Raw genomic sequence first — 57,418 nt, forward strand, 5'->3', positions numbered from 1 at the left:
TTTAATGGTAGGTTACAGAGGTGATGGAGGTCCCTTCCTTCATCATCATTAGCTACGGGGCCATGTTCAAGGTTCTGGTTTTGGTGCACAAATCCCTATACAGCTTGGGACCAGGATACCTGAAAGATCATCTTACCCCTTATATACTCAGTTGATCATTATGCTCTGCAGGTGAGGGCCTCATGCAGATATCTTATCAGGAGGTCCATTCCACACAACATTAGAAGCAGACCTCTAGTGTTGTGGCACCTATCCTTTGGAATTCCCTCCCCTTAAATATTAGACAGGCACAATCTGTTATATCTTTTCAGTGTCCACTGAAGATTTTCCTCTTTCAACAGTCCTTTAAGCAGAGCCTTTATCTCAGAATGTGTCTCTGCTGGAATTGCTTATTAAGACTTTCCCTGGGAGGAATGGTGGGATATAAATTTAATAAATAGAAAAAAATAATCATTAATGTGTGAAGGCACTGAAAAAGACAAAGTGTTCAGCCACTCTTGGGAAGACTGAACAGTTACCTAAAATGGTCAGGGCAAGGAAGCAACATCAACTCTGGAACAACAGTTGTGATAAAGTGCCCATGATCCAACAAAGATCAACATACAATTATTTTTCCCCTGCAATTTTTCAATGCAATTGAAACACAAGTTTTTTGTTTTTCTCAAAGAAGAACTTGGGATGGGGTTCAGGTAGGAGAACTGGAAAGGCTGAAACCAGAAAAGGCAGGCCACAAGAGTCCTGGTGAGCAGAAGTTACACAGCTCTGAATCAGTTTATTTCATCAAATTAACTAGATGATATTGTTGATAGCAACTAAATAATAATAATAATAATAATAATAATAATAATAATAATAATAATAATAATAATAATTTTGGAATACTGACTTCCCTCCTTTTATAGATGAGAATATGGCTATAGGCCCTGGGAGGGGAAGAAATATGGTCTTCGAGGCCTCTGTCTGGTCCTAGAAACTCTCCCCAGGCCACACTCCTTACCAGCCCTTCTCCACACCATCCTCAAGTGCTTTTGCCTGGCTAGAATGTGTCCCTGAACTGTGAAAACACCTCTCGGTTGACTGGATGAAGCCTGGGCAGCTGTGTGGTGTGTGTGTTGAAACCTCTGGCTTTTGCATGACCCAATTGTTGCCTTCCTTAAAAAAATAGGAGTTGCTCTGTTCATGTTTTACCTGTGGCCTGCCCTGCAGTGGCAGATGGTCACTGGATTGTCACCCATGAGGGAATGAGGCCCTTGAGCTTCAAAAACATCCCCATCCCTGGTATAAAGATAATTTTAGAGATCTCCACCCTAATGGGGATGTTATCAATAGTTTCTCATTTCTGGAGGAAGCAGAGCTTAGAAGATTACTTTTAAAAAGTAATAAATTACAGTTACAATTACATGGCCCAAAAAGTAGTAATTACCATTTACAATTGCAATTGCTTTGAAAGTAACTGATTACTTTTTCTCAAAAGTAATCACTACAGTTACATTTCAGTTACTTTAAAAAAAAAACACCTACAAGGTGCTGGCCTTGGCTCCTGCACATCTAAGTAGCCTAAAACAACAGTAAAAATAAACACACACAGAGAGGATAGTACAATATTTTTTATATCCATAAGATTAACAGAATGGCATAACAGAATCTAACATCCCCCACCCTCCCCAGCAATGATGATACCCCAACACTTGAAATCAAATTTTACACTTGAAATGGTGCTTTTACAATACATTTCTGTTGTCTCAAAAGAACAAGATGCTCAAAGAGTACGTCAGACAAGGAATGTCTTTTTACAGTCATTACGTTGCCACCAGTACTGAACAGGCATTCTACTGAATCTTGCTTCCAGTGCTTGCTACAGCACATCATCGTCTATCACAACTCACTGCTTCAGGCTGGCTGAGGGGACACAGAGCAGGCTATGTGGCATGCGATGCTCTGTCCTCCAGCACCTTGCCATCCCTCAGTATCTGCCACCTGAGATGGCTATCTTCTTCTTCCTAATGGTAGCATCATTCCTGTATATCATATCTCTAAGATTTCAGGTCTTACCTAGCCTGAGACTATAAAAGGTGGGAGGGTTAAAGATGACATGCAAGAACCAAGGGTGATTTGAGGTTTTGGTGACTTCCTTCACCTTCAGTCTAATGGGATTAAGTTAGGACTGCTAGTGAATCTTTACCTACCAGACATACTCCTGCATTTATAAAAGAGCATTTGAACCAGAATCTTAGTACACTTAATTATGTTGAATCATTGCAAGGAGATGCAGGTATGTTGAAAACAGATCTTCGCATGGTAAAAACAGACAATAGGATGAACATTTCAAATTACCTAAGTAATGGAAACCTATCATCATGGTAGATAGAGAACTAAGGTTATGAATTAAACAATATTTTTGAGAGCAGCAAGGGGAGCGTTACTGAGAAAACTGGCCTTGTGGGAGGCCTAACTCTTTTAGAATCAACAAGGGTATAATGATTGGAAGCACAGTCCTGATGTTAAAAGCTTTTTCATAACATTGCATGAACCTTTGCTTAAATATGTGAGAGCTAAATTCACCCCAGTGGCAGCACAACATCCCACTCACTCCCATATGAATTACTGATATGGATGCCCAATCTGGATCAGGTTGCAAAGGCCAAAGCTCCCCTACCCCCATGACAGGGTCCTAATCCAGATGAGATCCTCACACCGGCTATTTTAAAAGAAACTTTGTTCACTCCAGGGTGAACCCTGTGACTGACATGCAGAATAGTTAAGAAAATACCAGTAACATCTAAGCTAATTGGCCTCTAGTGTTCTCAACCTTCATTTGAAAAATGTTTCCTCTTGCTTGCTCCTGAATGTTCCTTGTTTCTCTACCACTTTGTGTCTATGTGTGTGAGGGGGGGTGCGTGAGCAGGTGGGGGTGAGAGAGCAGGGGTGGGGTGGTAGGGAGTGAGCGAGGGGGTGAGTGTGACGCCCTTCCCTGGCTCTCCCTGTCAGGTTCCTACCTGCTCGTGGTTACTGCCTGTCACTAGGCACCATCAGGGACTCCACCAGTCCGGACTGTCCTTTTTTATGGTTTCTCTCCCCGCTCTAGCATAGACCTCACCAGATCCCCCTGCTAGGCAGCACCACCAGTCCCATCCTATAACCAGTATTCCCAGAGACTCTGCCTGAGTCTCTCTATCAGGTTACCTCTGTGACTGTGTGCTTAAGCTGTCCCACTCCCTTTGTATCAATGCAGATGATTCTGGTTTGCTCTGAATACTTGTGGTGTTATATTATCCCCTTCACCGCTGCCACCATTTATTACCCTTCAGCCTTGGTATTTACCTTGCCCTCCCTTCTGGTCTGTGAAACCCCAGCCAAGGATCAGGCCTTTGGTAAACCAAATATATTTATTAAATAACAAAGATAACAAGATTACTTTATAAAGGCACTTAAGCATATGGTTTCATTTATTCCTGAGGTACTGGTCTTAGTATTAATCCGAACTCCACACTCTCCTCACATCCACCAACTCTCCACACAATCTCCTCTCAAAAACCCACCAAAACAACCCATCAACATCCACTCCAACGTTCACCACCCAGATTTAACTGTCATCCATCCATTTATACTCTCAGCCATTTTAAACACTCAGCCAATCATCCAGCATTCTACTGCCCATTCACTCCCCCCTCCTCTTTCATTCCACTTACCATGCATCTCCTATACAAACTGCACTTACCATATATACACTAATACAGGAACATCACAGTGAGCAGGCAGGGGGAGAGAGAGCAAGAGGTGGGGGTGGTAGGGTGAGTGAGGAAGTGAGTGAGGAGAGGGTAGCAGGCGGGTGGTGAGAGAACGGGGGTGGGGGCAGTAGGGCAAGTGAAGAAGTGAGCGCGGGGGGCAAGAGGGAGGGAGGGAGGGGCCATAGGATGAGTGAGGGAGTGAGTGAAGGGGGTGAGCAGGTGGAGGTGAGAGAGCAGGGGTGGGGTGGTAGGGAGAGTGAGTGAGCGAGTGGGCAGGTGGGTGGGGGAGGGCAGGAGGGAGAGCAAGCAGAGATCCACCATCAGGAGTTCACCCCTGAAAGCCAGAAAGGTCTGGTAACCCTAATTCACACACACACACACACACACACACACACATCATCATCATCATCATCATCACTCACCTCCACAGCTCTTCATCTCCATTCTGCTGCTGCTTCCTTCTTCTCCTTCATCCTTGCCCTCAGGCTTTCTCCTTCCACTTCTTTCTTCTCAACCACCATCCATTTTTGAAGAATCCGGTGCTCTTGTCACTGTGCCAGCACCACACCAACCTCCACGCATCCTCACACTTTCCCTCCCTCTCTTTCTCTCAGTAAACACAACAACAGATCTGATAGGAAGCAAGTATTGAGGCTTCAACCCACTGGGTGAGTCCCTTCTGCCCCACTGCAATACTAGTTTTTGACCAAAGTCCGCTTTAGGACAAGCTGATTGAGTATTATGGTCCTGAGAAGTTTGTTTCAATTCACACTTTAATACAGCCCTACCTAATTCAAACTTCTCAGAACAATACACAAACTATAATATAGCTAACCTTTCATATTCTCATTTCTTAGACATTTTCAATGCAGTTCTTCAATCAAAACAACATACATGGATTTGTATATTGCATGAAAAGGTACCGAAAAGGCATATGTGAAAACAGTATACAAAAATTCATTATGTTAGGGGGCATTTCTTGCAAAAGTGTGTTTAATAGGCATAATGGCATACAAAAATGTTTATTAGGAGATGGGTATATTATATTAAAATGCTGATTAATTTTCATGAGGGCTTTTTTTTAAAAAAAGAAAAATGAAAAACTGAGGCAAAAATGTGGAAAACTGAACAAGATTAGAAAAATGAAAATCTGAGAAAAACAGAAATAGACAGATTTGACCATTTCTAGTTCTGTGTATATTACTCCTAATGTAAATAGAAAGTTATATGAAGCCACGGGATGGGGCAGCGTGCCCCTTGACCTGTTTCCAGTGTGTTCAAGAAGGACACGTTAAGGGGGAGTGTCCCATTATAGAGTGTGCCTGGGAGGAGGCATGGATCACTGCCCAGGTAAGCTGGGCTCCAGGAAAGAAGTAGGTGGCATCAGCACTGGTAGATTGCAGATGAATAAAGGGCCTCATAGCCACAGGCTGTAGCCACACCCTGGTCTGAGAGGCCCTGGGACCTCAGTCACCAGAAGTGCTGCAAGTAAAATGTATCCATGGTGTCATCAAGGACTATCCCACATCAGTAACCTGCATATCCATCTATGGGGAAACATGGGAGCAGCATCCACCAACCCAACCTGGAGTTTCCTAGTGTAACAAGGGTGTAGCTGCAGGAATGGCAGCAGAATGATTCCTCTCTGATCTTTGCCTTAAAGCAGACCCAGGATCCCCAGCAGATAAATACCCAGCTGCTGATTTCCCCCCCCCAAACCTGGAGGTTATATGTCCGACCCATAAGATCCCAATCTCAGGGCATTTGGCCTGAGAGAAGCCTTTTGACTGCATTCTTCAGTAGTTGTTTTTGGCCTGGGATCTATAAGTCTGGCAGGCCTAGCCAGATTGGATAATTGTAAAGGTTTATGGGAGTTATAGTCCCAATAGTATCTAGAGGACACCATGTTGGCTTCCCTGGCTTTATATGCTTCACTGGTGGGTAAGCACCATATTGTTCATACTGTTTTTCTACCATACTATGAATCCAGCCAAGTTACATATATTACTATTTTTAAAAAAATAAAAATGCTCCCACTTTCCAAAAGCTACAGAAAGTCTTCAAGACAAACTACGTGTAACATTGTGTCGATACAATGAATGGCAATATTGTGTAAATAGCAGTGTGTGTGGAAGCTCAAACAGCCTTAAAACTATGGGGAAAAGAAATTTAACTCTTTCTCTCTCTGCCATGGCCTGACAAAAATCTCCTCAACAAAGCTGCTATTTGGATTTCAGGGGAAGCCTCCACTGAAACCTAATAAACTCATTTTTTCTCTGCAGATTTGATTAATTTACATTTTTGCCATTAATTTATTCTAATGCATTTTAGAGTTATTTCCACTATTATATTCATTTTATATGCATTTTCCCCTAATATATGCATTTTTGTACAAATTATTTGTTTGGAGAACTGCACTGTAAAATTTGGATAGGAGTAAATTTTGAAGAAAGACTGTGCTTTGGTTCTCATACTGTTTTGGAAAGTGCAAATTCGATAAATGTTGCTTTAAATTTCTTCCCCACCCCAGCAATTGCAAAGATACATCTTTGCAGCAGTTCTCAAGGCCAGCAATTAAACATCAAATACTACAGTAGGGCCCCGCTCATACAGCGGGTTCTGTTCCGGACCCCCGCTGTAAAGCGGAAATCGCTGTAAAGCAAAACCCATTGATGATAATGGGATGAGTCACGCAAAAATGACATCAAAATGGTGCGTGACAGAAAAAACCCGCCGTAAAAACGGAACAAGTGCCTCAATGCGGGGACTTTCCCTAATTGAAAGCCGCCACATTAGCGAATTGCTGTAAAGTGAAGCACCATAAAGCAGGGCCCTACTGTATATGAATCTATACTTATCCTGCTCTTGTCAAGCCAGTCTGTACAGCCTGAAGCTTTCTTTGGGCCAGAAAGTTGTCATGAGGGTGGGGGAACTCCAGCCTTTTTCCTCCTGACTGGATCAGATACTCTGTTCAACAATTGAGTTATCGTCCAGTGCCACCTCCCCCTTCCTCTTCAACTTCTATTCAGAGTCAGCAGAAAAAGCTGGAGGACACTATTTTCTTCACTTTGCTGAGAGTTCATTGTGAAACAGTATCTGTGAAATGGTGAATCTCCTCTCCTTTCCCCTCTTATGAAAATAAAATGGCTGCTGCCTCCTCCTGAAGTGCTGAGTGAACTGTGCAACTGGATATGTGCAGAAAAAAAGGCATAAGGCCATATCTAGCCATGCCAGGTCTCCGGCAAATGGTCGGAGACTCCGGCCCCGCCCTTGGTTTTCTCACCTCCAGCCAGAATTACCCCCATGTTGTTTAATGTCCGGCTTTTGTGGACTCCCAGGAGCCAGACATGCAGATGCCAATTTTCCCCTTGCTTCTTCTATCTGCTTTGCCTCCTCTCTCTCTCCTTTGCATGCAGACATGCACACAGCAGGGGAAGGACTCCATTTGCCTTCCCAAACACTACCTCGCATTGTCATTGGCTGCTCCTGAGGCCCAATAAGAGCCGAGCCCAGGCTTCCTCCCTGGTGTGGAGCATAGTGAGGGAGGAAATTGGAGCAAGTAGGAGGTGAGTTGGCTGGCAGGCAAATGCCCCGGCTTTGAGGGTTTTAGGGAGCTCTAGCTGCTCTAGAACTGATGAGCAGCTGTGGCCGGGGAGCAGTGGCATTCCAAGTGCAGGCAATAACAGGATGACACATCGGGCACTGCCTCTTTTCCAGCTCACCCAGGATAGCGTCCCATCTCCCCCCCTGCATGTCGAGGTATCCTCTCTCCCTGTCCCTGACTCCCCTCCCCTTTCTCCCCTCCCCCTTTGATTTCTTTGTCTGTTTATTTTTTTATTTTTATTTTGCGTGAGAAACATTGGTATTTCTCTCCCTCCTCCTTCTCTACCCCCCCTTCTGCTTCTTTCCCTCACTGATCCCAGGGCTCTCTTACCTCTTCTCTTGCTTGCTTGGGAGCCTTTTTCTCCCAAGCACCAGCAGCCTGTAGCAGACTCACTCTCTGCTCGGGGTGGAGATATGTGGGCTGGTGAAACCAGAAATTGCTCTCCATCCCTCTTTCTTTCTTTCTTTCTTTCTTTCTTTCTTTCTTTCTTTCTTTCTTTCTTTCTTTCTTTCTTTCTTTCTTTCTTTCTTTCTTTCTTTCTTTCTTTCTTTCTTTCTTTCTTTCTTTCTTTCTTTCTTTCTTTCTTTCTTTCTTTCCTTTTGTCTCTGTAAGTGTTCATTTACTCAGAAAAACCTGCTGCAGCCTTGTGCCCCCTTTGGGAACCCTTCTATGATAGTTACTTCCAAGAAAGCATGTTCTTCCTCCAGGTTGAAGACTGCAATCCTAAACACGCTTGGGTGGGAGAAAGCCCACTGAATTTCGTGAGGATTGCTTTGGAGTAACTAGGCTTGGGATGGGCTTTAGAGTCTTTTCCTCTAAAACAAATTGGGTCAACCAGAAAAAAAGACTTCATCTTATTTTTCTGTTCTAAACATCTCAAGGCAGAGACCCGTCTTTTTTGCTTGCCATACACTGCCTTAATTATTATTTATAATAATCTGCAATCGATAGGGGCATTATCAGGGGAAGTTGAGCCCTGGGTCTTTTCTGCTAGACCCAGATCTGCTACTCCCCACTTTTTAAAAACACATGTTTATTTTTTACTTTGCTCATAGGGCAGCAAACTGCAGTGCCAGTGAGATCCCAGGCTGCATACACACCATACATTTAAAGTGTGCGGTTTCCCACAAAGAATTGTGGGAAATGTAGTTTACCACTCACAGCTAAAATTTCAAGCACCTTTAACAAACAACAGTTCCCAGGATTCTTTGGGGAAGGAGAAACATGCTTTAAATATATTGTGTGTACACACACTATTTTAATTTGCCCAGAAGCACAGTATACATTTATGCAGATTGTTGCCCAGAGTCTTTCAAGAACCTAGCAACCAGAGGTGTAGTCGTCCAGGGTCTTGGGGAGTCTTAGATGCCTTACTTTTTTGGGAGCAGGGTCTCAGCAGAATCCCTGTGTTTCCAGCATTCTATGAGCCAATCAACATGACAGGGGAGTGTGTTAGCCACTTAGAAGAGTCTTCTAACATGCATCCTTGTCCTTTCCTGCTGATTGGAGCCAATCAGAGTAAAAGGAGGTAAGTCACTGAGCAGACTCTTCTCAGTAGCTAATACACTCCCCTTTCATGCCTATAGGCTCTGTTGTGGAAGAATGCATTAGCAAGGATCTCATTCTCAACCCAGCAGCAGAAGGGGGAAAGGTGGGAGGGGTGTGGCTGTGACTATCATGAAGGGACCCTGCACTCCTGAATTTGCCACTGCATTGCTGCTAGCAACACCCTTGGCCATTATACAGCAGATGCAAGTAACAGTCTCCCAGCCCTTTTGGCTAAAGGGTGGGATATAAATGCCTTAAATAAATAAACACAAAAAGCAGCTACTCAGAGGAAAGCTTCAGCAGAGGATTAAGGGTTGTTTTCACCGCTGCCATCCAATATAATCATCCCCCACTTCTTGCTACAAACCAATACATGTCTACTCAGAAGTAAGCTCCATTGGGTTCAATGGGACTTACTCCCAGGTAAGTGTGTATTGGATTGTAGCTTAGTTACAAGCTTTGAACTAGCTTCAGCTATTTAATTGTTTACGCATGATCAGGTGTGTAGGTGTATAAATTCCTTTAAAATTTTGTGGTTTTGGCTCTGGTAAGTTTACCACTGGCAACCTTATGTTCTTTAATTTCATTTTTTTTAAAAAAGAGGGGGCTTCCCCCCCTTTTTTTTTAGGCCTTCTGTATGGTTCTGAATTGCAACTCCCCAGGACCAGAAGCATAACTGGAAGTCCTATGGTTCCCTATGCCTGGTGTATTCCTTCCATGTGTTAATTTTTATTTTTTTATTTTAGTACTGGGCCCCTACTTGTTAGCTTCCAGGGGAAACTAAGACAGCTCACAGCAAGAATTAATGCACATCCAACTCACATTTAAAGTGCATGACTTCCCTCAAAGAATCCTTGGAAGTGTAGTTTCCCCCTTGCAGTTAGAGTTCCCGCCACCCATGACAAACTACAGCATCCATCTGTGCTCCCATCTAACATCTCTGCAACACTAAGCTCCTTTCTTCCTATAATGGTTTGGCCTGAGGGCACGTAAACCCTTCTTGCCAGAAGCAAGTAAGCTAGATTAAATGTTCCCTAAAGGTGTTAAACGATGACTTGGCAGACCAGGGTTTGAATCCTCACACAGCCATGAAGCTCACTGGGTGACTTTGGGCCAGTCACTGCCTCTCAGACTCAGAGGAAGGCAATAGTAAACCACCTCTGAATACTGCTTACCATGAAAACCCTATTCGGGATCAACAAAGGCAGTCCATTTCCATTTTGCACCCATGATCCCTAAGCTTGTGAGAAGGAATGACCTTGTCACTTCAGCTGGACCTGGGAACACCCTCTTTTAGGTAAGATTTCTATTTTAATTTCTAATCAGAGAATTATTTTTTGAATGGTATGCTCCAAGCAACTGTGGTTGATACTTAATGTATCATGCTTAATGACATAATTAGGGCCCGCCCCATGACGTCACTAGGGCCCGCCCCCGTTTTCTCAGGTTTTTGGATGGTTCTGACCTGGCAACCCTAGCCATATCCTGGACAAGGAACTAGTGTACTGCTGATGTGGATGGGCCTGGCTTAAGGGGGAAAAGGCCCTTAATAGGGAGGGACTTGCTCACCTGCAATGCTGTTGAGTAAAAACAAGGGAGACTGGGGATGACTAATGATAAAAGAGGCAGGCAGTACAAGTGTTTTGTGGGTCCTTAAAAGGTGGACCCTGGGTGGTTGCTCAGTTTGCCCCACCCCATCCCATCAAGGCAAAAAAAAAAAGGCATAATGGGGACATAAAACAGCCTTGTCTTGTCAGACAAGAAGTGTACAGTCATCGACACAAATACTTGTACTTGTGTAGAGACAGCTTGTACCTGTGTTGAGTGCAACATCTGAAAAAGTCTTTTGAGGGCAATCCCCAAGAGTCCTTTTACATAAAATAAATCATCAGGAAGACATAGTTTTCTCAAGTAAAACAACATTCTTTAGATAGCTTCCTATTAATAGAAGTCCTTGCTGTAGGGTGAATGTGGGTCATATCAGCCCAATGTCTGTACGTACTGCTGATGTTAAATTCTTCAAGCACATTTTGAATGTAAGGCCAACGCAGATGCCCCTCCTTTATTATATAGCCAAGAGAATGGCTGCTATAGCTGCCCAATTTCCTGCTTTTAAAAGTTTCATTGAAATATATTTTCTCTGTCATATTACGAGGAGCCTACAGTGAATCACAGGGTAAACAATTTAATGGAATGCATGGTCCAAACATATTATGGACCTAAAATTGAACATTCCATGTACTGATCATAAGGCTGGTTTTGATTTCCATTTCACTTTAGGATGAGTAAAAATCCAAATAGTGGGATTTCTGTCATCAGAAAACTGCTGCACTAGAACACCTCTAGTTCAATGATGTTTTTGTTTTATATCATCACCATCACCACCCTCATCCCAACATTAGTCAGGAAGTAAGTCCCAATGAGCTCAGTGGGACTTACCTCAGGATAGGCATGTATTTGATTCATTATAATTATGTAATGAATATGATTAACTTAGGTCCATTAATTTCAGAAGGTCAACCCTAAGTAGGATTTAGTTGGCTACAACCCATTATCAAAATTGGGACAGTTTTTCTGAGGTGCATTAATTGGTAGGTAAAATTCCACTCTGAATTTTCAGGCTCTGTTGCAAAAGATCAAATGTTTACTTTTCAGCAGCCTTGGAAACAAATTCACATGCCTCTGAACTTATGTTTTTAACTTGACAAAGAGACACCAGCCCACATATGCTGCAACCACACCTGGAATACTATGTAAAGTTCAGATTGCAAGGTTTTTTGCGTATTAGTGTATCAATTCAATTCACCTTTGGACAAAATATTGAGAGGGAAAAGGTTGGCATATAAGTTACAGCGTAACAAAAAAAGCAGTTTGCTTAAATGCTTTGAAGTATGATAAAGCCAACACTCCCGATTCGGGGGGGAGGGGAGAGATTTTGGTGGCCTTTCTCTGACAAGATACCCCCTTAACAAATATAATGTGTAAATATTGTATCAATGTAATTATTAGCAGGAGTATGTCTCATGGCCTGAGTATACGGCAGTAAGGCAGGTTCTTATTAACCCAACATGCATACACAAAAATATAAAAGCTTGTCTACCCCTTTGCTCTTTCCACCTTGTACATTCCAGACCCTAAAAAAATTGGAACCATGAAGTGGGTAACATTCATTTCTTGTCTTTTCTTGGTAAGCTTGGCTGAGTCGAAACACCTGCCCAGAAGCTACAGGGATGTAGGTAAGAAACTTTTAAAAACATATGTGTGCCATAAATCAGATTCATTGGACAGGTGGGTTTTTTTTTGCCATTGTCATAATATTTTAACAGAAAGATGAGGGACTAAGTTGTCTTGTGCAAACCTTATTTGCAACAGTGATAGAAGGTAAGTAAAGTGCACAATAAAAACAGGGGTAACTAATACATAATAAAGTCATCATCAGTGCAATCCTATGGCCCCTGAGAGGATGTCCAAGGGCCATAGGAACTATTGGATCTGCCTCTCTGTGGGTGGAGAGAAAGGGAAATCTAGAACCAAATGCCTCCTCTCTGAGAAAGGGTCCACTGCTTGTTCCTCTTTGGCACTGGAGCTCTGACGTTGAGCAGGACAAAGATAATGCATTCCAGGTCTATATCGGGGGCATGGCTTCCCTTCCTAACTGACTAAGGCTGGAATTCTATACCCATTTACCTGAGCGTAAGCCCTACTGGACTCATTAGAGCTTTCATCTGAATGCACATACATAGGATTGCACTGTAAGAAACACTATTAGAAGCACTGACTAAAGATTTTATTATTGTCCTATTTACAGGAGACCATGGCACCATCTCTGAACTAAAAGAAGAAGAGTACAAAGCAGTGTAAGTCTTCTCAGAAAGGTGCTTTCAAAATGACCACAACAACTATGACTATGAGCTATTAGGACATTAACAATCTGGATTGTAAATAACAAAATTGTATGAAATGTAGCTACATCCACATCAAGATTCAATATTTAGTTGATTAATCAATTAGATGAATTGATAAAATCACTTGCTCAACAAATAGGTTTGCCCCCAAATTAATCAGGCAACACAATTTTAAACAATGCTAAATGTTTCTTTAAAAAACCGCAGAAGGTAACTCTGATTTAGAAAGGCCGCTGCTATTCTCTCCAATACATGAGGGAGACTGAAACCAAGAACAGGCTCAGTGTCAACACCAGGCACCCTTGGGCAACTGTCAGGATCTCAACACCTCTGCAGGGCTGACAACTGTTGATGCCTTCCATAAACACTCTGTACTGATATTCTCTGTGTGAGAAGTCACCAGTTTAACTTTCCCAGAATGTCCGAGAACGATAGTGCTCTTAGGCACAATGGGAAATTTTAAATGGCAGCATTTCCAATATTAATGTCGCCTTAGCTTGGAAGATCCCATCAACAAGCCTGGAACCATACCTATCTAAACCACGGCTCTCTAATATGGTGTCTTGTGACACATGCTGCCATTATCTGAAACCAATCACAAGTATTTTTATGCAAATGTTATTGTATACAGTGTTAATTGATTTATCAGTTAGAATTAGGCGGGTCAGAGGAGACATGATAGAAGTGTATAAAATTATGAATGGCATTGAGAAAGTGGATAGAGAAAAGTTCTTCTCCCTCTCTCATAATACTAGAACTCGTGGACATTCAAAGAAGCTGAATGTTGAAAGATTCAGGACAGACAAAAGGAAGTACTTCTTTACTCAGCGCATAGTTAAACTATGGAATTTGCTCCCACAAGATGCAGTCATGGCCACCAGCTTGGATGGCTTTAAAAGAAGATTAGACAAATTCATGGAGGACAGGGCTATCAATGGCTACTAGCCATGATGGCTGTGCTCTGCCACCCTAGTCAGAGGCAGCATGCTTCTGAAAACCAGTTGCCGGAAGCCTCAGGAGGGGAGAGTGTTCTTGCACTCAGGTCCTGCTTGTGGGCTTCCCCCAGGCACCTGGTTGGCCACTGTGAGAACAGGATGCTGGACTAGATGGGCCACTGGCCTGATCCAGCAGGCTCTTCTTATGTTCTTATGTTCTTAATTCATATAATGACTCAAGTAAGATTTACTTAATAGTCCAATAGTCCTGGCAAATTTGAATTGACTACATTTCTCTCAGAATATCCCTCAATAGTTGTTTGCAGTTGTCGGTCACGTGAATAAGGCCAATTCCTTCATAAAGACTGCATACATTTTTCTCATGAAGCCCCTTTCCTTCCTCAAATGTTTCTCAATATGCATTTTGAAAACCAGAGCTCTGAAGCATTCTTTTCACTTATACATTCCCTTTTTCCCCAACCCACACATTCCCCCAAACCACTATGTTCATACTCCACACCTGCAGACCTGCCGCTAAGAAAAACCCTGCTGGATCAGACCAAAGGTCTATCTAGTCCAGAATTCTGTTCCTAGAAAAGCTGACGAGTTACGCATTGGAAGCTCACAAGCAGGATATAGGTGCAATACCCCTTTCTGGCTGTTGTTCCCCAGTGGATAGTACTCAAAAGTGTGACTGGATTAGTCAAAAAAGTGACACTGGACTAGTAGCCATTGATAGCCTTTTGTCAGATGTTTAAATTGGTGGCTATCACCACATCTTGTGGTAGCATTTTCCACAATGTAAGTGTGAAGGACTTCCTCTCCTCTGTCCTGAATCTTCTGCTTTCAGTTTCATTGGATGGCCGTGGGTTCACGGAGAAAGAAAGAGTTCTGTGCCCACTTTTCCCATGCTATGCATAATTTTATACACTTCTGTCCTGTCCTTTCTTACTTGCCATTTTGTCTCAGTTAAAAAGCCCAAACGTTCCTCACTGAGAGGTGCTGCTCTCCCCTTTTGGCTTAAGTGCCCTAAATAATGTGTTGGCACTCAGAAGTCATATACAGTTATATAGTCATATAGTTATAAACAGGGGAAACCTTTTTTTTTAATTTCACACGTTTTTTCTAGCCTCCTGGCCTTGTACTCTCAGATCTTGCAGAAAGCTACAGTGGAAGAGGTGTTCAAAGTGACAACAGACGCTGCAGAGCTTCACAAGAAATGTATTGCTGCTGATCACTCAGGCCCGGAATGTACAAAGCCTTTGGTAAGCCTTTGGGAGATAAATTTTGAGAGCACAGAAACATTGGATATATTTAGTGGTCTGGTTGATTAAGAAGCAAAATGTCGTTCCTATTAAAAGGGGACGTATTTGCCGCCGCCATTATTATAGGGAGGACTCATGAGGGTTTGAATTATGTACGTTTGAAGCCACGTGAGATCGCTTACCCAATAGGGAAGGGCATTTCTACACCTTATATAAGGCTGCTCCTTTCCTTCCCGCGCTTGCCTTTTTCGCCTCGCGGCACCCACCCTCTCTCCCTTGTCAGTATGGGCTTTTGCTGGTCGCCAGAATGGGGCCGAGTAGGAATTTTTTGGGGGGGATCCTGATTTCAGAATCCCTTTGGTTTTGCCTACTCCATGCTGCTTGGGTTTAATTCGATTGGCTCTTTGGATGGGTTGGGTTGTGTCAGCTTTGGCGGGCATAGAATTCGGGCAGGTGAGGTATATGGGGATTATATTTAGGCGGTTAAGGCATCCTGAGAAAGGGGCACTCCACAGGGAACCATCAGGGCTTCATGCATGGTGGCGATCTGGATGGTGTCCTTGTGGGACTGGCTTGCGCATCATGGTAAACGCCTGTATGGTGGGGCCATGGTGTGGAGGTTGGAACCACGCACCTGGCTCCAAAAGCAAGGAGGGGGGATTTCACCCGCATCCTTGACTGTGGAGTTATGCAATGAGGTGAATAGATGCCTTAAGAAGGTGGGCGTGTAGTCCCACGTAGTTAGGTTTAGCCTCACCTGCCCGAAGTACTTATATTTGAATTTGGCTGTCTGGTTTTGGATTTAGCATGTTATATTTAATAAATATAACATTATTCCAATCTTGTGTCACGAGTCTTCCTTGTGGGGTGGCAATGACCAAAGCTGAAACTGTAGAGAGAAATCAACTGTCCTGCTTTTCCACTGCATCCTACATCACTGAGGCTGAAGCAGCAGCATTGGTGATTTCGGGCAGTGGCAGTAGTAGACCAGGATGGTTGATGATGAGCTGCCCTGTTCTGTTTCTCTGTAGCTTGCTTGGGCTGTCACAGTTGCCTCACCCCTTGCCTGCCCGCCTCACCCACCACTTTACCCGCCACCATGCCCATGCGGCATTTAGAAGGTTGTCATCATGATGCAAACTACAGCATGACAAAAGCCTTAGGAAAATATTACACAGCAAGACTATTGATTAAATATATATCCTAGAATTATATTGCCCACAAGAGGCACACGCCAGAGGCTTTCAAGATATATATGGCACCTTTAAGCTAGATTTCTCTTGTATTAAATCATTCTCTGTTTATTGCTATTCATCATACATTTTATCCACTAACAGGCAAAAAAACTTGCAGTTTAAGAATGTCCCTGTAGCGAACATATATTTCTATCAAATTTTAAAAACCAGGGAAATTGGGGATCTATAGTGAATGTACCAGGTGAGCAGGAGATCTCCTCTCTGAGATATTATACTGCCCTACAACCTTGAACTTGCAGGTACCTTGCCCCATCCCCATTTAGCGAGTGGCACTGCTGCCATCTACAGGAGACCACTGCTGTTGCAGAGTCTGGGATCTACTCTGTGTTTTACTAGAACAGCCTTTCCCAACTAGTGGGCCACCAGATGTTGTTGGACCACAATTCCCATCTTTCCTGGCCATTGGCAATGCTGGCTGAGGCTGATGGGAGTTGTGGTCCAACAACAGCTGGTGGCCCACTATTTGGGAAAGGCTGTACTAGAACCTCAAGAGCCACCAACTACATCCAGCTGCAAAGCACATACATGCAAGAACATGGTGTCTCTGAAAATTTGCTGGGCACAGGGCTATCAGAACTGAGATCAGCTCACAGTCTTTCCACACATAGATCTATTGACTAATAAGCAAAAAAACCTTGAAGTTTAAGAACATACCTATAGCCAAACGGTATTTCTATCAAATTTGAAAAGCAGGGAAATTGGGCAGCTAGAGTGAATGTACCAGGGGAACAGAAGACCTGTCCTCCTCTCTGAGATATTGTTTTGTTGTTGTTATATGTCTTCAAGCTGATTACAACTTATGGCAACCTTATGTATCTTTTGGATGTATTCATAGGGTGTTCATGGTAAGAGGTATTCAGAGGTGGTTTACCCAGAGCTTGGAAAAGTTACTTTTTTGAACTACAGCTCCCATCAGCCCCAGCTAGCATGGCCACTGGATTGGGCTGATGGGAGTTGTAGTTCAAAAAAGTAACTTTTCCAAGCTCTGGGTTTACCTTTGCCTTCCTTTAAGCCTATGGCACCTGGTATTCCCAGGTGGTCTCCCATCCAAGTACTAACCAGTCCTGACCCTGCTTACCTTCCGAAATCAGACGAGATTGGGCTTGTTCAGGGTAGTATGATTGTAGATCTGAGATATTGTACTGCCCTGCAAATTTGTAAAAATGCAAACACAATTTGGGTTTGTCTTTCACAGTCCAATCCACTTCCTCTGTAGCTTGAAAGAATTTGGTAACATGTGCCTCTGAACATATGGTGAGTGGTGGACTGTGAAAGACCAACCCAAATTGTGTTTGCATTTTTACAAATTTGCAGGGCAGTACAATATCTCAGAGAGGAGGTCAGGTCTCCTGCTCCCCTGGCACATTCACTATAGGGAGTCCCAAGAGTGAGGGCACTACCCCCCTTGTATTACTTTTCTTTTTGTTTGCTTTAATTTTCTGTTAAACCAATCTAGAGGAGATTGGTGGTGGGGAGGGCATGTGGTGCATGTGTAGTTCCTGCAAAGGGTGAGAGCCAGTGCAGTGAACTGAATGGTAGGAGAAAGTCACCAGGTGCCTTCAGAGTGAGAGTCTGTAACTGGCAGAAGGCTGGCCCTCCCTGGGTGTGAGACAGGAGGGGGAGTAGATGGGCCCTGTGTGAAAAAGTTTGAATGGGTATGACTATTCCTAATTCTCAGAGAGGCCTTCTGGGGTAATTGGCTCTGTCAGGCTTTGTTGGTGGGCTCATGTTGGGTCAATATCAGGTGTTTAGGAGGAGTCTTAGTACGGAGGAACATGAATGATGCCACGCCAATTTCAGTGATCACGGGTAGAGGGAAATATAGCCATGGAGATGTGGTGAATTACCATAGAAGACGAGGACAAGGCTATCTGCGCCTTGTTCCTTGCTGCCACTCCTCTCATGGATGGGTCCCTCATTTATCTGCTGTGCCCACTGGCCTGTGTGTTGTTTAGCGCCAGATCGGTATACAATAAGACCACTCTTATCCATGATTTGATTGTGGATGAAGGTGCCGGTTTGGTGTGTATTACTGAGACCTGGGTAGGTGAGCTGGGAGGAGTTGATCTGATCCAGCTTTGCCCACCTGGATACTTGGAGCAACACCAGCACAGGCTGCAGGGATGGAGGAAGGAGTTGCTGTGGTCTACAGAACTTCCATCTCTGTCACCAGGAAACCACTCTGTCTTGGAGCTGGCTGTGAGGGCCTGCACCTGGTGTCTGGCCGAGGAGACAGTAAACTAGGGTTCCTGCTGGTGTCCCATCCACCCTGCTGCCCAGCAGCTTCTCTGACTGAGCTGGCAGAGGCCGTCTTGGCTGTGATGTTGGAGGAGCCCAGAACAATAGTGCTAGGTGATTTCAATGTCCATGCTGAGGTTGCCTCTAGTGTTCCAGCTCGGGACTTCATGGCCTCCATGACGACCATGGGGTTGTCGCAAGTTGCCACTGGCCCAACACATAGGGAAAGGCAAGTCTGATCATTTGCATGCTTTTTGAGTTCAGTAGGATATACTCCTGTACAATCATGCTTACGATAGGTGAAACTGACTTGGGAGAGGGGCAGCGAGGGGGAAAGAAGGGAAGGAAGGGTAAGGTTAGGGGCGAAAGTTACCCTTTACTGTTCTACAGAAATCACTGTACTCACATGGATATTGTTTCTTCTTTTTCTTGATAGCAGAGAATAAAAACAGCCCTAGAGAAATAGAAACACTGTTGTGCATGCTATAGCCAGCTGGCTGGCCAAGTCAGGTCTAATTTCTAATTTTTCCAATATGTGCAGCTCAACATGAGGCCTCTTCAGTGTTTTCTGGTCAGAAATATCAAGCCAGCAAGCAGTAAAAAAATAGAAATGATAGCTAAGCTAACCTTAATTCTGATAAAAAATTTACATTAATGTTAGGAAAAAACAAAAGCTGCAGAAGTCCTAAAGCATGATTTTTAGGTGCTATGCATTCTCTCTCTCTCTCTCTCTCTGAAAGGCTGTATTGTGAATTTACCATTCAGAAAGCTTTCATGTTTATCAAGCACTTTTATAACTTTATGAAAGGAAGTCTATTATGCAGTAAATAATTTATAAAGTTAATGACTCATCTCATGGACTTCAACAAGGAAGTTATGAATATTCTTCTCAGCACCACTTTCCTTGTTACATTGTAATTAGCTCTTACTCTGCTTCTAAACTAGGTTTTATTTTTTTATTGGTGTTGCTGTTATACAAGACTGAAACCAAATTTTTCAGAAAATAAGCTCCGCACTAGTTTTTAACTTCTTAGACATAGCATGAACTATTTTGTTTTGCACCTTTTGGTATCCCCTTGTTCAATGTATCAGTAACATCCTTTTTCTTCTTATGAAACAAAAATTATGCCAGTCATTTAATTTCTGATGGTCAAACTAAATTTTCTATTAACTTGACCTTTACACAGCCCATGATGTAAGCTAACACAATCTCTGCATGCAGGAGGAATGAAGGGGAAAGGTCCATGCCTTTTCCTTCCCATGGCCTGGCTCTCACATCATCTCCACTAGTGAGTGGGGGGAGGGATTGGTTGGCCATGTGTGCCTCCCCTCAAAAAATGGCCTGTCTGACTGGCTGCCACACCAAACAAGGAAAGGTGGCTACAGGGCTGCCTCCTGCACATGGTTTCTCCTTCAGAAATTACCATGGAAGTACAAAATGTCAGTAGGAAAGTTATTCAATAATGCATTTGTCAAAGCTACATCTCGGTTTAAAAGAATATTATTATAATCTATATAATGGACTGCCAAAAACAGAAATTGAGGAAAGGGGACAGGGAGGGGTGCATTGTTTTTCTTTGGTTGATAACACTGAGGACATATGAAGACCCTGCTGGATGAGGCCAGTGGCCCATCTAGTCCACCATCTTGTTCTCACAGTGGGCAACCAGATGCCTCTTGAAAGCATGCAAGCAGGACCTGAGTGCAAGAACACTGCACTCCTGCAGTTTCCAGCAATCACTATTGGGAAGCATGCTGTCTCTGACCGTGAAGGCAGAGCATAGTCATGATGCCTAGTACCCATCTACAGCCTTATCCTCCGTTATAACATTATTCCACTTATTATGAGATATTATTATGAAGATAGTGGGTTAGATTCAGATACGGTTATTTTTTTTTTAATAATTTTTATTCAAATTTTTCAAAAAAACAAACAAAACAAAGTAAAAAAAAACATACAACAAAAAATAAAAATAAAATAGTTGACTTCCGATTTGTCGCAGATCAGCTATAAGTATATAATATACATCAAACCTGTCCCTTAATGTGTACATACAGAATCCCTTTTCTCCATAGGCTATCTTAGTTAATCGTCAAATCCCAGTATCATCATTTTATTTTGATCTTTCAACAAAAAGTCTAAGAGAGGCTTCCATTCCTTAAGAAATGTATCTGTCGATTTTTCTCTAAGTAAACATGTCAATTTATCCATTTCTACTAAGTCCATTAATTTCAATAGCCATTCTTCCATTGTTGGTGTTGATTCCATTTTCCACTTTTGTGCATATAATAATCTTGCTGCCGTAATCATATATAATATTATTCTTCCATATTTCTTTTCTATTTGTTTATCCATAAAACCCAATAAAAAAAATTCTGGTTTTGACTGAATGTTTATCTTTAGAATTTTTTGCATCTTCCTACCTATCTGTGCCCAAAATGATTTTGCCTTTTTACACAGCCACCACATATGATAAAATGATCCTTCTTGTTGTTTACATTTCCAACAAACATTAGAAACATTACTATACATTTTTGACAACTTTTCTGGAGTCATGTACCAACGGTACATCATTTTATAAAAATTTTCTTTAAGATTATAGCATAGTGTAAATTTCAAGCCTTTTTTCCACATATTTTCCCATTGATCCATTTGTATGTTATAACCAATTTTTTTTGCCCACTTTACCATACACTCTTTTACTTGTTCTTCCTCCATATCCATTTTCAGTAAGAGTTTATACATTTTCGCAATTATATTTTCATCATTTGTACACAATCCTATTTCAAAATCAGATTTACTTATTTCAAACCCATACATTTTCTTGTCCATTTTATATCTTTCTAACAATTGTAAATAGGCAAACCATTGAAAACTATATCCTTCCTTTATTAGTTGTTCTCTCTCTTTCATTATATATTCTCCATGTACATTTTCTAATAGTTCTTGATAAGTTAGCCATTTCTCTTTTCCAGCCATTTCTCTTCTGTAAAACGCTTCTTGACTTGAGACACATAATGGTATTTTCGAATAAAGCCTTGGTTTATATCTATTCCATATTTTCAACAGAGGACGTCTTATAAAATGATTATTAAAATCCACATTAACTTTTACTTTGTCATACCATAGATATCCATGCCATCCCCACTTCAAATTATGGCCCTCCAAATCCAATAGTCTTTTATTCCTTAATAAGATCCATTCCTTTATCCAGACTAGACAGCAAGCAGCAAAATAAAGTCTCAGATTTGGTAATCCCAGTCCTCCTCTTTCTTTGGCATCTTGTAGTAGTTTAAATTTAACTCTTGGTTTTTTTCCTTGCCATGCAAATTTAGAGATATCTTTTTGCCATTGTTTAAAAGGTAAATCAGAGGATATTACAGGTATTGTTTGAAACAAAAACATCATTCTCGGTAATACATTCATTTTTATCACAGATATTCTACCCATTAATGACAATTGTAGTTTATCCCATCTTAGCAAATCTTTCTTAATCTCTGTCCATAATTTTTCATAATTATTATGAAACAACTTTGAATTTTTATTTGTCATAATAATACCTAAATATTTCAACTTTTTCTCTATTGTAAAATCTGTCTTGTCCATTAACTCTTTCTGATCCCTTAAAGTTAAATTTTTCACCAACATCTTTGTTTTTTGATTGTTGATCTTAAATCCTGCTAACGGTCCAAATTCTTTTAATTTGTCCATCAATACATTAATTCGTTCCAAAGGGTTTTCTAGTACAATTATCAAATCATCAGCAAATGCTCTCAATTTATCTTCTTTTTTTATCTTTAATCCCGAAATTCTTTTATCTTGCCTTATATCTCTAAGCAGCACTTCTAAGACCAGAATAAATAAAAGAGGAGATAAAGGACATCCCTGTCTTGTACCCTTTTGTATTTCACATGAATCCGTTAAATCTTCATTAACAATTATCTGAGCCTTCTGAGATGTATAAATCGATCTAATCCATGTTATAAAATTGTCTCCAAAATCCATTTGCTCCAAAACCTGAAACATAAATTTCCAATTCAAATTATCAAATGCTTTTTCAGCATCTAAAAAAATCAAAGCTGCTTGTTTATCATTTCGTTGTTCTAAATATTCCAACACATTCAAGACATTCCTGACGTTGTCACGTAATTGTCTTTTAGGTAAAAACCCTGATTGATCTTCCTGAATAAATTGTTGCAATATTATTTTCAATCTTTCTGCCAAGATCATTGTAAAAATTTTATAGTCATTATTCAATAGAGATATTGTTCGACAATTTTTTGTTTTAGTTAAATCTTGCTCCTCTTTAGGTATTAATGTTATATTAGCATTTTTCCAACTATCCGGTATCTTTCCCTCTTGCAGAATAAGATTCATTGTAGACTGTAAAGGTAGCAAGAGTTCTTCCTCCAAACATTTATAATACATTGCAGATAACCCATCTGGTCCTGGCGCCTTTCCTAATTTAATTTTGTTTATAGCTTCAGATATCTCTCTTGACGTAATAGGGCCATTAATGGCTTGTCTCTGAAAGTCTGTAATTTTAGGCAAATTCTGTTTAGATATATACTCTTCTATTTTTTCAGATGGAATTTCCTGACACTTGTACAATGTTGAATAATACTGATGAAAAATCTTTTTGATTTTTACATTATCTGTCAGCGTCTCATCTCCTTCTTGTATCTTTAAAATAATATTTTTTGACGCTCTTTTCTTAATTTATATGCTAACCATTTCCCAGGTTTATTTGCAAATTCAAAAGTCCTTTGTTTAGCAAAATTTAGTTTCCTTTCAATTTCTCTAACTGTCAGCATTGATACTTGCTTCTGTAGCATTTTAATTTGATTTACAATAGAAACTTTAGTTGGATTCTTTTTCAATTCTTCCTCTTTTTGTTTTATTTCTTCCAAAATTAATTGCATTTTCTGTTGTTTCTTTTTTTTTAATTCAGAGTTACATTTAATGAAATATCCCCTCATAAATGCCTTACTTGTATCCCAAACAATATTTTCACTTGTTCCTTTATGTAAATTATGTTCAAAAAACTCTTTTAATTTCTTCTTACATTCTTGTACTACTTTGTCATTCTGTAATAAAGATTCATTTAGTCTCCATCTAAATCCAAGATTTTTTTTTTTAAAGTTAATATCACAGGATTGTGGTCCGAAAAAGTTTTTGGTAATATATCCATTTTAAAAATATCCTTCGCTAGGATTTTAGACATCCAAATCATATCAATCCTCGAAAATGTTTTGTGTCTTTCTGAAAAATAAGTAAATTCCTTTGCGTTATCATTTATATATCTCCAGGTATCCACCAATTCTAAATGTTCCATCAATTCAAAGCAAATCTTCGGTAATTTACCCTGTGTCTCTTTGATATTTTTTTCAGAAAGCCTATCAATTTTTGGTGAGATTACCCCATTCCAATCACCCATGACACACCAATGATCATATGAAAACTCTGACAATTTTTCCATAAGTCCTGTGTAAAACCTTGTTTTATCTTCATTGGGGGCATAAATACCCACTATCAAAATGTTTGTACCCTGTAAAGTAATTTCAACCCCCACAAATCTACCACTATCATCCAGTAATACCAATTTAGGAAGCAATTGTGGGTTAATGTAGAGAACAACTCCATTTTTTTTTTTGGTCCAGCCAAAATAAATTCTTCACCCAAATTTTTACAAATCAAATATTTGGAATCTTTCTTCTTAATATGAGTTTCTTGTAAACAAATTATATCCAATTTTAATTTTTTCAAATAATGAAACACTTTCTTTCTCTTCTGCGCCGTGTTGGCTCCATTTATATTCCAAGTTAGGTATTTGTAATCCATCTTTAAGCGTGTATTTTAAAATGTGCCTGGTGCTCCTTTTAATCCATCATCTTCCTTCCCCTCCTCTGCATATCCTTGTTGACTTTGTTCCCCAGGAATTATGTCCATATCTTTGAGTTTATCTTCATCCATATCTTTTGAAGCTTTTCTCAAGAAGTCCCTTGCTTTTTGAACAGTATTCAATCTATATTTCTGTTGTCTGAATGTAAAGATCACTCCTTCTGGAACATCCCATCTAAATTGAATTTTGCATTGTTTAAGTTTTTCTGTAAGGAAAGCATATTCTTTTCTCTTACGTAAAAGTCTAATAGGAATTTCTTTCATCACCAGTATTTCCTTACCATAAATTTTAAAGGTATTTTTAAAGTGTTGCTGTAATACCATATCTCTGGTCGTCTTCTTTATAAAGCGAACAAGCACATCTCTTGTTATTTTTTTCATTGTTGCATATCTGGAATTAATTCTATAAACTTTGTCTATTTCAAATTCCATCCGATCTTCATTCAAATCCAGAAATTTTGCTAAAGCATTAACAATTTTATCTCTGATGTCTTCACCTGATTCCTCAGGGATTGCACGGAATCTCAAACAGTATTCTTTATTTCTCACTTCAGTCACAGCCATATAGTCCAAGTTTTTGTCTAATTCCAGATTTAGTATATCTGTTCTATTCTCCAAGATTTGTACCTTTTCTTTAGTATTTTTTGCATCCTCCTTTATTTGCCCAATTGTCCCTTTAATCTCATCCACTTGTGTTTTAATATAGACTTTTATGTCCATCAATTCAGTTTTCATTTCCTGTTTTATATCATTAATCCCCTCCATTATTTTTTGAAACATATCTGGGGGTATAGCCCCTTCCTGTGGGTCAATAGAACGTCTTCGCTCCTGGGCCTTAGTTGCTTTTTTAGTTGTCATTTTCAAAAGAAGCCTTTAATTTCTGATATTAACCACTGTTCCAAAACCTAGAGGCAATCTGTTTCTTTTTTTTTCCTCCACCAACATAAGAGTTAATATTCCAGGCCTTTTATTATAGTCCAGCCAGCACAGCACAGTTCTTATCTACGTCCAAGAATGCAAAACAATTCTGGTTCCCAACACCAAACGATTAGTAACATATACGAACAGCAGATTCGTCCAAAAAAAAAAGGTCCAAGGAGAAAAATAGTCCAAAATATATTTCCATCAAATAGTAATTACCTCTCATCCGTTTTTAAACTTTAAAACTCCAAATTCAGGCCAGCTTTTTGTCGTAAAAAAAAGTAAATAAGTTGTTTACATTTTCTTTCTTCCTTAATTATATTTAAAAGAGAAAAAGTATGACTCACCCAGGTTTCTCAGTTGCTGATTCGTAAACAAATCTCTTTTATTGTAGTAATTTAAGCCAAATGATAAGATTTAGACAGAAGTGGGCTCGCTGGTTAATGACGTTTTTTTAAGAAGAAAAAAAAACGCTTCGCTTTTTTCCAGGGCAGCTTGCATGGGAGTCCTGACTCCGTCTTCAGCCGATCGGCATGCCTTCTTATCTCAGGGATTTCCTGATCAATTCCAGCCGCCGACAGCTCAACGAAGTCTTGTGGAAAATCTGATCGGTTCTCCTATACCTTGGAGAACATTTAAGCCAGTCAAAGATTCCTCTTGGCTGGCTTTTAACCTGAAAAAAGCTTCCTCTGAGGCAGAGATCTCTCAGAGACTGTCACCAGCTGAGCACTCACTTCTGGGAAGTCTCCAGATACGGTTATTTTTAAAGGATAATAATTGAAGTCTGAATCCAATCCAATGACATCAATAAAACACACTTACTATGTGCTGCTGTCTTGTAGTGTAAGCTTGAATCCATCAGGGGGATATAAATTTATGCATAAATTGCATCCCTTGTTCTCCTCCAAAATGGTTGATGCATGGCCCCTAGTGAAATCTGAAATAAAATTCCTGCATAGTGGATGGTGCATTCTACCAAACAATAGGTAAGAATTTTAATATGAACATTTCACACTTGAATCTTCATATGAGTTAGCATCCAACTAACTTGCTCCATCAGCACAAGGATTTCTGCTTGCACAGTGGAACTCCCCCCTCCCTTGCCATGCCCCCTGAATCTGTTCTGGGTTTCCCCCCAGCCATCTGGAACACATTTGGGGACGACACGGGGCAAGTAGTGGCAGGGATCCTGTGGCCCTGCAGATGGCAAGTGCCCAGATATATTCATACCAGTTTACAATTTAAGGAGACCATACGGATGTCCAAACAAACCCATGATATTTAGTCTAACTGTAATCAGTAAACAGGTGAGTGTATTTTTAATTAATTTTCTGGTTCTGTCAATCAGCATACTGCTTTTCTGGATGTACTGTGTCACGAACAAGAAATTGCTGCAAAATATGGATTTACTGAGTGTTGCAGTAAAGTCGATCCAGAAAGAAATGAATGTATTCTATCCCATAAAAATGGAACTCGAGGATTCATTCCTCCCTTTCAAAAACCAACTCCAGAGGACGGCTGCAAAGCATTTCAAGATAACCCAAAGCACGTGATTGCCACGTAAGTAAATTGATTCATGCTATCCCTTTGATGTATTGGTTGTCCTTTGGGGGATGAATGAAATTGCAATGCAATGTATCACCTTCTATTGCAAATCAGCTATCAGATCACAGCAGACACTGTGTGCTCCTTTCATATGAGCTGTCAAAACTCAAGTGGGACACTGACGTTCCTTCATTAGTGTTCTGCCCAGCCAGACTCCCAGGTATCCTAACCTTCCCCTATCCAAATTCCACCCAGTCAACCATGCCCTCTTCCAGTGTTTCCTATTCCATTCCCACCCATTTTCTGTTCTTTTTTTCTTTTTTAATGTTTTTCCCACCTATTCTATGGTTGCTAAGCATGCTCAATCCTTATTAGACTGGTGTGTGTGGGGGGGGGATTCCCCCATAGGGCTTTGTGGTTTGTTTTATTTTATGGGCTTGCACAAATCTTGGTATCCTTGTGAGCATTCTGATACCCCCCTCTGGCTTCTCAGTAGCCCTACATTGGCTATATAGCCATCTGAGTGAAGTGCTTGAGTCTGCTATGAGAAGGAGTGATATGGGATGCTATAAGCATAGATATTGTCACAATCTACTGTGTTGAAACCCCTGGGATTTAAGCAGCCTGTGTGTACAATTGCAGCTTGGGTCTCCTGTGTGGGAAATTGAATCTATTTGCCCTGTCATTCTTCTTGGATAAATGGTTATCCTCCATCTCCTTAATAGCAGCTTTATTTATAAAGAGCACCACAACCTTTGCTGTAAGAAACTGCAGCCCAGGTTACTTAAAGGCATCCTTTTGTTGCAGTTATGTCAATGAGGTTTCCAAAAGATACCCCTTTTTAATGATCATCACTATCTTGGATAAAGCTAAAGAATATAAGGAGGTCCTGACAACTTGCTGCCAGGATGCTGACAAGGCTGCCTGCTTCACAGAAAAGGTATTTTATTGTCATTCGAATAATGTCTTTGACTCTTACAGAATCTACCTCTGCTAAGTTCGTAGGATGCTGTTTTATATCTGATCAGTCCATTGGTCCATCTAGTCCCAAACTGGTTATCCAGACAATGGCTTCCGCAGGTTTCAGGCACCAATCTTTCCCTTCCCCAGCTCTGAGCCTGATTTTTTAAAAAAGAAATGGCAGATTGGAGTCTGGAACCTTCTGCACACAAAGCATGGAGTTTTATCACTGAGGTACAGTCCCTCCCATAATTCCTTCCCAGATTTGGAGGTTCCATTGTACTGGGGATGTTGATTAGGACAGAACTCAAAATGCTGGAATCTGGGGTTCTTCAGAGAGCATAGTTTTCCAATTGGGCAAGAGATGATTAAGATGATGCACCATTTATCAATGAGTTGTGTATCAATGAATTTTCCTTCTTTCTGTTGTTGATTTATTATTATTAACAATAATATGGTATTAATGGTAATGGTAATGGTAATAATGGCTGGCGACTTGGAACATGGTAGCAGTGGTGGGGCGGGAATGTGCAGCGGCAGGTTCCTGATGGGCGGCGGCTGCGGTGTTGGCCCGCTGCATGGTTCACGGACAAGTTGAATTTCACTGTGACTTACGAGCTCCGGGCGGAGCTCCCCTGAACTGCCTGGCCTGTATCCCTTGTCATCATGCAGGAACCTCACACTGCTGCCTATACCAGCCCCCAGCCCATACACTGTTGCTGTCCTCCACTAACACCATTACTGGGTCTACTCTGTTGTTGTCGGGCAAGAGTAAGGAGGCTTTGGACAAGAACAGAATTAGGTTCCATTTTATTGTTTAGATTTTCAATACTTGATGTTATGATGTTTTTGCTTTGTACATCGCCCAGAGTGGCTGGACAACCAGCCAGATGGGCGACTAATAAATCCAATAAATAAATAAATAAATAAATAATTGTTATTTTTATTGTTATTATACAGGCAACAGCTGTCACACAGCATCTGAGAGCAGACTTTGATCGGCAGAAGGCCATCTGTTCTGATCTGAGGAAGTATGGAGAAAAAACCCTGTTAGCTATGTAAGTTTGGCTGCCTGGGGAAAGATTACCTACATAGATGTTCAACTAAGAAATATTCTAGAGAGTGGCAGAAATGTTGATGTATATCCCTGCATGATGGCACTGTCTACTCCTTTAAACAATATAGGCTAGGAACTTACCTGTTCTAGAAATCAGAAAGGAAGAAAGCTGGTGTTCTCAGAGTGTTAAATTCTGCAGCCAGTGCCAGTTCCTGCAGCTTTTATCTACTTGTGAGGAACCACCAAAAAGAAACACAAAGTCCTGAATGTAAATGGACTGAAAGGCTTTTTAAAGAAAAGTCACATTATAGGGCACAGTATAATTATGCTGCCGATACTGCTGGGAATAAACCCTAGATGTCATATGACACCTCTCTGGAAACAATCCAAACATTTTGTCTGTTTTTGTTTTTTTCCAGGAAAATTGTTCAGCTGAGCCAGAAGTTGCCCAAGGCTGATTTTGCTACAGTTGTCAAGCTTGCTGGATATATTGTACACCCCTTTACAGAGTGCTGCAAGGGTGATACCCTGGAGTGTGCACTTGACAGGGTAAAAGGGATTAATTTCACTGAAATTACCTCAAGCCAACAGCATGTTCTTGTTCAGAGAAGTCAGCCCCTTGGCATTTGCTTTCCTTCTAGCAGGTCAGGGCCAGGGAGATGTCAGGCTTGCAGCATCTGCTTCCATTTCTTTATTTGCTTGTTTAGCTAGCAAGCTAGACTTCAGAGATGTACCAACCAGAGCCAAATGAAAGAATCTGATGGTGGTGGGGAACAGCATACTATTTGGTTTTAGAAACAGGATGTCCCTGAGTATAATAGTATATACTCAGACCAGGAATTTGTTTTCCCCGCCATAACTGAGTGGGCAATCCAGTTACTAGGAATGTAAGAAGGCCTCCATTTGTGTTCAGTTCTGCCCTGTATTCATCACATGAAGCCCTGTTTCTGTTCTGCTGCAGGTCATAAAAACAATGTTATTCATCTTGCTGCCTGTTGTAACAAAGTTATATACCTTGTGTAATTCATTCATTAATTGCATGAATTAGATTGTCTTTATGTTGCTCCACACTAGGAACATCAGAACATAGGAAGTTGTGTTATATTGAGTCAGACCATTGTTCTATCTAGCTCAGTACTATCTATACTCTGCAGGGTTTCAGACAGGACTCTCTCCCAGACCTACCTGGAAATGACGGGGATTGAACCTGAGTCTTTCTGCATGCAAGGCAGATGCTCTGTCATTGAGCTACGTCCCTTCCCCATTATTTATTTTGCTCCCCACACAATTCATTTCAATTGAAAGGAAATACAATGCAAATGTAGAAAAATGTAATCAATTGCATATTGTTGGTGGACTGAAAGCAGTAGCCACAGGGAATACCGACAGTATTTACTGCATTGTTCTCTGTTCTGGACCTGGGGTGAATAAGCAAATATCAGCAATTTCAACTGTCATTTCCATTTTTGTTAGAATTTTCTGACATCCTTACCTGTCACATACAAATCCTCTCCTGGTTTTCTTCCCATGCTGTCTTTATCTCACAGCAGCCTGATTTAACGGAGAGTGGGGGTTTTTTTTGCAGGGGAGGGCTATATATATATCCCCTTGCCTGCACACCAGTCACTCCACCTGCCAATGCTCACCTCAGGTAGCAGGAAGGTGGCAGTGGCAGCAGCAAGCAAGCAGTGAGCATGTGGGCTAGCAAGCTGCAGCATGGATTTTTCCATCCCCTTCACCTGCACAACACTCATTGCACCTGCCACTGCCCACTTTGGCAAGCAGGCAAGGTGGTGGTGGCAAGCTTGGCAGATAGGTGAGCACTTGAGTGGCAGGCAAGCAGCCTAGATGGGGTGATGGGCAAGCAGCAGCAGTGGCAGCCTAGTTGGGGCTAGTGTGTGGCCTAGGTGTGCTGTGCATTGGCGGAATTTGTCAAGGGGAGGCAGCAGTGCAGGGAGGTAGTGGTGGTGGATGAATAGCCAAGGCAAGCTGCCAAGGAGCATGAGTGGGCCCATGGCTAAGGGTGCATGCCAACACATGGAGGTCCTGGGGTATATTGCAAGGGTGGTTGGTGAGACATGTGACAGAAATTAATATGAGAAGGGAATTAGCAGGACAATAACTTTACCCAAGGCACTCAGCTCAAGCCCCAGATATTTGGGCTCACGTGCACATATTTAAGGAATCAGTGTAGGATGGGGAAGGTATTTCTGAGTCATCCTTATGCTATACACACACACTGGAACATGTCTGCAAGCTCTCTACATGCTATAACCATATGCATGTGAGCCCTTTGCGGATGTCTCCAGATGGATGGAAGGGACTGCATTCCCCAGCACTAGTGAAGAGTGGACCAAACATCTGAAAGGGTCATTGGTCTCAGGAAATCATGGTGAGAATCACTCTAACATGTGCCTTTGATTAAATGATTTAAAGTTGAGACTAATAGATGGCTCACACAATAAAATATCATTCTGTGCTTAAGGCACCATGAGTCTCAGAGGATTCTGGTAGGTTGCTTCAATGATTTACTCTGTACCACAGTGTTAGCTTAACAGAAGGGTGAGGTGCTGATTTACTCTTTGCTGCACTTCAGTGACACCACCATGTTTGTCCAAAGGGTGATATTTCTGCATCCACCTCAGCTGTGTTCACATGACACCTGGGGCCAATTGGATTCCACCTGGGCCTACAAAGCTGCTGATTGTGGTCTGTTTCTTTAGAGTGAATATCTCAGTAATCAGGCACAGTCTGAGCTCCTCTTCAACTGCCTGCTTGCTTTCTAGTTTGGCTAACACTTGTCTTCAGACTGCCAACACACTAGCCTGCTTGGTGGCAACCTGTGACAGGGCCTTCTTGTGGGTGGTTCGGCATTTGTAGAACACCGTCTTTGGTGAGGTGTATCATTCTCCCTCATTATTAACTTTTAGGAGAAATTTAAAAGCATTCCTGCTTATCTAGGCCTTTGATGGCTAAAAGACCTGTTCCTGGCCACCCTGAAATTATCAGTTTTGACAGTAGGTTTTAGGAGTTTTAGACTGCTTTCCGAAGATGGTTTTAAATTCTTTTTAGAAGTTTAATCTGTGTTATTTTAGTATTGAAATATTCCTTTGGAAGAAGGGTATTTAATAATAATAATAATAATAATAATAATAATAATAAATCTTAGAAATGAACAAGAGAGGCACAAACCTTACTAATCATCACCTTGAGCAAGCCTGATTTTTATGGATTCAGGTGTAACAACAGCTGTTGTTGTTGTTGTTACATTTATATCTGACCTTTCCTTCAAGGTCAGGGTGGTTTATACTCTTTGCCCCCCTCAATTTTATCCTCACAACAACCCTTTCAGGTCAGTTAGGTTGAGAGATAGTGACTGGTCCAGTGATCTTCTTGGCTGTCTGGGGATTTGAACTCTGGTCTCACAGGTCCTAATCCAACGCTCTAACCACTACGTTGTTGATCATCAATGTCAAAGGAACAGAGGAAACTGTCTTATCTCATGTCATACTGCTTGTCCATGTAATCCTGTATTCTCTAATATGAAAGCAATCTTGCAGGAAAGCTTGTCAGCCATTATGGATCTTATGAAGGAATCCAGACAAACTTTCAAGGAAATCCAGGTTTCTGCAGATCATAGGTTGAAAGCTGTTATCTTAAAATGACCAGTTGTTTGTGAACCTCCTTTCTTACAGGTGAAGGTGTCAACGTACACCTGTTCCCTTCAAGACATTATATCCAGTAAAGTGAAGAAGTGTTGTGAAGAGGGCCTGTTGCAACGAGCCAATTGTCTAGCTAATGTAGGATATGATGACAAGCCTGCAGATTTGTCTCCTACTGTCAGGGAGTTCATTGATAACAAAGAAGTATGTCAACACTACACTGAGAACAAGACTCTTCACCAGGCAAAGTATGTCATAGAGATTCTTTAATCCAACTCCGTTGCGAATTCGGAGCAATAGCCAATCAAGCATAACAGGGAGTTGAAATGAGATAAAGTGGAGGTCAGCTAGAGAAAGTCAATTGCATAGTATTGTCTGGGCAAATAAGTCTCCCTAAGAAGGACTTAAACCAAGATGTAGAGAGGCAAGAGAGAGAAGGACAGGCAAGAAAAGAAGTGGCAAGCTGGGGCAGGAAGAGGAAAACTAGGTACATAGGCAAGGCTAGAATCTGCCTAATACCTTGGAAAGCACCTAAGCTTGACTGACTAGGGCAACCAGAATGATCAAGGGGATGGAGCGACTCCCTTATGAGGAAAGGTTGCAGCATTTGGAGCTTTTTAGTTTAGAGAAAAGGCGGGTCAGAGGAGACATGATAGAAGTGTATAAAATTATGAATGGCATTGAGAAAGTGGATAGAGAAAAGTTCTTCTCCCTCTCTCATATTACTAGAACTCGTGGACATTCAAAGAAGCTGAATGTTGGAAGATTCAGGACAGACAAAAGGAAGTTACTCAGCACATAGTTAAACTATGGAATTTGCTCCCACAAGATGCAGTAATGGCCACCAGCTTGGATGGCTTTAAAAGAAGATTAGACAAATTCATGGAGGACAGGGCTATCAATGGCTACTAGCCATGATGGCTGTGCTCTGCCACCCTAGTCAGAGGCAGCACGCTTCTGAAAACCAGTTGCCGGAAGCCTCAGGAGGGGAGAGTGTTCTTGCACTCGGGTCCTGCTTGCGGGCTTCCCCCAGGCACCTGGTTGGCCACTGTGAGAACAGGATGCTGGACTAGATGGGCCACTGGCCTGATCCAGTAGGCTCTTCTTATGTTCTTATGACTACTGAAGGCAGATGCACTTAATGGTCTTCCTGAAGTGTAGCCCATGACTGACATAGGAGTAACATCTCACCCTTCTTCCTCCACTCTGTAGACTCAAAATGCTCACCACCCACCACCACCTGGGATACCAGTGCACAGACCAAATCTGATATTTGTCCTTTGCTCTGTGTGTGGGGTAGGTGGGTGCAATCAGACATCATCCATCATAATTGTGATGAATATGGAGTCATATTTCCAAAATAGCCCAAGGCCAATGTGGCAAAAATAAATGGTAGAAAAGAAGTAAAAATCAATGGTTTAAAACAATGTAAAATAACTCTGTTAAAATATTTATCAAAGATAACAGGAGCATAATAATTGAAAAGGTAATGAAGAAGCCAGCAAGGACAACACATCAAATATCCCCAGTGGATAAGCAAAATGTAACCATCTGGGAAAAGGCCAGTATTGATGATGTATGGTGGGTATTTGTGGTGGCTCTTCCACAGAAAGGAGCCCTCCACTCAAGCAGATCTAGATTATGACCCAGAAGAAAGCATGAGGAGTAACGTCCCACTGCAGATCTTTGAGCATCGATTGGTTCATACACTTTCATCTCATACAGCTTCAGTTCAAAAGGGGTGCAAAGAACTGCAAGGTGGCATGTTTTGTATGGCTCTCCAAAGTGTACATCCTTCTGAGACCATTATGTCTAATGAATATTAACAGGAAGGAAATGGTGACATGGGGTGTGTGGGGGAGTGTGTGTGTGTTATTTCAGTTTGTAACTTATTTATTTATTCATTTATTACATTTATGCCCTGCCTTTCTTTTCATGAAACCCAAGGCAGCTTACATTTGGTTCTCAGGTGGTCTCCTATCCAGGCACTGACCAGACTTGACCCTGCTTAGCTTCAGCAGAGAGCTGGCCTTATGTGCCTTCAGACCATAGCCTGGGACCATAACTTACAGTTATGAAGTGGCACAACTGTGTGTAATTCTTTTTTCTTTTCTATATTTTGAGTGTGTGTGTGTGCTAAACTTCTCTAAAACTAAAGATCCATTGGATGACTGTCCTACGATGCACTTTCAAAACAGGGTGATAAGAATTCCCTGGAAATTACGCTGCACAATCATATAAGATTGTTTCTAGAATAACTGGAAATAAAAAAAGATTTTGGTTTGGAGTTCCTGAAACATTGCTGAAGTTTCAATATGTATCTGAATTGGGATTATAATACCCAATATACGGGACTGCCCTATGGATTGCTGAGATATTTGAAGTGTTTTGAACTCTTTAAACCAAGAGTGGGAAACCTCAGGCCCATAGGCCCAGTGTGGCTATACAAGCCTCTCTGTCTGGCCCCTGGGACTCTACCCAGACCACGCCCACTATTGGCCCCATTTCACAACTCTGTTCTTGAGTGTTTTTGTCTGGGCAGAATCTGCCCTTTAACTTAATGCCTCCAGCATGCCTGAATGAGGAACATAGAAGGGTCTGTAAGTACAGGCATACCCCGCTTAACATCGCTTCACTTAACGTCGCTTCACTTAACGTCGCCTTGCTATAACATACATGCTCCATACGTCCCCATACCCCGCTTAACGTACACTTTATTGGCATGATGCCGCTGCCATCTAGTGGTGATTGCATGCAGTACAAGTGAAGACAATTGCTTCACTTAAAGTTTATTTTTGCTTAAAGTATACTCTCCGGTCCCATTGCGAACGTTAAAGCGGGGTATGCCTGTATGTATAGAGACTAGCTTACAAAGGTACAATTTACATTCCTTACTCCACCCACTTTTGCCTCTGGAAAGCGGCCCGCAGAAAGTTGCCTAGAAGGGAATGTGGCTCTGAGGCTGGAAAAGGTACCCCATCCCTCCTTTAAACATGTATTACTGTTGTAGTTGTCATTGGTATAACCTATTAAGGAAATCTTTCCTTTGTTTCAGGTTTCTTCATGAGTATGGAAAGAGACATCCTGAGTTATCTGCAGAGCTTATTGTTAGACTTGGCAAAGGCTATGGGGATTTGCTGGATAAGTGTTGTGCGCTGGATAATACTGTAGAGTGCCTTGGACAAGGGGTGGGTAATGTTTCATCTTCACGCAGTGGATGTGTGCTTGCTTTGTGATAAACAAGAGACGGATTGTGAATGTTTAGTAGGCCTATCTGGGGATATGAGGAGTGTAGGAAGTTTTGCATGGAAAGCATATGCTCTTCTATCATGGAGCTATAGCTCTTCCTTGCCTCCACATTGCCCCTGTGTGTCTGATCTTGCTGCTTCTAGGGAATCGAGCACAGCCTCATATTCAAGAGCCTATGCTTGAGAATACAAACATACAGTGCAAATTCCATCCAGTGCTGAGCTATGCCAAAGAAAGCCTTCCGTGTCAGCCATTGGCTATGTTCAGATAATAGATGTTTCAGGAAAAGGAGAGTGAATTTGAGATTCAAGGTGATCTTTAATTATGACTGCAGAGGAAATAAAATTCCACATTGTAGTAAGGACAGAAGAGAATTTTGTAAGGTGCACATTTTTTAAGCAAGATGACCTAATTCACACCTCTCCTAGGAATGCACAGATCAAAACATAATCATGCTGTGGAGTCTGCAATTTTCTGAATGTTTTGGATACAATACCAAAAACGATACCAAAATATGTTGTAAACGTGTAATTTAGGCCAAAATGTTTTTAGAAATGTATAAATTGAAATAAAATATATTTAAATATATATTTTATTATAAAAGATGTTTAAGTATGAATTTATATTTGAAATTCCTTGATCACCTAATATTAGTCTCTTGATGGCCTACAATTCCATCTTTAGTCATTTCTAAAACAATTGTCTTTGTGCATCCTCAGTTAACTTTACCTTCAAGAAAGCACCCTATAATCTTATACATATAATGGCATGTTACTGAGTCAGACACCTTACAATCCTTCTTATAACTTTACCCATCTCAACACTATACATTTCCTTCCACTTTCTTTCAGGAACAACAACTCCAAAAACACATTGCTGACATCCTAGAAGTGGTTAAGACAAACTGTGATCTCTATGAGAAAGCAGGCGAATACCTCTTCCAAATTAAGTATGCTTTTATTCTCATAAGATTCTAGCTTGGAATAGGGGCCAGATGTTCACTAAACTCAGGATGCACAACAGGTTGCTGAGAGAAAGAAACAGAAATGGCTGTCTCCCAATAATAATAATAATAATAATAATAAATCTAGCTGTGTTGCCCAAATCTGTGTCAGGCATTCAGTATCAGCTAAGTTATATGAAGTTCCACCAACTGTGTACCGAGAGGTGTAGCGATGGGGGGGAGGAGAGGGGGCATTGCCACCCCAAATGATAATTCTGCCCCCCCAATAAAATTTCTTCAGACTTCTAGCATTGCAGTAACTTAAAACTTCAGTAAAAATACAGTTTAGACATCCAAAGAGAGAGGCAGGACAAAGTTAACAAGGGAATGTAAACACAGCAAATAGAAGAGTTAAAAGTGTGAATGAAGTCAACACAAATCTCGATGGATGGGGAAGGGAATTGGCAAACCTGAGGAAAGGCTTGGAGGACAGTATTGTTACACACCACAGAGCATATCCTCCTCCCCTGTAGTGCTCAGCCAGTCTCTGTAGGTGGTGGGTGTTACTAGTGCATCTGGTGGATGTGCCTAGGCTGTGAAGCCTAGACCGTGCAGCAGCCCAACCTACTCCAGCACAGGACCTGAGAAGAAGCAGAGAAGTGAGTGATCTGGCTTTCCAAGGACTAGGAAGCTTAATGAGACCTTACTAAGCACAGGCAATGGGGAGCTGGAATATTGTGTGTCTAAGGGGGCATTTCTTCTGTAGTTTGTTAAATGTTGAAAAACATTTCCTTGCAATCCTTTCATCCCATTTCCATTTCAAAGTGGTTTTGAAGGCTAGAGCCTTAGTTGCAACAGTTTTATAGCTCCACCCAATGGTGCAATTGATAATTATAAATAATTCACCTTATTTAACTTTTCTCATGTCAACTTACGTACTACCAAAATATGGTGTGCAAGATTTGCTGGTAGAGCCATCAGAAGCTGTGTTAGCTGGCTGGCCCAGGCCCTTTTTGTGGAATAGAGATTGTGTGCGCTTGTAGCTTGGAGATATATACTGTCAATCATTTCCTTGTGAACATTGATGTTTATAGGTGTTCATTTATTTTTTAAAGTGAATCTTCTCTTAATTGCTTTCTTGGCATCGCAAAGGAGAGCAGGGAATTGGTTAAGTAGCAGGAAGCAAAGAGTAGGAATAAATAGACAGTACTCCCAGTGGAGGGCTGTAGAAAGTGGAGTCCCTCAAGGATCAGTATTGGGACATATGCTTTTTCACTTGTTCATTAAGGACCTAGGGATGAGCAATGAGGTGGCTAAATTTGCTGATGATAGTAAACTGTTCAAGATTGTTAAAATAAAAAGGGATTGCAAAGAGCTCCAAAATGACCTCTCCAAGTTAGGTGAATGGGTGGAAAAATGGCAAATGCAATTCAATGTAAACAAGTGTAAAATTATGCATATTGGAGCAAAAAATTGTAATGCTCATGGGGTCTGAACTGGCAGTTACTCACCAGCAACAAGACCTCGGGGTCATAGTGGATTGCTTGATGAACATGTTGACCCAGTGTGCAGCACTGTTAAAAAGGCAAATTCCATGCTAGGGATCATCAGGAATTGAAAATAAAACTGCTGATATCATAATGCCATTATATATCTTCCTCTCTCAAACCACTAGAACTTGTAGACATTCAATAAAGCTGAATATTGGAAGATTCGGGATAGACAAAAGGAAGTATTTCTTCACGCAGCACATAGTTAAACTATGGAATTCACTCTGAGAAGAGGCAAGGATGGCCAACAACTTGGATGGCTTTAAAAGAGGATTAGACAAATTCATGGAGGATAAGGCTACTAGCCATGATGGTTGAGTTTTGCTACCATAGTCAGAAGCAATATGCTTCTGAAAACCAGTTGCCGGAAGCTGTAGGATGGGAGAGTGCTCTTGCACTCAGGTCCTGCTTGTGGGCTTCCTATGGGTATCTGTTTGGCCACCTGGAAAACAGGATGCTGGACTAGATGGGCCACTAGCCTGATCCAGCAGGCTCTCCTTATGTTCTGATGTTTAGGGTACTTAATTCCAGGAAGCAGCTGCCTCAGGAGAACTGAACTCACAGTTCATGAGTTTAATAACACATTGTACTTTTACAAGGAAGCCTTTCCATGCATGTACACTTTGTATGCTGCAGGACTCACCTTTGGTGCATCTACAGCTGTGCATGAAAATTCATTCTCAACTTTGACATATGTGCTCACACCATACAGTTCAGTGCTTCATTAGTAATCTTGGCTTTGGAAAGTAACGTATCTGATGGAATTTCAAGTGAACAGATCCTCTACAAGGTTGCAGAGAAATCATGGCACATTAGACTTTATAAACAGTTCAGACCATTATGGTAGGATGATTTGTACAATATACATTTACTTCCTAGTCATTGTTATTTACACAGCTATTTTGCATGTGGAAAATATTGCATTCTAAATTTATTTACTTTTTTGTAAATTTCACAAGTCATAGTTCCTAATTAAAATGCATACAGTATGGTTTATTTTTCTCATTACCTATGAAAATGTTTTCCCCCAGAAAAAAATCAATGTACTGCCTTTAAGTCGATTCTCACTTATGGCGACCCTATGAATAGGATTTTCATGAGGCTGAGAGGCAGTGACTGGCCCAAGGTCACCCAGTGAGCTTCATGGCTGTGTGGAGATTTGAACCCTGGGCTCCCAGGTCGTAGTCCAACATCTTAACCACTACACCACACTAGAAACTGCTTTTATATTGACTGATGCCCGTGTACTTCTGCCCCCCTATTTCAGTGTCTGCCCACCCAGTGAAAATTGTCTTGCTACACAGGATACAGGCTGGTCTGTGTGCTTGGGCAGGCACATACATGAGGTTTTGTCAGGATGAGAAGTGCTTTTGAATTAAACTTCCAATGGCCACATTCCCATCGTCCCACCAATGCATCCTAAAAGACGCCTCAGTTTGTTCTCTCATCTTGGGGAAGTGCAATTTTCTCCGAGATCTTGACCATTGCTACTACAAAACCACCCAAGACAGGGGTAGCCTCCCAAATGTTCTCTGACTAGAATCTCCTGGGTCATGGTTCTTTCAGTGTCCTCACCCAATACACCAGGAAGGCTCCCCAGCTGACATTTGAAGAACTGCTGAAGTACACAAAGCAATTCACGGATGCTGCTGCCCAGTGCTGCAAGGCGGATGATGCCCATAGACTGCCGTGTGTTGAGAGACATGTGAGTAATTTTTCCTCCAGATCTCTCTCTCTTTCTTTCTCTCTCTTCCCCAGGCCCTTTCCTCCCCCTCCTGAGTTTCTTTAAATAACCTGGACCCAAACTGGTTGGCGATGTAGATGTAATGACGACTAACTTGAACAGGAAAATAAAATACAAAACAGCCAGGGCTGGCCACAGACTGTCTGAAATGAAGCACAAAACACCACCCCGTCCCATTCCATGTACAAATGCCACCCATACTGGCAGTCAATTTTTACTTCCACACTGGTAACGGGACAACACCCTCCACTGCACCTAAGAGCACAGGCTCACTTAGAGGGCACTGAGCTGTCCAGATGGTACACACACAACCGTGTCCATTTCCTGCTCCACAACATCCCCTCCTATGTAGAGACCCTGCTGCCAAAATGTAACCTGGATGTTGGCTAAGTAGGCATGACAATAAACAGCTGAGTGCTCCAGACAGACTAACAACTGACACACTAACACAGGAGTGGCTCATATTTTTTGAGGAAGGAGGACCACAACCACCCTTGGTCAACCCTCCTGGGACGTCATGACAGTGATGGTTGTGGCTAAACGTGGGTGTAGTACACAGTGCACATGCCATGCACACAGAAACACAGTTGACACACACATGCACACACAAACATACAGTCAAACATAGAGGAACACAGGTCTTCCTCCGCAGAAGATGAGCAGGGAGAGGCAATTTGAACCCCTTTTGTGGCACTAACAATGTTTGCAAAAATGCATATATTGGGGAAAGTGTGCAAAAAATGAATATATGAGTGGAAATAACATACAAAACTATATTACAGTACATTAGTAGAAACTGCATGCAAAAATGTGTACATTATTTAATTATTCAATTGATATTCTGCCCTTCCTCCCAGTAGGACATTAGTCATAGCTGCATAGAAAAATGTGTTTAGTGACTTCCCGGAAGTGAGTGCTCAGTTGGTGACTGTCTCTGAGAGATCTCTGCCTCAGAGGAAGCTTTTTTCAGTTTAAAAGCCAGCCAAGAGGAAACTTTGACTGGCTTAAATGTTCTCCAAGGTATAGGAGAACCGATCAGATTTTCCACAGGACTTCGTTGAGCTGTCGGCTGCTGGAATTGATCAGGAAATCCCTGAGATAAGAAGGCATGCCGATCGGCTGAAGATGGAGTCAGGACTTCCAGCAAGCTGTACTGGAAAAAAGCGAAGCGTTTTTTTTTCTTCTTAAAAAATATCCTTAACCAGCGAGCCTACTTCTGTCTAAATCTTATCGTTTGGCTTAAATTACTACAATAAAAGGGATTTGTTTACGAATCAGCAACTGAGAAATCTGGGTGTCATACTTTTTCTCTTTTAAATATAATTAAGGAAGAAAGAAAATGTAAACAACTTATATATGTATATTTTACGACAAAAAGCTGGCCTGAATTTGGAGTTTTAAAGTTTAAAAATGGATGAGAGGTAATTATTATTTGATGGAAATATATTTTGGACTATTTTTCTCCTTGGACTATTTCTTTTTGGATGAATCTGCTGTTCGTATATGTTACTAATCGCTTGGTGTTGTGAACCAGAATTGTTTTGCATTCCTGGACGTAGATAAGAACTGTGCTGTGCTGGCCGGACTATAATAACAGGCCTGGAATATTAACTCTTTTGTTGGTGGAGGAAAAAAAAAAGGAAATAGACTGCCTCTAGGTTTTGGAACAGTGGTTAATATCAGAAATTAAAGGCTTCTTTCGAGAATGACAACTAAAAAAGCAACTAAGGCCCAGGAGCGAAGAGGTTCAATTGACCCACAGGAAGGGGCTATACCCCCAGATATGTTTCAAAAAATAATGGAAGGGATTAATGATATAAAACAGGAAATGAAAACTGAATTGATAGATATAAAAGACTATATTAAAACACAAGTGGATGAGATCAAAGGGACAATTGGGCAAATAAAGGAGGATGCAAAAAATACTAAAGAAAAGGTACAAATCTTGGAGAATAGAACAGATATATTAAATCTGGAATTAGAAAAAAACTTGGACTATATGGCTGTGACTGAAGTGAGAAATAAAGAACATTGTTTGAGATTCCGTGCAATCCCTGAGGAAACAGGTGAAGACATCAGAGATAAAATTGTTAATGCTTTAGTAAAATTTCTGGATCTGAATGAAGATCGGATGAAATTTGAAATAGACAAAGTTTATAGAATTAATTCCAGATATGCAACAATGAAAAAAATTCCAAGAGATGTGCTTGTTCACTTTATAAAGAAGACGACCAGAGATATGGTATTACAACAACACTTTAAAAATACTTTTAAAATTGATGGTAAGGAAATACTGGTGATGAAAGAAATTCCTATTAGACTTTTACGTAAGAGAAAAGAATATGCTTTCTTTACAGAAAAACTTAAGCAATGCAAAATTCAATTTAGATGGGATGTTCCAGAAGGAGTGATTTTTACATTCAGACAACAGAAATATAGATTGAATACTGTTCAAAAAGCAAGGGACTTCTTGAGAAAAGCTTCAAAAGACATGGAAGAAGATAAACTCAAAGATATGGATATAATTCCTGGGAAACAAAGTCAACAAGAACATGCAGAGGAGGGGAAGGAAGATGATGGATTAAAAGGAGCATCAGGCACATTTTAAAATGCACACTTACAGATGGATTACAAATATCTAACTTGGAATATAAATGGAGCCAACACGGCGCAGAAGAGAAAGTGTTTCATTATTTGAAAAAATTAAAATTGGATATAATTTGTTTACAAGAAACTCATATTAAGAAGAAAGATTCCAAATATTTGATTTGTAAAAATTTGGGTGAAGAATTTATTTCGGCTGGACCAAAAAAAAAAAAAATGGAGTTGTTCTTTACATTAACCCACAATTGCTTCCTAAATTGGTATTACTGGATGATAGTGGTAGATTTGTGGGGGTTGAAATTACTTTACAGGGTACAAACATTTTGATAGTGGGTATTTATGCCCCCAATGAAGATAAAACAAGGTTTTACACAGGACTTATGGAAAAATTGTCAGAGTGTTCATATGATCATTGGTGCGTCATGGGTGATTGGAATGGGGTAATCTCACCAAAAATTGATAGACTTTCTGAAAAAAATATTAAAGAGACACAGGGTAAATTACCGAAGATTTGCTTTGAACTGATGGAACATTTAGAATTGGTGGATACCTGGAGATATATAAATGATAACGCAAAGGAATTTACTTATTTTTCAGAAAGACATAAAACATTCTCGAGGATTGATGTGATTTGGATGTCTAAAATTCTAGCGAAGGATATTTTTAAAATGGATATATTACCAAAAACTTTTTCGGACCACAATCCTGTGATATTAACTTTAAAAAAAAATCATTTTATCATATGTGGTGGCTGTGTAAAAAGGCAAAATCATTTTGGGCACAGATAGGTAGGAAGATGCAAAAAATTCTAAAGATAGATATTCAGTCAAAACCAGAATTTTTTTTATTGGGTTTTATGGATAAACAAATAGAAAAGAAATATGGAAGAATAATATTATATATGATTACGGCAGCAAGATTATTATATGCACAAAAGTGGAAAATGGAATCAACACCAACAACGGAAGAATGGCTATTGAAATTAATGGACTTAGTAGAAATGGATAAATTGACATGTCTACTTAGAGAAAAATCGACAGATACATTTCTTAAGGAATGGAAGCCTCTCTTAGACTTTTTGTTGAAAGATCAAAATAAAATGATGATATTGGGATTTGACGATTAACTAAGACAGCCTATGGAGAAAAGTGATCCTGTATGTATACATTAAGGGACAGGTTTGATGTATATTATATACTTATAGCTGATCTGCGACAAATCGGAAGTCAACTATTTTATTTTTATTTTTTTTGTCGTATTGTTATGTTTTTTGACTTTGTTTTGTTTGTCTTTTGAAAAATTTGAATAAAAATTATTAAAAAAAAAGAAAAGAAAAATGTGTTTAGTAGAAGAAATTCTCACTAAAACGCTGGAGAATTCATGCACATTTTTTGGTAAAAATTTGCAAATTGTTGCAGAAATGAGGAGAACCACATTTAAGATTGGGAAAATGAGAAACTGAGAGAACTGAAATTGACAGATCCTTCCATCCCTATCCACTGATGGTGCTCTTCAATTCCCACCCACCCACCGCCGCCACCCCCCAGCTCTATCTCTGCCAGAAAATTGGATTGGGGAAACTGTCAGGCCACTGGAGGTTATGTCCACCTTTAGTTTGTCTTTGCTTGCTCACCTTTTTTTCAAAAGTAAAAAGCCCAAACTGTAACCTTTCCTCATGGGAACGTTCCTCAGCCATTTGACCATTTTGGTTGTTCTTTTCTGAACCTTTTTCAGGTCACTCAAGTGCTTGGAGGGATATGTCAGCGACACGAAGAACGTCACATAAACAAACAAGTGTGCAAATGCTGTGGGGACTCCTTATTTTTCCGTGGGGAATGCTTCAGGAATTTGGGAGCAGATCCAGAGTATGTCCCTGAGCCATCCTGTCGTGATCCGTTCATCTTCCATGCAGATTTGTGCACAGCTGAGCAGAAAGAGCAGCAACTCAAGAAGAAAAAGTAAGAGGCCAGACACTTACTCCCCATTATTTGGCTGGTTTGTTCAAATCAATCAATGCAGGGGCTTCAGCCTTCATCACCACTGCAATTCCTGACTACATACAGCTGTCCTTGCTGCATACTCTCTGCCAACCTGTTCTCCCTGGCCTCTCCTATTTAGAGCCCCTTTCCTTCCAATGCCTTGCTGTCTTTGAAGTCCCCTGTCTCCTCCTTACCTGGACTTCTGCTTCTCCTATCCCTCAGTTCCCTTGGTCCTGCTGCTTTCCATTCAAGGAAAAAAGCCGACCATCCAACATCAACCTAACCTCCTACCCTGCCTTCGGAGATCAGAACATCTCAGCTTCTCTCTGTCAGAGGATCAGCTCAGACACTGTAATATTCCTTAGCACATTACAACTAGTGACTATGACCATGGCCTGACTGTAAAGTGTAGCTCTGAAGGAAAGGCAGGCTTGGCTTGCCTTCACTTTCTTTACCCACCATGTTTCAACGGGGGAAGCTACGATAGGTTTCTAAAAGGCCACTCTTCAGCTGCCAGGTGTAGCCTGGTACCATCCATGCCTTCCAAGAGTTGTAAAGAAAGGGGAATATTTTTTTCCAGACAGGCTACAATGATGGGAAAAGCTGTACCTGGCAGCATCTTCAGGAACTTTTCAGATCAGTGACCGGGGAAAACCCTTAAGATCTGTCCCTAAAACGAACATATAACAGGTTCCCTTACCTGCTTACTTCCAGCTACAGGGTTTCCTATCTCTGCTCAGTGTGAGTGGGCATCTGTCTTCATCTATGTTTCTCCTTAGCCATGCATTTCTTCAGTGCCAAGTCCTCCACTGTCCATGGTCAATTTCAACCAATATGTTTCAGGCTGTTGTGGTGTGGCATTGTAAGTAAAATGAAATTACCTTGCTGAAGTCAACAAGAAGGTGCCACTTACTGTGGTTTCAGGTGGGTGAAAGACACAGGAGGTGAATGGTTCCATCCTACAGCTCACTGTTGTCATTGCAGGTTCCTTGTCACCTTGTTAAAATACAAGCCCACCATCACCGATGAACAACTGGCAGGTGTGGTTGTAGATTTCACTGGCTTGGTGGCACAATGCTGTGCAGCTGACAACCACGAGGAATGCTTTAAAACAGAGGTATACTTTTTTCAAAGGACAAGTATCCAGGGCAGTTTTCCTTTGGCTGGCAGCCTGAGAAGGTTGTGGCCATGTGGTTGATTGGGTTATGCATGCCTGGCCCTGGACTCCTCCTCAGTGACAGAATGGTGGATATCTTCTGTGCAGGTTTGTCTGCAATCCTTCTCAGAAGCAACTCCCCAGAAGAGGTCTTCATCCCTGGGATGGGAGTTCTAGTGTTGCCTGTTATTTGAAGCATGAATGTGGGGCCAGAAGGAGGGGGAGAATAGATGGGTGCTTGATAAGTGTGTCACGTCATCCTCTTAATTGATTATATTAGTGCAGAAATGTAAATAAATGTTGCAATCCTGAGTACATGTTCTAAGCATAGCTCAGCTGTCAGTAGACATGTTTTGGACTGCACTGAATCCAATGTAAAAATAGTACCAAGTCTGCAAAGCCAGAACATAATCCTCAAATGGGGAATGAGCAACACACTCTGCTTTGGGTGTGTGATGTGCTGTAGTGTACAGGAAGTATGTGCTTGAGTGTGGGCATGTGTTAGACAAGCACACACATTTATTTATTTTATTTATTTATTAAATTTATTAGTCGCCCATCTGGCTGGTTAAAATTTAAAACCATGAAGGTAGAAACCTAACCCACCCCAAAAGCCTGCCTGAAGAGCCAGGTCTTCAAGGCCCGGCGGAAGCTCATCATAGAAGGGGCATGGCGGAGATTATTTGGGAGAGAGTTCCACAGGGTGGGGGCCACTATTGAAAAAGCCCTCTCTCTAGTCCTCACCAGTCTAGCTGTTTTAACCAGTGGGATCGAGATAAGGTCTTCTGAGGCTGATCTTGTTGAGCGGCATCCCTGACGATGCTGGAGGCGCTCCTTCAGATAGACTGGGCTAAAACCGTATAGGGTTTTAAAGGTCAAAACCAACACCTTGAATTGGGCCCGGTAAACAACCGGTAGCCAGTGCAACTCCTTCAGCACTGGAATGATGTGATCTTGCCGGCGGCTGCCTTTAATCAGACGAGCTGCCGCATTCTGTACCAGTTGCAGCTTCCGGACCGTTTTCAAGGGTAACCCCACGTAGAGTGCATTACAGTAGTCTAGGCGAGAGGTGACCAGGGCATGTACTACCGGTGGGAGCAGATGGTTGGGAAGGTAGGGGCGCAGCCTCTGTATCAGATGGAGTTGATACAGCGCCGCCCAGCTCACAGCCGAGACTTGAGCCTCCATGGACAGCTGGGAGTCAAGAACGACCCCCAGGCTGCAGACCTGGTCTTTCAGGGGCAGTTGTACCCCATTGAGCACCAGGTCCACATCCCCCAGCCTTCCCTTGTCTCCCACAAACAGTACCTCGGTTTTGTCAAGGTTCAGCTTCAGCTTATTCCTTCCCATCCAGGCACTCACCGACTCCAGGCACTTGGACAGGGTTTCTACAGCCAACCTCATTGAAGATTTAAATGAGAGATAGAGCTGTGTGTCATCCGCATACTGATAACATTGCAGCCCAAATCTCCTGATGATTGCCCCCAGCGGCTTTATATAGATGTTGACCAGCATCGGGGAGAGGATGGAACCCTGTGGCACCCCACAAGTGAGAGGCCAAGGATCCGAGACCTCATCCTCCAATGCCACTCTTTGGTACCTACCAGAGAGGAAGGAATGGAACCACTGCAATACAGTGCCCCCCATGCCTAACCTCTTCAGGAGGTCCAGGAGGATAACATGGTCAACGGTATCGAAAGCCGCTGAGAGATCAAGGAGGACAAGGAAGGTGCATTCGCCCCTATCCCACGCCCTCCTCATATCATCTACTAAGGCAACCAAGGCTGTTTCAGTCCCATGTCCAGGCCTGAAGCCTGATTGAAATGGATCCAGATAATCCGCTTCCTCCAAGTGCGCTTGCAACTGCTTTGCCACCACCCGCTCAACCGCCTTGCCTAAGAATGGCAAATTTGAGACTGGGCAAAAGTTGTTCAGATCTTGGGGATCTTGGCCATCATCATCTACAATAATTGGCTACAATATGGTAGGTTCCAATTGAATCAGGAGGAGAAGATGGAGAAGATTGGGAGAAACAGCATCAGTAGATAAACAAGTAAAAAAGTAGTTTCCCAGAAGCCAGGATCTGGGTCTTACTGGTGAAGTTGGAGGAACAGAACAGAGGAAACTTTGTCTGGGTTTGAATGTGATGATCTGGATATTTGTGGTTGCAATTGGTACTTTTTCCTAAAAATAAAGGTGAGGCTGCAGGTGGGGACAGAGGGTTTAAGTTCCCCCAGGGTACAAAGATGACTTTCCATATCATTTATGAGAGACTACTAAACTAGTAGGATTCATCTCGAGGGAGAACAATGAGGAACCCTTTCCCAGTCAATGTCTCAGGGAGTGTGTCTTGTCTTCCAGGGTCCAAAAATGGTTGCGCGGGCTGAAGCTGCTTTAGGAGGCAACTAAACATCTTAGGTGAGCTGATGTGGAAGTGTGGTTTGTGCCAATATGTCTCAGTGATTTAATACTGATGATGCCTAAGAAGGAATGTAATCTGTAGCTATCTAGTACTTGCTGCCATGGATGGTGTTCAGGATGCCCTTATTACATTGGACGTGACCAGGAATGTCTTATGTGGGCCTGGTAAATGTCACTTCCACTAACATGAGATTAGAGGTGTGTTACCAAAAACTAAGTTGTACCCTTGAACAGTTATTCACTTGTATCATTCAACATGTGTATAGTCTGTGTACTTGTGAACACAATAGGTGACCTGAACAGATAAAGAAGTATACTCTTTCACACAAACTCCTGTACTTGCGTTAAGTGTAACACATGAACAAGTCTATTATGACCCAAGGATATATTTTTGAATCATTTATTACACATGATTTGTGTCAACACTTTCCTCTTTGGGACACTCAGAAGTTGGGAGGCCCATTTTGTTATTTCAGATATCTCAGAGGGAACCATAGTTTGTGAGGGCTATTGCATCCATCCCACCTTTGCCTTCTTTGAACAAGATTGGCAGGATTTTGAATTACTTTAAAAGCTTTCAAAATTTGCTTGATGGGGGGTGTCAATCAGAGAGAAGAAATATGTTTTTATGCCATAGAAATCAAATTCTCTCTCAAACCAATCTCTACAATCTTTAACTAAGTTTTCTGTCAATAGCTGTAGGGAGGATTCTGCAAAGCACATGCCATAATGGCCTTTTCACATTTTATGCGGTGACTAACTGAAGTCTGCCAATGTGTGTTTACTCAAAAAGGAAACACAGTGAATCTGGGTACAATAAATAGCAGCAAACACAATTTTTCCCTACCTGTATTCACTTTTTAAATCTACAAGGTCACATTCTGGACTCAAGGCACACACCCCTCCACCACACACATTTTCTATCTGATTTTCAGGGAGGGAATTTTGGAGGGTGGCCCCCAAAATTCAGGTCTCAGCTCCCCTGGAATTTATCCCATTTTGAGCTGAAAATTTTCAGGTGGGAGCCATTTGATTCAGCCTTGACTGAAAGATCCTCAGGCACCAACCACAACAGGAACATGTGAACTGGCTCTAGTTCAAGGGTGCAGTATCTTTTCTTGTCTAAAATGTTCTACAGGTTAAGCCACTGACATGTTCTTACTTAGTGCTCCCAGTAATTATTGGCTCTTCTTTTCTTCTAGCTCACCTGTGAAAGAATACTGGAGATAAAGCACAAATAGGCCAAGGCCTCATTGGTTGCCTGCTTTCTTGTTACATGACACCTTTCTGATTCAAAAGAAGCAACAATTTGATTCTTCCATAATCTTCACCTCTCATGACAGTGTTACTGTTGAGAATGAATAAAGTCTTTAAATACAACCCTCCACTGCTACTGCCCAGTGATTCAGTTAATTAGTGGGTGTGTGGGTGTGCACATGCTTGGGGAGGGGTGTGTTAGCACTTTGGGAGTGCTCTGTAACCAATGGTGCTGGAAGACAACTGTACCTGGTGATCTCTCCTTCTCACAGGTAGTTCTCTTTAGTTAAGTCTTCCTCCCTAAAATTCTATTTACCTCTTTCACAGTCTACCATCTTGATTCAAATGGCAGCCGATTGTTTCCAAACAAAAACCTTCACCTTGATCTCAGGAACCGTTATACCAAATTGAATTGCTGCCCTGCTTCAGATGAAACCTAATCCAGCCATCCAAAGCCCACTTATAGGGGCAATTAAAAAAACCCCAAGTCTGATCACAGTCCAAATTCAAAACCAAGGGGCAACACGAGTGGTCCAGAAATAGTACAAGGTCAAAACACAAGGAAGACCAATCACCACAGCACATCAGCAAACTGGTGCAAGAACATTGTATCAAAACTCTCTGGTAGGAACTGGAAGCTTTTAGCTCTGAGCTTTCAGAGTCCCAGACAGACCACAGCTACAGGTCATCTGGGTTGCCTGAGGAGTCTGGTTTAGCCCTGAGGAGTGTCTTCTTTATAAGTAGACTCTTACACTTGAGGAGTCCTTGTTCTTTGGGGGGAGCACTTCGGTGTCTTGTAACTGACTAGACCTGCATCTTTAGGAGCTGGCACTCCCCAGGACACAGTGGTGTTGCAGTTTGTATCTGATTCTGTGCAAGAACCATCATGATAAATGCTATTACCCTAGGTGTGGTAAGTCATTATCCAGGAAGCAGATTGCTACACTTCCTCCCTCTTCCACTGTTAACCCACACCCAGGTCACTTTTCAGCCATAGAAGATTAATCACATACAATCCTAGCTTCCCCCACTGAGTTGCTTGGCTTATTTTTCTTCTGAGAAAGCGTGGATGCTTTCAGATAGGTTTGGGCCTATTTCAGAAACTGAAACCTCCTCAGTGAAAGGTCTAAAAAACCAGTAAACTGAGATTTTGTCATCAAGCAAACACTTCCCACCCAACCTTCTTTAATCAAGCTTGTGTCAGCCTCTCCTATTTGTTGCAAGGTATTTAATGGTGGGTTAAGGAGGTGACAGAGGTTCTTCCTTCATCATCGGGCCAAGTTCAAGGTTCTGGTTTTGGTGCACAAAGCCCTATACAGCTTGGGACCAGGATACCTGAAAGATCATCTTACCCCTTATATACCCAGTCGATCATTATGCTCTGCAGGTGAGGGCCTTATGCAGATACCATCTTATCAGGACGTCAATTCCGCACAACATAGGAAACAGACCTCTAGTGCTGTGACACCTACCCTTTGGAATTCCTTAAATATTAGACAGGCATAATCTTTTTTTTTCATTAATTTTTATTCAAGTTTCAAAAAACAAAACAAAACAAAAACAAATTAATAACTAATACAATAATACAATAAAATAAAATGTTGACTTCCGATTTGTCGCAGATCAGTTATAGGTCTATAATATATAACAAACCTGTCTCTTAATATATTGCAAAATCACTTTCCTCCAGTAGTTATCTTAATTAATCATCAAATCTCATTAACATCACTTTATTCTTTCTGCAAAAAGTCAAAGAGAGGTTTCCAGTCCTTGAGAAATATATCCATCGATTTTTCTCCAAATAAACATGTCGATTAATCCATCTCATCAAGTCTGCTAGGTCCAGTAATTTCAATAGCCATTCTTCCATTATCAGTGTTAATTCCATCTTCCATCTTCCATCCTTGCATCCATAATAATCTTGCTGTCATAGTCATAGTCATATAATAAGAGTCTGATGGGAATTTCCTTCCTCACAAATATTTCCTTGCCATCAATTCTGAATGCGTTACTGAAATGTTGTTGTAAAGTCATATCTCTGTTCCTCTTTTTTACGAAATGCACTAGCACATCTCTTGAGAGTTTTTCCATTGTCACATATCTGTAATTAATTCTATAAATTTTCTCTATTTCAAGCTCCATCACATCATTCCAGTCCAGAAATTTTTTTGAAACATTGATAGCTTTATCTCTGATATCTTCATCAATTTTTTCAGTGACAATGCTGAATTCCAAACAGTAATCTTTATCTCTAAGGTCCATAAACTCCAAATCTTTTTCCAGTTCCACATTAGATATATCTGTTCCAATCTCCAGGACCTGCATCTTCCCTTTAACTTTTCTTTCTTCTTCTATTGCTTGTCCAGTCATATGTTTGATCTCATCAACCTCCTCTCTCATAAAATCCCCTATTTCTTTCAGCTCCTGCTTCATTTTGCCAAATTCAATTTTCATGTCTTGTTTGCCATGTCTCAGCTCTTTTTTCGTTATCTCAATCTCATCCATTATTTTCTGAAACATATTCACTTCCAGGGTCTCAGCCACTTTCTTAATTGTCATTTTTAAAACCAAGAAGAAAAAAACCCCTTCAATTTCCAATATAGCACTATTGTCAGCTCTACACTGCATCAGCAGTGTCAGGGGGGGCCTGGAAATTCCTGGGTCTTTGGCAGGGAAGGAAAGTCCTTAGCCAGCAGTCGGGTTGTAAATCTGCCAGGCCTATCCGAAGCGTACTTGCTGAGTCAGAAGTCCAGAAGCGAGGTCAGTGGAGGTCCGGGATCAATTGCCAAGGAGGTCAGTCAAAGAGATGCTGCAGGGAAACTAGGTCTACACAAAGCCACGCCTGACATTGCAGTCAGCAACAAGCTGCAGCCAAGGTTTGCCTTATAAAGAGCAGGATGGACAGCAGGTGTGAGCCCTCAGCGTTTGGGACTTAAGGAGACAGGCCTGCCTCTCTTCTGCCTGACCTTCTGCTGTCTACGTTCTGCAGGTGAGGGGGGAGTATCCTGTTCACTGTCTGTGTCTGGCTGCAGGGCCTCTGCTGTCCCTGGGGTGCTCTGCAGCTGAGGGGCAGAAGGAGCTGCATTCTCAGGAGGCTCCTCCGTGTCTCCTGCTGCTCCTGGGTCTGCTGCTATTACTCCCGAGTCGTCCTCATCTGAGGAGTCCTCTGACGGGGCCATGACAACTATTCCCAAGCAAAGAGCAATTTATTTCTTTTCCCAGCAACAAAGGAGTTAATATTCCAAACCTGATGACATCATAATGTAGACAGCACAAACTGCCTTATCTCTTATGTGTCCAAGAATGCAAAACAAATTTAGTTCACAGCATCCAAATAGTTAGTGGCATAAAGAACAAGCAGATTCGTCAAAATGAAGTAGACCAGAAAAAATAGTCCCAGACATATAATACTCAAAAGTTCATATAAATCAATTTTTTTCTCCTCAGATTAGATATCTCTCATCCGTTGGTATATTTATAATGCTCAATTCCAGGCCAGCCTCTTGCAATAAAAACAAAGATAAGCTATTTCGATTTCCTTCCGCCTTAATTCCGTATATAAAAGAGAAAAGTTATAACTCACCCAGGGATTCTTTACTGCTGATTCTTTTAACAAATCGCTATTACTGCAACAATTTAAGCCAAATGATAAGGATAGATAGAAGAATGCTTGCCTGTTAATCTGTTTTTCTTTGAAGAAAAGAAAAACGTCTCGCTTAATCAGTTTGAGCTTGCTTGAAATTCCCTAGCTCCGTCCAATGTTGCTGGCTGGTCCTTCGTTCATAGGCAATCCTAATGAATTCAAGTCCCCCAACAAACACAACGAAGCTTGTGGATAATCTCTTCATTTCTCCCTTGTCTGGGAGAAATCTACCAGTCAAAAAAAACCATTTGACTGGTTTTAAAACTGAAAAAGCTTCCTCTGAGACGAGAGCTCTTCTCAGAGGCAGGCACAAGCGAAGCAATCCTTCCCGGAAGTCTAGACAGGCATAATCTGTTATATCTTTTCGGTGCCCACTGAAGATCTTCCTCTTTCAACAGCCTTTTAAGCAGAGCTCTTATTCCAGAATATGTCTCTGCTGAAATTGCTTTTTAAGCAATTGCTTATTAAGACTTTTTAAATCTTTTTTTAAAAAAATATGTCCTTAAAGATGTTTTGTTTTAATATGTTTTAATGATGTTTTGTTTTAATATATTTTAACGTATGTTTTTAAGATGCTTAAGAATGTTTTAAATATTTTGTTTGCTGCCCTGAGCTCCTCCGGGAGGAAGGGTGGGATATAAATTTAATAAATAGAAAAAAATAATCATCAGTGTGTGAAGGCACTGAAGACCCCTTAAACAACACCCCACAATCAAGATGGTCTCTGGTAGCAGCTTTTATAACTGCAAGAGGCCAGCAAGCAGGGAGAGGATCCTTTAGCACTCACAGGCGAGACAGTGTCTGGCACAGGCAAGATGGTCTCTGGCACAGACCAGGATGGAACACTGACAGCAGTCCATGAGAAAGTCAGTCTGAAAGCAATCAGTTGTGCATTAGGGTCTGAACTAATGTGCCCCTCCTAGGGATGGGGGAGAAATTTGATTCAGTTTGCATTTAAAGTTGAGCCTAGCTAAATTGCATTTTCCAAAAGAATGTGCAACTGGAAATACAACCATCCTTCGAATTTAGATTCCTGAATTTTGCAGTGCAGTTCTCCAGTTAATTAATGTGTACAGAAATGCCTATATTGGATAGAGTGTGCATAAAATGCACATATTAGTGAAAACAGCATACAAAAATGCTTTACATTAGGGAAAATTGTTTTGCAAAAATGTGCATATTAGACAAAATTGCATAGAAAAATGTGTGCATTAGGAGAAAGTTACATTAAAGGTGGATGAATTTCCATGTGGACTTTAAAAAAAAAACCACACAGTGATGTGGCAGTGTTGATAACTGAACTTAAAAGTGGAAAAGTGAGAAACAGAGGGAAACCAAAATGGAAAGATTTGTCTATCCCTTGTCCCTGAAAGGAAGGATGGAAAGAGGGAGCAGGCAGGACAAAGGAAAAAGAGCAGACAGGCAAGATAAGGATGCCTGCAAACTGGAAAGAAAGAGAAGGAGCAAGCTGTGTCAAGAAATGGAAAACTAAGTAGCCACACACGCAAGGCTCCAATCTTCCTATCACCTTGGAACACTTAATCAATCTCTGATGTTAGGGGCAGCCGATGGGCTTCCAGGAGGCTGGAGTCATGAGTACCTGGGAGAGATATCCTGTTTGATCTTCCTCTGCTCTGTGACATCAAGTGGCTCACCCCACAGGGACACCAGTGTACAGTCTAGGATGCCTGCATGATCCCTACATCCCTATTGTGATCTGGAACAGACATTATCATTTATTGACCTTGTATGTTGTCATTAGGAGCCACCCTGCCAAAACTGCCAAAGAGCAATGTGCTAAAAAAGGGAGGGGGTGCATGGCTGAAATACTTTTGAAATGAATGGAAAGAATTCTCTTAAAATATCTGTCAAAGGGGAGCAGAATAATTTAAAATATAACTCACTAATAGGCAAAAACCTATTATTATATGCCGAAGATGTGGTCCTACTATCACTGTCAAGTACTGGCCTCTGCCGTTTATTGAAAGCTCTTGCTGCACACTGCACCAAGGATATGTTGACGATAAACTATAGCAAATCTAAGATTGTAGTCTTTGGCAGGAAGCGACTCCATCACCGGTGGGCAGTAAATGGTACACCCATCGAACAGGTCCCCTCATATAGATCAGAGCTTGGAAAAGTTACTTTTTTGAACTACAACTCCCATCAGCCCCAGCCAGCTTTTCCAAGCTCTGATATAGATATTTGGGAATCACCTTCCATTCCTCTGGTCTCTGGCACCGTCAGGCAGAAATGGTCAGCACGACTGCTAATAGGACTTCCAAGGCCCTCTTATCATTTTTTTATTCAAATGGGGGCCAATACGTGCCCTCTGTGCTTCAAGTGTTTACTGCCAAGGTGATTTCCCAATTATTATATGGCGCACAGGTCAGCTCTTATGGCTCCTATGCTCCCCTAGAAACCGTGCAGTCTAAATTTCTTAGGAGCATTTTTGGTACTCCCCCATGTGTTTCTAATGTGAAGCCCCGTCTAGAGGCTGGTCTCCCTTCTATTGAGGCTCGTATCTGTATACTTAAATTCAGGTACTGGTTTAAATTGGTTTATGCTCCAGTAGGATTGCCCCCCCTTGTGTTGCTGGATTCTCACCAATCAAAATGGAAGAAATCTCTATTTTATAAACTGGCTCGCCTAGGTTTCTCCCCTCCATCTATCCTAGCCTCGGGTCCATCAAAGGCCATGATGGATATCAAGCAGAGAATCCTTGATATGGAATTCCAACAGCATTTATTTCTTGTTGATAATAATTCTATTTGCACTTTAAGTTTAAAGCCTTTTTCCTTAGCGCAGTATTTAATCTCTCTCCGTTACCCAAAACTGAGAAAGGCATTTACACTGGCTAAATACAATGTTCTTCCATCTTCCCTCTTGGAGGGTAGATATTATAAAATCCCACGATCTGATCATTACTGCCCTTGTGACTCGGGTGCCATTGAGACGGCAACTCATGTATTGTTAGACTGCATATTTTACAATGAGCTCCACAGTTGCTTTATTTCCCCTCTGCTTCAGAAATTGCCAGATAGGGATGTAACCTCCTATATGCGTTTTTTATTTGCAGACTTAGATCCTTCTATCACATACAGAGTTGCACAATTTTTTGCTGCTGCTATAGATCTCCGTAAAATATTTGTAAACTAGGGATGGTTACATTTTATGTTATCTGTTAAATCATTTTATATTTGCCCCTTTTAAATATTGTCTGTATAGCCAATTATATATTTTAGATATGTAATATTTATGTTATTTTTTATGTTTTTCTCTTCTGGTCACTGACTGTAATAAACCATTGTTGTTGTTGTAAAAACCCTGTGGTTTCAGAATGTACCTATAGCCCACAGATATTTCTATCAAACTTTAAAAAGCAGGGAAACTGGGCAGCTATGAATGCACCAGGGGAGCAGGAGACCTGACCTCCTTTCTGAGATATTGGACTGCCCTACAAATTTGTCAACATGCAAACACAAATTGGGTTGGTCTTTCACAGTCCTCTGAGCATTATTATTATTATTATTATTATTATTATTATTATTATTATTATTATTATTATTATTGGGAGACAGCCATTTCTGTTTCTTTCTCTCAGCAACCTGTTGTGCATCCTGAGCTTAGTGAACATCTGGCCCCTATTCACAAGCTAGAATCTTATGAGAATAAAAGCATACTTGATTTGGAAGAGTTAGGATCTGGTGGATCTCTGGCTCAGCCAGCTAGTTCCTTGCTCAGCTGGGCTATCTGGGGTAACTCGCTCATCCCAGCTCAGCTGGTGATACCCTGGCTTAATTTGCTTATCCCGGCTCATCCAGGGTTTATCAGCTCAGCTGAGACTAGCGTAATTTATGCCAGCATAAGCCCTGAAAAATGGGTGTTCCAGGGGAGTTGTGAGGTTGGAACCAATTTACGATGGATCTTAATTCTCTTCAGCTCCCCCACATAAACTGGCAAACTGGCAAAAGGGGTGGTATAAATCAAAGTCTCTTTTACAGGATTGTTTTCTCTTTAACAGGCTTGGGCCAGCTCATCTGACAGTAGCTTGGCTCCTGTGAATGGGCTTTGGATCTAGTGTACTTTATGTTGGCTTCCTTGACTCAGGATTGCTCTGTAAGTCACTGTCAGTACTGTCAGGATTTATCTAAAAACAATAAACAAATTCAGTGTTTCTTCATTAGGCACTTAGGCCCAAGTATTTCATTTCCCCCATCTCATATTATCAAAATCTCACAATGTATCATGGGAATAATAATTTAATGGAATGTGGAGTCCAAGACATTTTTTAAAAAAAACTAATGAGCCCAAATTTGAAATTTCTTTCTGTTGGTAATAAGATT

General features: G+C 41.3%; 1 protein-coding gene and 1 pseudogene across 2 annotated transcripts; one reads left to right on the plus strand and one right to left on the minus strand.

The window, feature by feature from the left end:
- Positions 1–11,979: 11,979 nt before the first annotated feature.
- On the plus strand, positions 11,980–49,552 carry LOC133365966 (albumin-like). 2 transcript variants are annotated; one of them, XM_061588487.1, is made up of 15 exons: positions 11,980–12,116; positions 12,689–12,737; positions 14,850–14,985; positions 26,651–26,862; positions 27,655–27,787; positions 28,768–28,865; positions 29,284–29,413; positions 32,560–32,774; positions 35,582–35,714; positions 36,627–36,724; positions 39,835–39,973; positions 44,351–44,574; positions 45,580–45,712; positions 48,113–48,169; positions 49,375–49,552. In XM_061588487.1, the coding sequence occupies exons 1-14, from the start codon at positions 12,032–12,034 to the stop codon at positions 48,158–48,160; spliced, it is 1,833 nt and encodes a 610-aa protein (XP_061444471.1). In that variant the 5' UTR covers positions 11,980–12,031; the 3' UTR covers positions 48,161–48,169; positions 49,375–49,552. The 2 variants fall into 2 exon arrangements, with proteins under 2 accessions (XP_061444471.1, XP_061444472.1); XM_061588488.1 differs by lacking the exon at positions 45,580–45,712.
- Positions 17,252–17,370, minus strand: LOC133368096 (5S ribosomal RNA; annotated as a pseudogene).
- Positions 49,553–57,418: the final 7,866 nt, after the last annotated feature.

This window comes from Rhineura floridana, chromosome 11, assembly GCF_030035675.1.
Source record: "Rhineura floridana isolate rRhiFlo1 chromosome 11, rRhiFlo1.hap2, whole genome shotgun sequence".
NCBI classification, from domain to species: Eukaryota; Metazoa; Chordata; class Lepidosauria; order Squamata; family Rhineuridae; genus Rhineura; species Rhineura floridana.

Bases quoted from the DNA above. Each gene is read 5' to 3' on its own strand.
- LOC133365966 (XM_061588487.1), top strand. From the start codon at position 12,032: ATGAAGTGGGTAACATTCATTTCTTGTCTTTTCTTGGTAAGCTTGGCT. The intron at 12,117-12,688 runs GTAAGAAACTTT...TCCTATTTACAG, and splicing joins CAGAAGCTACAGGGATGTAG to GAGACCATGGCACCATCTCT. The intron at 28,866-29,283 runs GTAAGTTTGGCT...GTTTTTTTCCAG, and splicing joins GAAAAAACCCTGTTAGCTAT to GAAAATTGTTCAGCTGAGCC.